The sequence below is a fragment of the Homo sapiens genome, chromosome Y, assembly GCF_000001405.40.
Source record: "Homo sapiens chromosome Y, GRCh38.p14 Primary Assembly".
Lineage (NCBI taxonomy): Eukaryota > Metazoa > Chordata > Mammalia > Primates > Hominidae > Homo > Homo sapiens.
The window spans coordinates 21,510,731-21,582,819 of record NC_000024.10 but is presented as its reverse complement, the minus strand read 5'-3'; the positions used below and the strand labels follow the sequence as shown (position 1 = coordinate 21,582,819).

The window sequence follows — 72,089 nt, the reverse complement described above, 5'->3', positions numbered from 1 at the left end:
CTGTGGAGGGGGACAATTGCTCTGCATTTGTGCAGGGATAGACTGGGCTGGGAATACTCTGTTTGGGGTCAGGGATGACCCACCCTGAATTGGGAATGCCCTGTTTTGAATCAGGGCCTGGTCCTGAGTTTTGCCTTTTTTGGCTCTTTGTACACTCTCTTTTTGCATGTCCTATCTGTCCCCAATTATATCAAGATCCAGGGAACACTCATGTGTTTTTTGTTACCCTTAGTCCAGCCATTGCCTGAGAAAGGAGGTTGGCCTTATATAAGGGCTCCTCAATGCCATCACAGGCTGTAATATATTCACTTACAGTTTTTTCCTCATTTAGATCTGCCTTTACCTTAATAGATCTAATTTCTCCCTGACATTCTGTATTCATAGTTTCATAAGCAAGCAGCTGAATGATCACTTTCCTGGCACAAGAATTTGAAATAGTCTTTTGAGCAGCTTCTTGCAAATGGGGTGATAAAATCTGGATAAATCTTCCTTGGACCCTGTCAAACTGAGTTAAAAGAAGGATAAATAGTAACAGGGTCATGAATTTTTTTTCTGGTATCTTCAGTGTATAGTTCTGAGCTGATCAACAGACTCATCACCCATTACCATCTGTTGATTTACAGTACCCCATGCCTGCCCAATTCCAAGCAATTGATCAGATGTGATATTAATAGGAGGTTGGGCCTGAGCATTTCTCCCTGCCTGACTTGTTGCTTCATCTGTCCACCAGGTTTTAAATTGGAGAAATTGAGAGGGAGACAGGGTGGATCGAGCTAATGACTCCCAATCCATAGGTATTAAGGGCCTGTTATAAGCCACAAATTATAATGAAGAATGAACCTAAGAAAAATTTGGCCCATATTGTCCAATTGCTTGCTTAAAGTCTTTTTAATATTTTAAAAGGAAATGGCTCCCAGCAGGCCCGAGCATGTTCTCTGGGCTCCTCAGCTGGAGAAATAATTACCAGAAACTGCCAAGCATCCAAATCCCCCATTTCTTGTGCCTGTCAAATGGATGCCTGAATTGCCCCTGCACCATAATTTGTATTTGGACTGGCTCACAGCATTTCTCTCCCATAATTAACAGGTGGACAAGCCTGGATCATTCCCTCACCGTAATTGGCTGTTGGGCTGTTGAAGCTTCCCTTTACCATAGTCAATGGTAGGCCGTGAAACAATGGGAGTGGCAAGCCATGTCTCAGTCTCCCTTTCCAAAAATTCATAAGGCTGAGGTGGAGGTGGCTGTTCTGCACCTTCCTCTAAAGGCGCAGTAGGGGGAACTGTTTCTTTCATAAGTTTTTGGAGGTTAGTATGTACACCTTCCCATTTCTCCCCCTTTTTTAAACTAGACTGTGATGGTTGACTGTGCTGATTATCAGACTCCTGATTATTAAACTTTTTTATGTCACCCTGAAACTTCTCCTCCTCCTTCTCAGTGTGGAAGGGCTCCAGTGCTGTTTTAATTGCTGACCACACAGACCAAGTGGAGAAGGGACTATCGTGGCCCTCTTGTTGTGCTCCTTTTAAGTCTGGTCCGATCTTGTCCCAGTCTTTTACATTCATGGTTCTGTATTCCAGGAACCAAGGAGAATACTTTTCTATGAGATGGAAAAAAGATATGAGATTTTTGGTACTCATAATTACTCCTCTATGGCTCAATAACTGCTGCACCAGGCTTAAGTAATTAACAAACTTGTTTCCAGCCTGACCCATATTTTCCTGAGGTTGCCCTGGAATTCTCTGAGTGCCCCACTTACCTGTAGAGCGTGAAGGGAAAAGGTACTCGGACATCCTTTGTCAGTCATCCTGCACTTTCTACGCTCTGGTGTTCCCTCACTGGATGATTTGTAGAGATATAGGGAGCACTGTGTTGGGCACCAGATGTTGAGGAAACAAGCCCCACACCACTGGGCAGGTACCCTGTGTCCAGCAGAGACAATGGAATTAGAAAGAGGAAGATTGAGAGTTTAAAAAGCAGGTCCAGGGGACCAGAGAATTGGAGGCTTGCTCACGGACCCGAGCTCTCAACCTCCACCCAATTTATTGGTTTACAAGCTCTTTGTTCTTAGGTCAGATGGGAGAGGTAGGAAGGGATGAGGAAAATGATTAATCAGTGAAGCAGAACTCGTGAGTCATTCAATAAGATGTATAGCAGTGGTGGTTTCTGTGAATTTCCTCTTGCAAAGGCATGTGTCTAAACTATGTAAGATTTTTAACAGCCAGGAACAGTGGCTCACGCCTGTAATCCCAGCACTTTGGGAAGCAGAGGTGGGCAGATCATGAGATCAGGAGATCAAGACCACGGTGAAAACCTGTCTCTGATAAAAATACAAAAAATTAGCCAGGTGCAGTGGTGGGTGCCTGTAGTCCCAGCTACTCGGGATGCTGAGGCAGGAGAATGGTGTGAACATGGGAAGTGGAGCTTGTGGTGAGCCAAGATCACACCACTGCACTCCAGCCTGGGTGACAGAGAGAGACTCCATCACAAAAAAATAATAACAGAAATAATACAAATGACTTATCAGGACTGAAATGGGTGGGAGTGAGTTTCAGTAGAAGACAAGATGTTTGATTATACACCACTGCTTCAAGGGAGTGTTATTTCCCTGAGCAACCTGTAGCATGCCGCTGAGCTGTTATGCTCTTGAGCATAAAGACATGAAGGCAATAAGGAGACTTTTCTCCTCAGAGGCCACCCATGGCTCCCATGGGTGTCTCACACAGGGGAGAAGAACTCATCTGGCATCCCAGCAACTCTCTTTCCCACAGAGAAAGGAGTGAAACAAGCTGCCTTGTTCTGGAGTCCTAGCAATGTTCAATGATTTCTGTCAGAGAACCCAAAAGCCTCCTGCAAAGTGCAAACAACCTCAGCCCCCATAAGGAGACCAATACCCACAACCTGGGTTGCAGCCAGCCTACCCAAAGTCCCTTGTCCTTCCTGAAATCCCTGGAGGCCAATAAATCTGTGGTGAGAGGCAGCCCAACTCAGCAAAAGCCCAGTGAAAGACGCTTTCCACAATGAGGAAGGACATGGAGATGGAATGAAACAGAGTCTAGATTACCAGGCAAAAGCCAGAAATGGCTGCCTACTTCTCCACCTACAGGAATCATGCAGCCCTCTTGTAAAAGCTGGAGAGCAAGAGTCTCCTTGTTGGTGGCTGTAACAGGAACTTATGGTTTTAAAATTATCACAGATGCCCAGTCATTAAAACATGACACTGTTTAGAAGGAAACACTCATGCAATGGATTCTTTGAGAGTCACCTTCCATGAAGAGGGAAATGTTTAGTGAGGAAGACACTGAGCCAGACCCAGGAAACCCTAGGCTGATGAGGAACAGGTAAGTCAGAATATGAAGAGGCAAGTGTGGAGGTTACATCCTATATTGTATCAATCTCTCTCATTCCCATTTGGCTTCTGGTATGAAAGCTCTCATATGGGGGTTTGCCAGGATGGCCCCAATTGGCAATCCAAATCTCCAAATGTTCCTTGTACATTGGAATACTCCCATTGTAGCAGCATAAGCCATGGACAAAACCCTTCAGACACTGGCTTAAAGAAAGAAGTGACTTTATTCGGCTGGGAGCATCAGCCAGCTGTCTCAAAAACCAAGTTCCCCACAGAGAGATTTCTACCCTTTTTAAAGGCTTACAACTCTAAGAGGGTCCCTGTGAAGGGGTCATCATTGATTGAGCAAGCATGGGGTATGTTGCTGAGGCTGCATCTATTGGTAATCAGGATAGAAGAGAACAAAACAGTTTCACGATGCTTCCTCATACAGTGTCTGGAATCTATAGATAATACAAGCGGTTAGGTGAGGGGTTGATTTTTAACTGCCAGTCCTGGAGTGCCGTGCATGTTCTGCCTGGCAATTGAATTCATCTCTGCCTTTCTTTAGTTTTTGATTCCTTTTTCTTTTTTTAAGGTATGAGACAATAAGAGAGGTGGTCTCCCTCCTTATTCCCCGCTCTGAGAATCTCACTTATTAGTGGGAGTTCTCACTCTCATCCTCCCTTCCTAGGTCTTCCTGCAAGACAGATCTATAGTAGTTCACGTAATATACAGGTGCTGAAGCATTTTGGGGGACCATGGCAGTAACAAAGCTCGCATTATTTGAAGGAGTATGAGTAGCAAGCAGGGGAGAAATAAGCATGTTCCTATTACTATTTTTCTTCCTACTATAAAAATTTTAAATTTTCCTATCACTGGAAACCATTTTCCAAATATTGATCCAGGATCAAACCAATGTCAATTGATATTTTTCATTCTTTTTCCAGGTAGCCAAAATGATGGCACATGTGCAAGGTGTGTCCTATCTCTGACTATATTTTTGACCACTTGCTCTTGATGATCTATATGCAGACAGCAATTGGTTAGGTTCAATTTTCCACAGACCCCTTCTTCAGCTGCTAGCAAGTAGTCGAGGGCTAATCTATTTTGATAGACAGCATTTCTCATCTGGGTTTCCTGCCAGGCTAAAAGACTCAAAGCTTTGCCAGTTTTATTAGTGATTATTTCTAAGACAGTTTGTAACCATATGATTTGGTTAAGCATGTAAATGGGGTTTCAGTATCCCCATGAGCCATCTTGTGCCCAAGTGGCAGGCCCATAGTATTGTATGATCCTTTTAGGGAGCCACTCAATATATTTCAATTTGCCTATAGCTATGCTCCTCTTTTCTCAGGAAGCATAGACTTGGAAGTCCAGGATTTCATGTGTTTTCATGGGCAGTTAGAAAAAGGATGGTTTAATGGTGCCAATAACACAACTACCTGCCCATTGTTCAGGTAACATCGTGTAGGGTCTATGCCCAGATATCCAGCATAGTCCAGCATGGGCTGTCCAGTCCCACTGAGACTCTGTGTGGGTCCAGATGGTTTGCAACTTTGGAAATTTATGAAACAGATTTTTATCACTGTGGTTTGAACCCCACCATGTGGCTGTTTTTACTGTGCTGTTATACAGTTTTGCCCAAGGCAGGTGAAGCTTTCCACAGGGAGGATGATGTTGTTTCCTTCTATAGCTATGCAATACTGCCCAATAATTGAGGTTCTTAAGACCCAGAAGTTGCCAGTGTGGGTCTTCTGGATGGTAATCATATCGGGAATTGGATCAGTAGGCACTAATTCTTGGGCTTCTTAAGGCCATTTGTCTCCCATAGTGGTTCCCTCACATACATAAAAGGAAGAAACATTGAGGGAATGGACTACATTTTCTGCTAACTGCAGGAAAAAATTCTTTGTCTTCCCTGGGAACTCTGGTATGGGCACATTTAATTCATCACAGAAGGTCTGAAACCCTGGTTTGTGAGAATACATTTTGACCTCTTGTCTGACTGAAATATTTACTGAAGGATCCTGTCCAGCTACATGGATCCCAAGAGTTACATGTTTTCCCTATTTCCAATGGGGGGTCTAGGGGACTGGTGATTATTGGTTCTAAGGTGTTACTGTGGCTGCTTGTGCAAGAGGAATCACCCTTTCCTTTCTGAAGCCATACTGGATATTTTTCATTATTTTTCCAGGTAGCCAAAATGACACAGGACCAGTAATTACATGCTTTATCACATTGGCCTAACTCATGGCAAATATACTCAAATATACTTATTCTCTGCTGGATAACTTTTTTCTCAGTCAAGACAGCCACATCCTTATCATTAATGGTTAATATTAATGGTGACACAAGCATCAGAATTTAAGATTTTGTGTTTGGGGATTCATTTTTCTTCTGTTTTAGCTATTATTTTACTTGTAACACTTAGAAAAGGGAGAGTTCTTAATCTTATTTCAAAGACTGTGTTCATAAGAGATTCAGATGTGTTATAGCACATCTGAGTGAAGTTATACAGGCAATTTTCTTTTAAAGTTCCTAGGCATTCAAAATATCTATAAACCGAAAGATTGTTTTAACTTGTTTCCATACCTCAGTAACATGATGAATACACAGGGAACAGTCCTCCATTTTGGGAACATGACAGTGTTTAGAAGGAAACACTCATGCAATGGATTCTTTGAGGATCCTCTTCCATGAACTGGGAAACGTGTAGTGTGGAAGACATCCACAGTAAGCATTGTATAATCAGTCTTTATTATACAAGTCCAAATTTTAAGGAGAGTAAGTCCCACGATGAGTTTTCTCATGATTCAATCATGTGTAGACCAATCAGCTTAAAAGTGTGACTGGAGCAGGGCTTGTCGTCTTTCTGAGCGTCACTTTGCAGTGGTTGTCTGGCCTTTGTCTTACCTCCCAGGTCTCAGGCACTGCAGGTGTTACACGACGGTGATGGATCCAGGATGGGATTCCTTCTACCTTCACCAGGTGGGAGTGGTCAAAATGACAGTCTGGGGTCCCTTACACCATGGATGTAGGGGGCTGCATTCCAGTCCTTGATCCACATGTGATCACCTGGGGGAGAAGTTGTGAACTGGGGAGAATAAACTAATAGGACCCCTTTCATTTTCCCAGCCTGAAATTGTTTGTGTAATTTTTCCTAGAGCTTGTAGCTGTTGCTGTAACTTAACTTCACCTAACTATCGAAGAGTGCCTGGGAGTCCCTATAATATGGGAGTGGGTCTATGATATAATATTTCATAAGGGGAATATCCTGTTCTTTTAGAAGGAGTACATCTTATCTTAAAGAATACCATACGGAGAGTCTGTAACCATTTCAATCCTGTTTCTGGAAACACTTTCCCTCAGCTATTTATAACAGTTTGATTAATTCGCTCCACCTTTCTGGAACTCTGAGGTCAGTAGGTTGCATGTGGTTTCCACGTGATCCCCAATACCTTTGCTGTCTTCTGCACCAAGTCAGTCATAAACACTGTCCACTTATCTGAACCAATTCGTAGGGGCAGTCCAAATCTAGGAATAAGATCTCAAAGAAGAACACATGTTACTTCACAAGGTTTTTCAGTTTGTGTTGGATAAGCCTCTACCAGCTCAGAGTATGTACACACAAGAACTAGTAAATATGTGTTACCTCCACAATTTGGCATCTCTGTGAAGTTCACCTGGAAATCGTCAAAGGGGGCTCCTCCATAAACTTCTATGCTGGGCAGAATTGCTCCACCCTCCCTCACATTTTGTTGTCAGCATATAATACATCACCATGCCACCGTTTTGGAAAGGGCTGACAAATATGATATGTAGAAGTACCAGCCTAACAACTTTTTAAGTGATTCCTGAACTAGAGGGGTAGGTTCATGCACAGCCAGTACAATTGTGCCTCCTAGCAGCTGTGGCATGGCTATTCTTCTGTCTGGTAACTGGATCCATCCCTCTTTTGCTGTTTGCTCTCCTGCCTGAAAGAAGTCTTTCTCTTCTTTACAACAAGTAGGTACAAGGTCAGGTGCCTGAGGAAGCAGGGGGGTTGAGACCAATGCCTGGTAGGGGTGGAGGCTGCTTTTTGAGCCTCTGAGTCAGCTCTGGAGTTCCCTAAAGCAACCATGGTAGAAGCTTGCTGGTGTCCCCTGAAATGCATGACTGACACATTTTGGGGTTTCCATACTGCTTCTAATAATTACAAGATTTATTGCTGATGATTTCTGTCCTTTCCTCCAGAGATTAACAGCCCCTTTTCTTTATATAATGCTCCATGTACTTGGAGGGTTGAGAAAACATACCAAGAGTCAGTGTAAATGTTTTTAGTCTTACCTTCACTGAGTTTTCACACCCAAATTAAAGCAGTGATCTTGGCTTTCTGGGCTGAAGTACTCTGTGGCAATAGTTTGGCCTCAATGACAGTGTCCAGGGTTACCACTCCATATCCTGCATACCTCACTCCTTGTGGGTTGACAAAGCTGCTCCCACCCACATATACCTCCCAGTCCACTGATGCCCACGTCAGGCTTGCTAAAGTAAGCTGAGTTCAACACCTCTACACAGTTATGCTCAACAGGGCTTTCTTATACAGGGAGCAAGGTGGCAAAATTCAGGTTGTTACAAACTTCATTGATTGTGTGGGGATTTTCACAGAGAAAGCTTTGTACTTGCTTAGTCTAGCATTCATTAGCCAATGATATCCTTTGGTATTCAGTAAAGTCACCACAGCATGTGGGGCCTTTATGTTCATGTTTTGCCCAAGAGTTAGTTTATCTGCTTCTTGTGCTTTCAGGGCAGTTGCTGCTAATACCCTCAAACAAGAGGACCAACCTTTAGAAACCCTGTCTAGTTTTTTAGAGAGGTAGGCCACTGGCCTCAGCCAGGACCCCACATTCTGGGTCAAAACCCCAACTGCCATTTTTTCTCTCCCTGACACATATGGTGTAAATGGCTTTGTCAGATCAGGCAGAACCAGGGCTGGAGCTGACATGAGTTTCTCTTTTAACTCATAAAAGGCTTGCTCTTGTTGGGACCCCCATTCAAAAGCTTCCTGGTCTTCCCCTTTTTAGACCCATACAGAAGCTTCACTAGTACTGCAAAGTTTGCAATCCACAGTCTGCACAACCCCCACAGCTCCTAAGAATTTTCTCACTTGCCTTCTGGTCTTAGGCTCCAATAGGCTGCAGATGACTTGCTTTCTTTCTGACCCCAAGCTGTGTTCCCCCTGTTGGATATTCAATCCCAGGTAGCTTACCTGCTGTCTTCAGATTTGAGCTTTCTTCTTTGATACCTTATATCCACACTTCTGCAGCTACTGAAGGAGGGCCTCTGTCCCTCTGGCACACCCAACTGCCATGGGGTGAGCATGCAGAAGATCATCCACGTACTGGAGCAAAACGCAGCATAGGTCTTTGGTGGGGAACTTTTGGAGGTCTCAAGCCAGCACCTCTCCTGAAGATGGTGGGTGAGTGCTTAAACCCTTGGAGAAGCAGGATTCAAGTGTACTGAGTGGTGACACCTAACCCCGGATCTTTCTTCCCACTGGAAGGCAAACAGTTTCTGGCTCTCAGGAGATAGTCTGATGCTAAATAAGGTGTCCTTCAGGTCTAGGCAAGTGAACCACCTGTCCTCAGCTGACAATAACCCAACAATGTGTATGGGTTAGGTACTGTTGGATGTAAAGTCACTGTAGTGTGACTGACCAAGCACAAGTCCTGTACTTGCCTGTAGTCCTCAGTCCCTGGCTTAGGAACAGGCAGGAGGGGAGTGTTCCATGGCGACTGACAAGGGACTATAATTCCAAAGGCTCTGAGGCATTTGAGATGAACCTGGCTACCTTCAATAACTTGTCTGGGGACTGGGCACTGTCTTTGCCTGACCAGCTGGACCCCCAAAATTAACTTCTATGAGTATGGTGGCTTGGTTGACTGCCAGTCCTAGAGGTTTATCTTCTGCCCACACCCTGGGCTACCACTTAGCCAGAGCTGGTCCTATCTCTTTGCCTGACTTAGTTAAGAAAAGTCTCCATTCCTCCTCCCAGTGTACCATAAGGGCCATAATGAATAGTGATTCATGCCCCCCTACAGTACAAGTCTGGGGCAAGCAGAAAACTTGTTTTTCTGAGACTCCTGTGGCTCTGAATATATCAATAGTCTTTTTGGATAAAGGGGTGATCGGGGTGGTTACTACTGAATGTTCTGCACCAGTATTGACAAGAAACTCAATGTCTTTTCCCCTGACTCTCATACTGACCATGGGCTCATAGGGAGCACCTGAGCCCAGTTCCCCTCAGTCCAGTAACTCTTCTGCCAAATTAAACAAGGCCACTTCATCCTTGCTTGAGACCTCTGGCTCAGAGTCATTTTGTTTCTCTTTTAACTGGGGGCACTTGTCTTTCCAATGCCCTATTTCTTTACAGTATGCACACTGGTTATGTTGCAGGTGTGGTTGGTCAAACTGGGTGTTTTTTTTTTTTCAGGGCCTCCCCTTCCTTGGCCCTTTGGGTGGACCCCTCTAATAGCTGTGACTAGGAGATCAGCCTTTCACCTGGCTTGGTGCTTGCTTTCTTTGCAGCTTTCTCTATGGCCTGCTGCATCTCTATTCACAAACCCTGATTGGCTATTTCCAATAACAGGGATGTGTTTATGCCCTCAAACCTAGCCTGTTTCTGAAGTTTTCTTATAATGTCTCCTGTGCTTTGATGACCTAAAGCCGTGTTAATCATGCATTGATTTTCAGGGCTTTCAAGATCAAAGGGTGTATACATACAATAGGCCTCAAAGTCTTTCATGAAATTGTGCTGGACTCCCTTCTTTTCCTTGAATGACCTCAGACACTTTTTTAACATTTCTGGCCTTCTGAGCTCCCTTCTTTAACCCTTCCAGGATGCCAGGGGCATAGTTGGTGCCATTTCCTGCCATGAGTCTTCTCATATTGGGTCAGACAGAACTTTAGGAGCCGACTTCCTTTGGCGGGTGGAGTGGGATCCTTCATTGGCTATCTGTCCCATTGCCACTAGCACTGCTGCTGCTGCTGCCTGTCCTCTTAACCACTGTGCAGGGGGTCTAAAACCAGCTATAACCAAGTGTCTATGTATGGGAACTGATCTGGGTGCCCTGGTTTACAGATTATCTTGTGCAATTCCTTTGAAACAAGGGACCTATCTAGGCTTCCTTCTGATGGCCAACCCACTTCTAATGCTTGCCTGTCTATCTCACACAAAGTTCTAAGTTTCCCTGGTGTCATAGTAACTCCATAGTTTCCTTTAAATCTCTTCTTGAAATTTTTCAGCATAGTTCCTAGCAGGGTGGACTTACTTCGTGTCTGATTCTTTTTTCTCCCAAGAAAAGACAATAGTCACACTGCAAGAAGGAAAGGGTAAAGGTCACACACTCTAATTCAAACTAAATCAAGTAACTCAATCCAAGTCAAAAGCAAAACCTAAACCAAAGTTCCAATAAAGGCATGCCGTGGGTATCAGGCCATGCTTCCACTTGGAGTAGCCAAGTTCCCAAGACCAGCCATACCATGTTCTAGATGTCCAGACTCCAAGTACCAGTTCCTTCCTGGTGTACAGCCACTACATCAATCCTTTGTGGGAGCCTGCTGTGTACTGCTCTAGTGAGGCATTCCACTGGGTCTATTGCCTACCCTGGAGCTCTCTCAGGATCCATGTCACTCAAGCTGGATGGAGTCCTCCACAAGGATGCTCCACAGGGCAGACCTAAGCCACCTAATGGGCTGCCTCAACCTTATGCTAATCACCTTGCTTCCAGTCAAGGAACTGAAAAATGTAGCAGGAGCAGCCATGGACAATACCATTCAGACACCGGGTTAAAGAAGGAAGTGGCTTTATTTGGCTAGGAGCATTGGCAGACTTGTGTCTCAAAAACTGAGCTCCCTGAGACAGAGATCCCTGCAGATTTTAAAGCTTACAAATCTAGGGGATCCATGTGAAAGTGTCATGATCAATTGAGCAAGCATCAGTATGTGGCTGGGCTGCATGGATCAGTAATCAGGACAGAACAGAACAGAAACTTTGACAATTCTTCCTCATACAATGTCTGGAATCTATGGATAATACAAGCGGTTAGGTCAGTGTTGATTTTTAAGTACCAGGCCTGGAGTGTGGTGCCAGCTTTCTGACTATTGATCTCATTTCTGCCTTTCTTTAGTTTTTACTTCCTCTTTCCTTTTCTGATTTATGAGACAATAAGAGAGGTGGCATCTTTCCTCACCACCTGAACACTGGGCCATGGTGTGGACTGCTTGTACAATTAAGGAAATGCAGGGATGGAGTCGGAATCACCTTCTGTGTCATCTGTCTTCATTTCTCTTCCAGGTAAAGTTGAGGAACCCAATCCATCCCTCACCAGGTTGTATCCTCACCATTATCTGACCTTATTGCTGCTCACACTCTATGTCCCAGGATGAAATACCAGGATGATGGAGTGCCCCCTCATGACTTGAAGCACCTGCTTGGCTGGGAACTGAATTTGAGGTAAGTTCAAGGGGCCCTGTGGACAGTACTGCTAGTGTCTGTCCTTGGGTTGGCTGCAAGACAATGAAACACTGGGAGATGTTTGTTTTTTGTTATGGCTTTTTCTTTTTTTGCAGTGTTAGCTGATTAGGATGCCAGAGGTTCTTGGACCCCCTCCCAATTCACTGAGGATTTATGATCCACAGAAAAAAAAAGAGAAAAGAAAAAAACATAGAACCCTGCAGCCCAAGCAGAGTCACACATATAGGCCAGCAGAATGTTAGGACACTCAAAACAATAAAGCCATGTAGTGTGTTAGCCACATTTCTTTAAGTAGACTCTACTTACAGGTGCACACATACATACACACCCCCCCACACACAAATGCCACAAAAACGCATGCAGACATCCAAGAGTCACAACACTGTAACAGAAACATGCAACGCGGCAGATCCTGAAGCTGTGTGGTTCTGCAGGAAGTCCTACCCGAGAGAGAGCAACTCCAGTGAACACAGGTGGGCTGTACCTAGAAATAACAGTGGGGCAAGTTACAAAAAGACTTACCCCTACAACGTCTAGGCAGGACTGACAAATCCTGCAGATACTTTTGGATCCTTAGGGATTTTGCAGTTTTTTCTTGGGGCTGTGCTTGAACTTTTTTTTTTTTTTTTTGGTTGGCTCACCTCTGCCATCTCCTAGATTCATCAGACTATCCCGTGGATCCCACAGAAAAGACAAGTGACAGTCCACCACCGACGAACCTCCATGGAGTTCTCCTTCTCCACCCAGCCACAGGGACTTTTGTCTAAGCAATGGTGACATTCATTGTGACACCAGCCAGAGCTCACAATCAGGCATGATGCCCTGAGACATGCTCATTCCCATTCATGAGGCAGGCTCAACTGCCTGACTATCAGAGCTGTCAGCCTACCTATACAGAGAAAAATGGTACAGGCAGAGACAGCCTGGTATTGGGAAAAAGGCTGTCTGCAAAAACCCACTGTGGGACCCTAAGAGTCTCAACCTCAAAGCACGTTCAGGCTTTCTCCGTGGTCAGGTCCCCCTGGAGATGGATGTGCTTCAAAACCATGAGGTGGTCCCTGGAAACTGCATTTCTCACTCTTTCTCCGAAAGAGGCTGTATTCCAGAATCAGGTCCCGTGAAGTTTGGAATATATTCTGGTGTATTTTTGAGGGTTCTTTGGGTGATAGAATCATACCTGAAACCCCAGAGGCAGGTGTCTATAAAAGACGGACAGGCTCTTGACTTCACTGCCTCCCTTCATCCTCGGCCTTGCAGGAGCTCTCTGGGGAAGGCAGGAACCACAACAAAGGCAAGTCCAAGATGGAGCAGTGTTCTCACATCTTGCACTGACCTCTCATGGGTGTAGATGAGGTTGAGACAGTATCTCAGAGTCCATCTGTGGTGATGGCAAGCCTGAAAACTATGTCCAGTAGTTCTGTTGAGAGGCACGTGGATTCCTGAAGAAAGCACGGAAAAATCCAAGACTCAGCTGAGAGAACAAGCTGCCTTGTGCTGGAGTTGAAGCAGTGTTCAATGATTCCTGTCAGAGGACCCAATAGCCTCCTGCAAAGTGCAGACAACCTCAGCCCACACAATGAGAAAAGGACCACCTGAAACATGGAGTGCAGCCAGCCTACCCAAAGTCCCTTTTGCTCTTTGAAATCCCTGACAGCAAAATAATCTGTGGCAAGAGGCAGTCCCATCCAGCAACAGCCCAATGAAAGAGCCCCTTCACAATGAGAAGGGCTTGCAGAAGCCCCATCCCATCCAGCATTAATCCATACCATTTCCATTTGTCTCTGGGTATGAAATCCCTGAAATCCAGAGTTTGCCAGGATAGCCCAAACCGACACTCCAAATGTTCCTTGAATGTTGGAGTACTCCCACCTGAACACCGAGCCATGGTGTGGTCTGCTTGCGCAATTAAGTGAATGTGGGTATGGAGTTGGAAGCACTTTCTGTGTCATCTGCATTCATTTTTTTTTGTGTGTGTGGGTGAAGTTCCATGACCCCATCCACCCCTAGCCAGATTTTATCCTCACCCCTGTCTGATCTTATTGCTGCTCACACTCTATGTCCCAGGATGACATCCCAAGATGATGGAGGAGTGCCCCCTCACAACTTGAAGCACCTGCTCAGCTGGGAAGAGAATTCTAGGTAAATTCAAGGGGCCCTGCAGACAGGACTGGATAGTGTCTCTCTTGGGCTTGGCCACAGGAAAATGAAACATGGCGGGAGATATCTATTCTTGTGTGAAGAGGAGTGGCTTTTATTGCAGGGGTAGGTGATTTGGACCCTGTCAGGTCACAGCCAGCCTCCCAATTCACTGAGGATTCTTTATCCACAAAAAAATAAAGAACACAGAGCCACACAGCCCAGGCAGAGCCACATAGATAGGCCACCAAAAGATTGGGAGACTCAAACAAAGGATGCACTACAGTGTGTTAGCCACATTCATTTAAGCAGACTTCACTAATACACACACACACACACACACACACACACAAAGGCAAAGCCACACACATAAGCAGACATCCGACACTCACAACAATCCCACAGAATCACACAGCCAGACAGCTTCTGAGGCTGCATGGTTCTGCAGAAAGCCCCACCATGGAGAGAGCAACCATGGGGTACACAGGTGGTCTGTTCCTAGAAATCACATTGGAGCAAGTTTCTAAAGGACTCACTCCTACAACGTCTAGGCAGGCCTGATGCATCCTGCAGATATACTTGGATCCTTACGAATTTCACTGTTTATTCCTGGGGCTTTGCTTGACTTTTTGTCAGGCTGGCTCACGTCTGCCCTCTCCTAGGATCATGGGACTATCCCGTGATCCCACAGAGAAAACAGCCAGAGTCCACCGCCTACGCACCTCCACGGAGGTCTCCTTCTCCACCAAGCCACAGGGACTTGCTGCTATGCAACAATGGCATTCACTGTGAACACTAGACAAAGCTCACAGCTCAGGCCTGGTAGCTTGAGAAGAGCGCATGTGCATTCGGAAGGCAGGCACAGGCGCCCAAATATCAGATCTGTGAGCCTTCCTAAGCAGAGGAAAATGCTACAGGCAGAGCCAGCCTGGTATCTGGAGAAAGGCTTTCTGCGATAACGCACTATGGGACCCTGTAAGTCTCAACCTTAGGGCTCCGTCGGGCCATTTTTGTGGCCTGGTCCAGCTGGAGGAGTTTCAAGACTGTGAGGTGATTGCTGGATGCTGCTCTTCTGACTCCATTCCCAAAAGAGGCTGTGTGCAAGAATTGGTTCCTATGGGGTTTGGAATATAGTCTGGTGGGTTGTTCAGGGGTCTTTGGTTGACAGAATCATACCTGAGACCACAGAGGTATTGTCAGCGAAAGTTGGCCGGGCCATTTACCTCACTTCCTTCCTTCACTCTGAACCTTGCAAGAGCTCTCTGGGAAAGGCAGGGACCATGGCAAAGGAAAGTCCAAGGTGGAGCAGTGTTCTCACACCTCAAAGTGGGCACTCACAGGTGCAGATGAGGTTGAGACAGTGTCTCAGAGACCATTTGTTGCCATTGCAAGCCTGAAAAGCGTGTCCAGTAGTGTTGTTGAAAGTCACTGTGGACCCACAGTGAATGTGGACTGCAGAGAATGAGCTGCCTTGTGCCATGCAGCTCTGCCATGCAGAGCAAAGAAAAATCAAAACTCACCTGAGAGAATGAGCTGACTTGTGCTGGAGTCCAAGCAATGATCAAAGATTCCTGTCAGAGGACCCAAATCCTCTTGCAAAGTGCAAACAAATCCAGTCCCCACAAAGAGACCAGGACCCACACCCTGGAGTGCAGCCAGCCTACCCAACTTCCCTTTTGCTCCCTGAAATCCCTGGCAGCCAAGAGATCTGTGGAGAGAGGCAGTTGCATCCAGCCACAGTCCAATGAAATACTTCCTCCACAATGAGAAAGGACATGCAGACACAATGAAACACAGCTTAGATTACCAAACAAAAGCCAGGCATGCCTGCCTGCTTCTCATCCTACAGGAATCATGCAGCCCTCCAACAGAAGTGGGAGAAAAAGAGTTTCCTTTATGGCATCTGTAATGCTGATTTATGGTTTTAAATGTATCAAAGGAGCCCAGTCATTAAAATGTGACAGTGTTTAGAAGGAAACATGCAATGAATTCCAGTGAGGGTCATCCTCCATGAATGGGGAAATGTTTAGTGTGTAAGACCTTAGCCAGACCCAGGAAACCCTAGGCCAACAGGGATCATGGAAGACAGGAAAGGAAGAGGCAAGTGTGGAGGCTACATCCCACCCAGCGTCAATGCATCTCACTCCCATTTGGCTATGGGAATGAAAGCCCTCAAATCAGGAGTTTGCCAGGATGGCCCCAGTTTGCACACCAAATGTTCCCTGCACGTTGGAGTACTCCCAGGTGAACACAGGGTCATGGTGCACACTGCTGGTGCAATTAAGGGAATGCAGAGATGCATTTGGAAGCACTGTCCATGTCCTCTGTCTTCACCTTTTTTGCAGGTGAAGTTGCAGGACCCCGTCCACCCCTCACCAGATTGTATGCTCACCCCTATGTGAACTTATGGCTGCTCACACTCTCTGTTTCAGAATGAAATCCCAAGACAATGGAGGAGTGTCCCCTAATGACATTAAGCACGTGCTTGGCTGGGAACCGAATTGGAGGTAAATTCAAGGGGTCCTGTGGACAAGACTGCTGGTGTCCCTCCCTGGGTTGGCCACAGGACAATGAAACACTGGGAGGCGTCAATTCCTGGGTATGACGTGCCCCTCTTCTTTCCAGAAGAGTACCTTTTTCTTTTTTGGCAGGGGAGGTAGTTTGGCCTCCGGCGGGTCTCAACCAGACTCTCAATTCACTGCAGATTCACGATCCACAGAAGAATAAAGAACACAGAGACCCACAGTCCAAGCAGAGCCACAGACACACAGGCGACCAGAATGTTGAGTTACCGAAAAAAAAGAAGAGCTGCAATGTGTTAGCCACTCTACTATAAGCAGACTCCGCTTACAGACATGCATACCCACACATACACCTGCAAATACACAAAGCCACACAGTCAGGCAGACATCCAACACTTGCAACACTCCAACAGAAACACAGCCCAGCAGCTCCTGAGGCTGAATGGCTCTTCAGGAAGCCCCACATGGGAGAGAGCAACCCCAGGGAACACAGGCGGGCTGTATCTAGTAATCACCGTGGGATAAGTTTCAAAAATACTCACCCTTACAATGTCTAATTAGGCCTGAGGCATCCTGTAGATCCTTATGGATCCTTAGGGATTTTGAAGTTCATTCCTGCGGCTCTGCTTGATGTTTCTTCAGGCTGACTCACATCTACCCACTCCTAGATTCATGGGACTGTCCTGTGGATCTCTGAGACAAGACAGGCAATATTCCATCGCCAACACACCTCCAGGGAGTTCTCCTTCTCTGTCAAGCCACAGGGACTTGTCACTAGGCAATGGTGGCATTCACTGTGAAGCTAGCAATAGCTCCCTGCTCAGGACTGGTGCTTTGAGGCTATCACAGGCGCATTCATGAGGCAGGCTTGGGTGCCTGGCTGTCAAAACTGTCAGCCTGCCTAAGCAGACAAAAGTGGTACAGGCAGAGCTAGACTGGTATTGAGAAAAAGGCTGTCTGCAATAACCTACTGTGGGACCCTAAAAGTCTTGACCTTATTGACCCTCTGGGTCATCTCGCTGGTCAGGTCCCGGTGGAGGAGGAGGTATTTCGAGACTGTGAGGTGGTCGCTGGAGATGGCTCTTCTGTCTCCACTCCTGAAAGAGTCTGTGTGCAAGAATCAGGTCCGACGGGGATTGGAATAGAGTCTGGTGAGTAGTTGAGGGTTCTTTATGTGATGGAATCATACCTAAGACCTCAGAGAATAAAAATGGCTCATCACTTTACCTCACTGCCTCCCTTCATCCTTGGCCTCACAGGGCCTATCTGGGAAAGGCAGGAACCACGACATAGGCAAATGCAAGGTTGAGCAGTGTTCTCTCACCTTGATCTGGCCTCGCTTGTGGGCAGATGAGCTTGTGACAGTGTCTAAGAGGCCGTCTGTGGCGATGGCAAGCCTGAAAAAGGTGTCCAGTAAAGCTATTGATGGGCAATGTGGACACCCCAGGAAAGCAAAGAAAAATCAATGCTCACCTATGAGAATGGGCTGCTTTGTGCTGGAGTCCAAGCAATGTTCAATGATTCTTGTCAGAGCACCAAAAATCCTTCTGCAAAGTGCAAACATCCTCAGCCCCCAACACACAACCAGGACCCACAACCTGGAGTTCAGCCAGTCTATCTGAAGTCCCGTTTCCTCTCTGAAATCCCTGGAAGCCAAAAGATCTGTGGCAAGAGGCAGTCCTATCCAGCAACAGCCCAACGAAGGAGCCCTGCGACAATGAGAAAGGATGTGCACATGAAATGAAACAGAGCCTAGATAACCAGGCAACAGTTAGACACTGTTGCCTACTTCTCATCCTAAAGGAATCATGCCACCCTACAATACAAGTGGGAGATCAGTAGTTTCCCTGTTGGTGCTGTGTGGGAATTTACATTTTAAAACTATCAAGGCTGTCCAGCCATCTAAAACATGAGTGTTAAGAAGGAAACACTCATGCAATGAATTCCCACGAGGGTCATCCTTCTTGAACTGGGAAATGTTTTGTGTGGAAGATGGTGAACCAGACCAAGGAAAACCTAATTCAATGAGGAACACAAAGTCAGAAAATGAAGAGGCAAGCGTGGAGGCCACATCCCACCCACATCAATCCATCCCACTCCCATTTGGCCCTGGGTATGAAAACCCTCAAAGTGCAAAGCCCCAGTTTGCACTCCATATGTTAATGGCAGGTTGGAGAATACCCACTTGAACACAGGGCCATGGTGTGGGCTGCTTGTGCAATCAACGGAATGTGGGGATGCAGGTGGATGCAACTTCTGTGTCATCTGTCTTCACCTTTTTTTCAGGTGCAGGTGTGGGACACAATCCACACCTCACCAGATTGTATCCTTTTCCTTATCGGACCTTATTGCTGCTCACACTCTCTGTCCCAGAATGAAATCCCAAGATGATGAAGCAGTGCCCCCTCATGACGTTAAGCACCTGCCTGGCTGGTCTGACATATTGATTAATCATACTTATAATTGTTTACATTCATTGTTAAACACAATGTTTCATTTTTCTTCCTTATTCTCCACCATTTATTTTCTTCTCATATTAGTTACAGTTTGTAACTTATTTAGTTAAATATATACAATGAAGTAACACTGCAGTATTGCAGAAAACATACTGCACTGGAAACAGATTCATATTGAAACAGGAAAATGTTCCTTATCCCCCATTACTGGGCAAGAAATGAGAACAGGTTTTGGGGCTCCGACCCCAGGCAGCATCCAGGGGTGAATTTTTACAGCTCCTGAATCCCCATTGGGCATATGTTACATGGTGTTAATTTAGTTTATCCTAGGTCAGTGAGCATCGTCCTGTTGGTGGAGCCCTAGCCAAGAACCACACCCTCCTCTACCAGACACGTCCCTGCCCCCCTTCCATATCAATATTTTTTAAATTTAAAACTCCAAAAATAGTACCCAAATCCTTTAGAGAAGACAATTGGAGAAGACAGCATTAGAAGAACCAGTCTAGGATTAGGGTCACTACATAGAAAATGGAAACACAGAGAGCATGTCCTGAAGGCCGTGGAATCACTGTGGAAACATATCTCTTACTGAGAAGGAAAGGGAAACAAACTGGCTTCTCTCATCTTGTTCTCTAATCTCTGCAGTGTCACCCATTAACTGAACTAAAATAGAAAGTCAATTTTATGTGAGCCTAGGAACCGTGCCTCTCAGGGGCCAGGCCTCTCTATAACAGAATAGTGCCAGGGAGAGGTGAGTGATGTTATCTGTGGGCATACAAACCCAGGACCTCAAACAAAGGAGTATCAGAGAGAAATATAGTATGAAGAGATTAAGAGTGAAGTAGTATCAGGAACAATTCATGCATGATATTTGTGAAAAGACCAAAAAATAAAACAGAGCTTATGAAGTAGTAGACATAATAAGAACATAAAGAAAAGCAGGCAAAATTGTAAAGTCCAGGGTATTTAACTTTCCTTTATAGGATTTTGAAAATCCCTTCCAGAATCGTTTTCCCAATAGCTTCCTTTCATGGATTCATTCAAGAAATATTTAGTGAGCTAGTATGGTCTAAGAATTGGTCAGATGGCCTCATATGCATTGTTAGTACTTCTTTCATTGACAAAAAGAATGTTTCTTTTTTTCTACAATGTTTTTCTTCCAAACATTCTTCATGCAAATTCGAATCCTTACTGATCCAATCAATTGTTCCTGCCCTCAGAATGTTCCCCAAACCGCTGCAAACCCCGTTAAGAACTTCATTCCTCTCCAAGTTACTAAATTGTGTCTATTTTAACACTTGTCAGAGTACATTACAATTATTGCTGCTCTCTTTATTCTCCAATTAAACTATGACTATTTTGAAGGAAATATCTATAAACACAATAGCTTGTCATTTGTCAATACTTATTGTACGAAAGGTTATTAGATATTAACATATAATATTCTAATATAATTATCCTAATTTTTGGAAAACAATACAAACAATGTTCACTGCCAATTCCCCATGAACTGCTCAACTTTAAACAATGTCTATGCTTTGGAGCAATTATACAAACTTCCAAAGAACACCTGAAAGTGTTTTTATTTTGACTTTGTTTTGTTATATTGAATTATTATGTAGAAACAAAGTCTTGCCCCATGGCCCAGGCTGAAATGCAGTGTGCAATCACAGCTCACTGGAACCTTGAACTCCTGAGTAAATAGAAAAACAGGTGTGTGCCATTATGCCCAATTTAATTAATTAATTAATTAGTTACCTTTGTAGAGATTGGTCTTGCTATGTTGCCTGTGCTAGTCTCCAACTCTGGGTTTGAAGCAATTCTCCCTTCTCAGCCTCCCAAAGAGCTGTGATTCCAGGCATGAACCACCAGATCTCAAAGAGGAAATTTTAAATTTTAGAATATTGCAATATGTTAGACTCCATTTCTTCTTTCAATTTTGCATTTGCAGTGGCACTTAAGAAGAATTATTTCTTATGGTGAGAGTGTGATTTCTCATATTTGGTCAACAAATTTTGAAATCTTTGTTTACTTAAACCCTAATAACTGGTAGTCAAGTCAGCTGAAAGTCAAGTACATGTCAAATACATGGGTGTTTTTGTGTTGAGGTTTTGAAGGCAAATGTAGAGAGATATTAAGAACCAAAGACTATATATATATATATATATATATATATATATATATATATATATATATATATATATGCTAAAGTTGCATCCTTGCAGGTGAGGCATCATACACGGCAAGGATAGTTTTATACAATACCATGAAATACATAATTTAGTAACCAATTCAGCACTTGAAATTTCCCAACTTTGTTTTCACCAGGAGTTAATGATGTATGGCACTTCTAGTAAGTAAATTAATGTTTGAACTGCTGTTATTTAAGTCATTGCTCAGCTAATCATTTATCAAAGATTTTTACTTGTGCAATATCATAAATGCTGGACATTAAAAATTAATCACTAGGGTTTATGTATCTAAGAGCTACCATCTAATGTGATATTCTTCACTAAGTTGACAACAATAATTATGCAGAAAAATAGTCATTCCCATAGTGTGAGCCATTACAGCAATTTCCACCGGAGGATTTCACAGTCAGAGTCCAGATCTGGGCAACAGTGATTAATATAAAGGTTTTTTATGAGAAGAGATTTTGATATATCTAGCTGTCTTTAGATGTCAGTGCCTTGAATAGACGGGTTTGCTATTAATAAGAAAGGGTGCATTGGACTGGATACTAAGAAACATACTGAATTGTTTTTCTTGTTCTCTATAACATGAAAGCTCAACCAGAGATATAGAAACAATGGAAAATTTCACAGCATGGCCTGACATTTCACAGCACTTTTATTTTTTTTTAGCCATGTACAAATTCTTTAAATATACAAAGGTAGGACTGTTACAGGAAAAAAGTGTTGGCGTGAGAAGTCACAATCCACAGCAAAGTTAGTGTCTTGTGGATGGCACCTTGAGTGATGAATTAGAGTGAGAATCAACTTTCAGGCTGCCAACAGGGGACAAAGAGAATGAAGTTATCATCAGTTAACATTATTGGATCAATTAAAGTGAATGTTGACAGAGATTTTGTTGGTTTTACATCAAATTGAGTATAGTACTTCAAATTGATTATTTGATAAAGATAAACTCTTACCAAATTTCCCACATGTAAAATTGAGGATTAAAATATTACACAACCCACACATTATGGGTATCTCATATAAATTTATATACACATGTGCAAACTTGCAGTGTGCTAATATTTGTCTATATCTAAATATATCCAAATCCACTGATGAACAGTTAGAAATTTAGAAATTATTCTCCCATTTTACCATTCCCTTTCTTAGAATTTTGTCACAAATATAATTTTTCCATCTATTTGAAGGCTACTCTCTGGAGTCATGTAATGTATGGTTACAGTAAAGCCATGCATGAGCTATCACAGGGTTTCTATCAGAGAAATCAATAAAACTGGTGTTATAAAAGATCCACTGTGAGGAGAAATTTATACTTCACATGACTACAAATACAGAAGTGTTATTTCATTGAAAGCTGGTATCAGTCAATACAATTTGTTTTTAAAGTTTTATTTAAAATACTTAATCTCAAAAGGATTATTCGAGTAGAATAATGTTATTGGTAATAAATAATGATTAAGAATTTCCTTTCCTTTGTTGATTATTTAAAATGCAAGTAAAATACTAAAAAGTACTGTATAGTGTAGTTTCACCATGCATTCTCCGTGGTTTTTGTAAAATTAATGGCCTCAATGGAATTTTTTGACACAGAGAAATTTCCTTATATCATTTTATTAGTGTACTTTCACTTTATTACTTGCTTGCACATCATAACTGATGGAAATAAAAATATTTTTATTTACACATATACAAAGCATGGAATTGTATGTTTTCTAGTGAGAAAAAGTCACCAATAATTTTATCTGTATAGGAACATTTTGATATGCCCAAAGTTCTTAACTTTCTTTTCTTTAGAAGTTTCATATTTCAGTCTAGGTATGAGATGGAATTGACTGACTGTGATCATTGTTTTTATTTCACTATGACTACTGAGTTTCTGACACAGTGATACTAATGTATAGACTTAAAAGCTTGCCGCTTCCTCCTCCTCCTCCTTCTTCTTCTACTTCTTCTTCCTCTTCTTCTTCTTCTTCACCTCCTCCTCCTCCTCTTCCTCCTCATCCTCCTCCTCCCCGCTTTGGACCTGTCCATGTGATTTCTGCAGTAATATGCACCGTTTTCTGAAATAAGGTTGCTGAAAGATACAAGCGTAAGTGGAGTTCTTTATTTTTGTGAACCTTTAGGAACAGAGAAGTAAAACTGAAACATAGTTGTGATATGAATTTAAGTCTGCAGTTTCTCACAGAAGTACCAAAAGGATGAAAATAAATTTAAAAATACATGGCTTATCCAAAACATGACGTAGAATAATGAAAAATTTAAATTGACATAAAGACCAATTTAAAAGTTATAATTATTCCAGGTGAGAGAAAGTAGCACTAAAAATCCTATTTTCCCTGTTTAAATACATAACTATTACTGTATCTTTAGGCTTAAAAAGTGTTAAGTCTAACTTAAGCAACAACTTGGCAATTTCTAACAATGAGTGCATCATCTTAGAATTTCTCCAAGAATCTTTTGGGAGAAATATAATCTAATCTTGCTCTATAAACAATTGAATTAATCAAGGAAATTATTATGACTGTAGTCTTGCAATTTCATTGTCCTTCTCTTTTCAGTTTTTACATATTCTCTTTAAAATTCAAAATCCCCTAGGGAAAATATGATAAATAACAATGACTGAAACAGTTGAAAAACAAAAACTGAACAGCGGACACATTTCAAGGTTTCCTTTATGAGAATGCTTCACTAACCATGTAATACACACATGATATAAATCACTGTGAGAAAAAAAAATTTGTATAGCTACTTGACAGTTTATACAGTAACAGCAAATATTCTCATTTGAACTTCAAAAGGGTTTTTAAACTTGTGTTTCATAAATGAGGAAAATGTGGTTTCTATTTCCTGTATTTGCCTATTACAGCAGTTATCACACTTATTATTCCTCATTTATCTCTGTGCCTGTAACAACTGCACTCTCAGAAGGACCATGTTTTTCTGAGCTTCTTGCAGACTGCCAGGCTTACTGTGGCATTTAGAAACTATCTGCTGAATGTTTGTGATATCTTAATGCAAGTTAGATTCTAGGCCACTGATACTAATTTTCTATTTAGTATTTGGGTTTGTAGAGCTATTTTTCCTTTTCAGTTTTTTTTCTTTTTTTTTTTTTTTATTATACTTTAAGTTCTAGGGTACATGTTCACAACGTACAGGTTTGTTACATAGGGATACATGTGCCATGTTGGTTTGCTGCACACATCAACTTATCATTTACATTAGGCATTTCTCCTAATGCTATCCCTCCCCAGCCCCGCATCCCACCAACCACCCCATGTGTGGTGTTCCCCACCCTGTGTCCCTGTGTTCTTATTGTTCAACTCCTACTTATGAGTGAGAACATGCGGTGCTTGGTTTTCTGTCCTTGTGATAGTGTGCTTAGTATGATGGTTTTCAGCTTCATCCATGACCTTGCAACCACAAAGAGATACCATCTCATGTCAGTTAGAATGGCAATCATTAAAAAGTCAGAAAACAACAGATGTTGGAGAGGATGTGGAGAAATGGGAATGCTTTTAAGGTTTTTTTTTTTTAAGTATACTATAAGGATATACTTATCTGGACGTGGAGTGGACAGTGAGTGGACAGTGCAGGTCATGGTCAGTGGGACCTCCAAAGGAGGCACCCCATTCAAATTGGAGGCTCTGCAGGAGAGGGCAGCCAGGGCGCAGAGTTCGAAGGCACTCTTGGGGGAGGAGAAGGTGCTGGTGGTGGACAACATCATGGCATGGTCCAGGTGGTGGTTGAGGAGAAGCCTGACATGGAGCCTGGTGGAGGACCAGCAGACAGCCTGGCCCTGGATCCAGCACACCCCAGCCAGCCACAGACTCGCTGGAGGCCCTTCACTTGAAGCAGAGTTCCATGAATAACCAGTCCACATGGCCTGCCCACAGCTGAGATGTAAGCTTTGGCAGAGGTGCCTTCCCAGCCTGGATGGCACAGGGGCCATCAGCCAGGGCATCTCCAGCTTCTGGGCCAGAGGCACATCTTTGCAGCTGCCCATTCGGAATGACTGGCAGCAGGGGGTGGGCATCTGGCTTCTTGGGGTGGGGAGCAGGGGAGCCAAGCAAGGGGCACACGGGGACAACCAGGAGGCAGGGGATGGGGGATAGCGAAGGGAGCTGAGGCCAGGGTCCTGCAGATAGGAGGGCAGCTTGCTTGGGGGTGCCCTGAGAGCACATGGTAGGGACTGGGAGCCAAGCTCAGCACTCACAAGGGAGAATAGGAGCCCCATGGACCCTTCACTCACAGCAGAAACTTGAAGGGCATGTTTCCATGAGAAAGTCCTTGGAGGAAGGGGAGTCTGCAAGCCCATGCCAGCCATAGAAACCACCCTGGCTGCCCATGTCTGTGGCCAGCAGCCTTACCCCAGAAACACAAGGTGCTTAAGACTTGGGTTCACGGTGCACTGGGCTGCTGTCCTCTGCAAGGCAGGCACAAACTCCCCAGATACGCTTTCTTCCTTCTGCCTGTACTGCACCCAAAGAGCTGAGCATATACAACCTCCGTTGCACAAACACCTCCATTACACACATGGAAGCCCCATGGGGAGCAACAGGCACAGCCCTGCAGTCCCCTCTATCCACAGCAGCTCCCTCAAGTGAACACGCCCACCCCTCAGGAAGACCAGGAGAAGAGGGGACTGCACACCTGGACACCCTCAGCAGAGCCAGTCCAGCATCCAGCACACAATGACCATGTGCAGCTCAGCAACTCTGAAGATACAGCCGCCTCACACAACAGCACCCCACACCCAATCCCCTGCCTACTTGTGCCGCCCGCTCCTTGTTGGCAGGAGCTTTCCGGGCCTCCCTCCACCCTCCCACAAGACCACCACAACCACTACCATGCCCCCAACACTGGACAGAGACAGGACCACCAATGCAGGGTACCAGGTCAAAGGTTTTGGGATAGCCCTGCCAAACACTCTCCCAGCTCTTGCAAAGTTGTGGGGTGTTTCCTGGCATGCCCACCCAATCATCTGGAGGTTCCTTGACCAGAGGCAGATTGTGCAGCACACCTACATGTCGGCAGAGTTCAGAAACCATGAGGAAGTCCTGCTAAGTAAGCTACAGGATGGATTTGAAGCTCAGCCTGAGGAGCCGGGGTCTGCGGGACGGGTCCAGGGTCTTGCTCAGGTTGAGGTCCTCCTGGGGCACAGGGGTTCTGAGTGGTAGAGCTGGGAAGGGGCAACACATGCTGCACCCCAGTCAGCAGGCCCTCAGCCCAGATAGATGAAATGGATCCTTTGAGTCTGTCCTCTTCTTCTTGGCATGGCAGGTGGAGGAACTCAGCCATCCCAGGTACCGGCAGCAGGATGAAGTGTTCCTTTTGTCACAACCTTTATTTCCACAATAAAGTGATCATTAAGGAATATCGTGTTCACATCCTTGGTAAGGAGTGCCTCCTGGTGTGGTAGAGGGTGGAGTGTGGGACGCTAGGCCTGGCATGAGCCTTTTTGACTCTTGTTCCAGGATGCAGGGCCACTGGCTCTAGTGTAGTCCAGTGGTTCTAGAGTCATCAGAAGAAGCCCCACCTTCAGTAAGGACACAGCCTACCTGAGCTTCCTCAGCTAGTTGGCTGACTGTGACCACTCAGGGTCAGCCAGGACTGCTGAGGCAGGGGCCGCTGTGGGGCGTCATGGGAAAGGACCTTGCTGGTCTTTCCTTGGCATCTTGGGAACTGGCTTTGAACTATGACCTGACCTTTCACAGACCACTTTCCCCACTCCTCCAGATCATCAGTCAGGGCTTCCGTCTCAATCCCCTGCAGCACTACCTAAGGATTAGGTCCTCAGAGAGGGAACAGAGAGGAGGCCAGGTAAGCAGCCCACAGCTGGGGGCTCAAAGGCCTGTGGGTCCTGCAGCTGTGACACACATGGAGAACTCAAGGCTCAGGGAGGAGCCTGCAGTGAGAAATCCCAGGCCATCCCTGGACTGGGGCAGAAAGGCCCATCAGGGAACTGTAACACTCATATTTCAGAATTGGGGAACCTGAAGTGCCTGAGGCAGAAGTGGCAAAGGTCAATGGGTGAGAAGCAAGGCTCAAGGGATAGCTGTCTCATCATCCTTCTCTGGCTCCCTTCTACGCCTTGAGGCCTGCTACTACCTGGGGCTCAGTTTGGGCTCAACTAGAGTGCACGCAGGGCGTGCCTAGGTCTACGTACTTCTAGAATGGCTATCCCAGCCCTGTCACGTTTTGTTTCAATGACCCCAGGCTCCCCTGACATGCTTTATCCCCTCTGCCATCCTCATTCATGCTTCCCCGGCTCTCAAGACATTTCCTATGACATTAAAAAATAGACATAAAGTTTTTTAAATGCCTTAATAATATAGATGCAGATAAAAGATTTCATTATAAAAAGTGCTTTTCCTCTTTACTTGTATCAAAGTCTTTTTCATGATGGGGAAAAGAATGCAACATACTTTGGTAAGTTAAAAAAGTATAAAAGTAAAAATAAATCCTACTGCAGATGATCAATTAAATGGCAGGGGATCTTCTGTGTGTGTCCAGGGAGGGTACGTGGCTGAGCAGTAAGCCTCACCTGAGTATTGGTGTAGACACCCAGTTTCCCTCGTACCAGTGTGGGTATGGGCACATTCCAGTTTGCGTGTCCAGCCTGTGTGTCTAAGCTGATGCACGCATGTGCACACGTGTGCCTGTGTACCTTTGTGTACCTTGGTTTTGGGAGGGCCGACACTCCTGCCCACAGGTGTGCCTCAAACTCAGCTCTTAAGCTGGCAAGCAGGGTGCCGCTGGGTTTGGCAATCCAACTTCAGGACCCGTGAAGTCTGCATGCTAGGGAGAAGCAAAGAGTCCTCATGGTTCTCACAAATGGCAGAGGGAGGAGGAAAAGGGTGGCTGGCACAAGCTACCTAGAGGAGATGTCATAAACCTGAAATGACACCCAGAGGGATATAAAACCTAGTAGCTGCCTGTGTTTACCTGTGTGTTCGGCTGGGGCATTCAGGTAAGAATCAGTGAAACCTGCAGGGCTTTGGGATTCGCTATTCGGGAATCCCTGTGCACCAGAGTCTCCGGCCCATGAGAGAGGACAGCATGTGGGTCCGGCAGGGCCTGAGTCTCCAGGGAGGGTGGCATTCTCCCTAAGAGGGCATGGGTCAGTAGGTGGAAGAGAAACCTGGGCTGTGGGTTCAGGTAGATGGGACACTTGCCACTTAGCCAGGTGGGAGCTCAGGAGAGGGCCAGGAGAGCCTAACTGGCCGGTGACACCCCGTCCCAGTGCTGGGTGTGCGCACACGAGCTTTGCCCCATGCACCCTCTCCAGGATGCCTCACCTGGGCAGACAGGAAGCAAGGCACACAAGATCCTAAGCTTATGGTCATGAGTGGACCCAGACTGGGGGGTCCCTAGGATCACTGTTCCCAGGAGAACCAGGCATGCAGGGTCTCTTCAGGACAGGGGTAAAATGCATAAGCCCAGCTCTCCACCCAGTGAGTGTCATGCCCTGATGATGTCAGCCATGGCAGATACAGGTCTTCCACCTAGATTGCAGATCCACAGGCTTACAACCTCCCCCTGGCCTTCTCTGGGACAGACCCCTGGACTCTGGAACAGCCAGTGCCCCAGGACTGTTCCTTCCCCGCCTCCAAGCTCGTGGGAGGCTCAGTGAGGACTCTCCTCCTAGTACATGGCCACCCACAGGCACTGTCAACAACCCAGGGCCCTTCTACATTCCGGGGTCCTGCCACCTTACCCAGCAGTGGGATAATGGGAAGGCAAAGAGCGGGAACAGACAGAGCGGGGGCCACAAGCCTCACCCTCCCACATGACAAGGGAATGAGGGGATCCTTCTCAGCGCAGGCAGCTGCTTTCAGAACATACCTGGAGGCACAGCACCAGCTGAGGGATTCACTCTGCCACAGCTGGGCATGGGGGATTTCAACATGTGCCAGGGACCTTGATCCTGGTTGCTGTACCAGGTGTATCTCTCTTCCAGATCACAATATGCTCACACCCTCCTTAACCTGAATGGACTCCTTGTCCTCACCACATGGTGTTAGCGGGAACTGCTACTCCTGGTGCCCCAGCTGCAGTTTCAAGGTGAAGAGATAGAGCAGCACACCCCTGAGTCCTTGTCCTCTTATCCAAGTAATATCCATAGAAATAGTAAAATAGTGGCATATTAGACCTATTGACATTTTTAAGGCTGATCTCTTTATAAGCATTTCATCCATATATTTATGACTTTATCTCATGTATTTTATTTATAACTCTCATTTCAAAATCAATTTTTGCTCAAGTTATTTCAACATATAGCCAAATGTTCAGAGCTATGATACATAGGTTTCAAGTTTAAAAGTCTGTATCTGCTATTATTTTGGGAAAAACCCATCGAGCACTTGTAAAAATAAGGAATTATTAGGCATGACCACTGTAGTGGTCTAAAACACACTTTGAAATTCTTCTCACACCCATTTGAAAATATTCCTGATGGGACTGAACACAGTACTTGCTTGTAATGAATAGAAAACAGTGCAAGCATTTTCTGGATACTGGACCACCTCTGGCCTAGTTTAGAAAAGGTGACACAGCTCTGCCTAACTCTCCTGCTCTCATCCCCCTTAGGAGCCCCCGACCAGTACATCACGAAGTCTAACACCCTGATGACACTATGCAGAAGGGACATCCAATGGAGAGACTCAAAGAAACAGAACAAGATGTCTGAGCATCTCAGCAGTCCAGCCCCTGCTATTTGAGTCACGCTAGCCATGGCACCAGGGAGATGAGAAGACACCCGCCAACGTCCCCAACCTTGGCCATCACTAGATTGCGTCCTCCTGAGTGCCCCAGAACCACAATCATTTGGCTGAGTGACTGCGGGGGATTGCAGAGACTGACAGTTAGTAAATTATAATTATTGTTTAAGCCACTAAGCTTTAGATAATTCTGAAAAGCACTTTAGACTCCTAGAAAAACTGAGTTGTCTACTGACTTAATTGCAGAGAGCTGTAAAGGCCAACATCATGAATGCTAATACCCTGGAAAAGTCAAATCATCGAGACTCTTCTAAACACAACAGATCTTTAATGCCCCTTCGCTATGGCTGGAGAATAATCTAACATGTATCTGATAGAGTTGTTTGAAAGCCTCTGTTCACATCTCTCAGCCTGGTATGGGTCAACTCTGGTCTGCTTTAATTCTAGGCAACTGCAGCAGTTCACGTTCCATTTTAGGTCGTGGCCTACACTGATTTTTTGATCACTGACCGTGTCTTTGTCTGTGTGTGTATGTTTTGTGTGTTATCATATTTTATCTGAGGAGGCTAAATAATAGTACTATAGTTTTGTAAACAGAAAACATTCCAGGAAGTCAGTATTGCTTATAAACTGAGCTTTAAAATAGATATGAAATTAGACATGGCAAGATGCCATGTCTACTATCATACCAAAGCTAGCCAAGCTTGGTGGCCCATGGATATTATCCCAGCTACTTGGAAGGCTGATGCAGGAGAATCCATTGAATCCTGGTGATGGAGTTTGCAGTAAAGTGAGATCACACCACTGTGCTCCAGCCTGGGCAGCACAGCGAGACTCTGTCTCAGAAATAAAAAGAGAATAAAATAATAAAATAGGAGAGATTACTGAAGAGACAAATGCATAAAACTGGGTGGGCATTGTGGCTCACGCCTGGATCCCAGCATTCTCAGAGGATGAGGTGAGTGGATCACTAGAGGACAAGAGTTCAAGACCAGCCCGAGCAAATATTGTGAAACCTGGTCTCTACTGAAAATAGAAATACACACACACACACACACACACACACACACACACACACATACAGGATTGGTGTCATATGACTGCAGTTGCAGTTGCTTAGGAGAGTGTGACTGGACAATTGCTTGAACCCGTGATAAGGAGGGAGCAGTGAGCTGAGATCACGCCACTGCACTCCAGCCTAGGTGACAGGGCAGGATTCTTTCTTAAAAAAAAAAAAATCAGTGAGAGAAAAAGATACAGAGACAAAAAGAAAGAAAGACAGGAAGGAAGAAAGGAAGGGAGGGAAGGAGGAAGGGAATGAAAATTTGTACCTAACAGTTGTAGATACTTTTGGCATACATGTGATATTTTGATACAAGTAATGTGAACTGGTAAGCGAGGGATCAAAGAGGGGATGGGGGTGGGTTAAATTATACTTGCTTAGAAGGAATAATATCTAGTGTTCAGTGGCACAGGATGACTACACTTAATAATGATTTATTGTACATCTCAAAATAATTAATAGAGCGAAGGTGGAATGTCGCTGATACCAAGAAAAGATACGCCAGACTCAGTGAGGTGGAATGTCGCTCATAATGAGAAAAGATATGCCAGACTCAGTGGCTCACGGCTATAATCACAACACTTTGGGAAGCCAGGGAAGGAGGATTATTTCGGTCTGGGAGTTTGAGACCAGCCTGAACAATATATCCAAAGCATTGTCCCTACCACACACACACAAACACAAAAGCTGGGCACGGTGGTTGGTGTGTGTCTGTAATTCCAGCTACTTGGGAGGCTGAAATGGAAGGCTTGCACATTTCAAGCCCGTGTTCAAGGCTGCAGTGAGCTATGATGGTGCCACTGCAGTCTAGGCTGGACAACAGTGTGAGACCTTGTCTCTAAAAAAGAAAAAAGAATCGGTAAGTGCTTGAACTGAAGGATACCCTATTTATTATGTATATATTTGTTGATTGATATAATTATTTTTGTGTTGGAGTCGCACTCTGTCACCCAGGCTAGAGTGCATGGTGCAATATCGGCTCACCGCAGCATCAGGCTCCCAGGTTCAAACCACTGTCCTGCCTGAGCCTCCCAATTAACTGCAACGTACTACAGGCAGGCACCACCATGCCCGGCTAATTTTTGTATTTTTGGTAGAGATGGGGTTTCATGGTGTTGGCCAGCCTGGTCTTCAACTCCTGTCCTAAAGTGCTCTGCAAGCCTCGGCCTCCCCAAGTGTTAGAATTAGAGACCTGAGCCATCACACATGGACAGTAAGATACACAAGACTCGGGAGATTTATCTTTTCACTTCATCCTCACAATGCTACAGGTGAATGAAAACACTCCATAACATGAATAACTCACTTGAAAATCAAAGTTGGTAACTTCTCCCTTTAAAATTATTTGTACCCTTACCCTGTAAAAATTGATGATTCTGTCAAAATTTTTCAAGAAAATACTTCCTCCTTGCAGATTAGTCTGTCAATTGTAAGAATTATGGACTGCAAAACTTCTGGAACTTGATGTATTTCATTTCTTTAGTTTGTATAATCAGGAAAATTAATTCATTTAGTTATTTCGGTCTAAATATTTGTATCATTCAGTGATGTCTTAAAACTTTAAGCAATCCCGTCGGAAACTTTATGCTGTTGTTTATGTTTTATACACTTCACTTTCCCCTAAGTATGAGGTTTAAAGCGTTTCCATTCATATTATCAATTAAATACGATAGGCTGACAGTGGTGGCACACGCCTATAATCTTAGCACTTCGGGAGTCTGAGGAGGGTGGATCAGGATTTTAAGAACAGCCTGGCAAACAAGGTGAAACGCTGTCTGCACTAAAAATACAAAAATTGGCCCCGCTGTGCGGCACACATATCTAATACCAGTTACTCAGGATGCTGAGGCAGGAGAATAGCTTGGATCCAGAAGGCAGCGGTTGCCATAAGCCAAGACAGAGCCACTGCACCCCAGCTTCGGCGACAAAGCTATACACTTCACCTCAAAAAAAAACTGATACTATCCCAACCACTCTAGATTATTCCTATCTGTAAGAACATATTACTAAACCATTACTTACAACATCCACTGTCAAAATATTCAAGAAAAAATTAACGTGGGAACCTCACAAGACAAAACACTTACTTTCCACTATTTAAACTACGAACATTTAAATTCATTATGCTACGCACCTGAGAAACTTAGCTGGTTCACTTCTGATTTAGGTGAAAAAAAAAGTTTTCATTACCGTTATCCTCTTCAGTCACAGAATGCTTCACATAGAATGTTCCGGATGTCTTAAACTTTAGTATCAATACATCTAATGATTTCCTTTGACCTGTACTATTCCTCTAAAAAATAAACGTTTTATGGTGAGGCAGACAGTTTTGTAGTCTTTCTGAAGACTTCTCCAACATTTTAACCTTGTTAGTTTTTAAAGAGAAACAGCCTAATTACAAAACTTGAGCAGCTTGCAAGGGCGACATAACACATCCCTAATTTTGTACCTATGTTCAAAGAAACAAAGGAAAATGTACAACAGACTACACAATTTACTCTCCTATTGAATTTGCTTTAAGCATGCGCGGCTAACCAATAACACCAGGCATCTTGCAGTACATGTCAAATTTTATTGTGAAAATTTTAAGGTAGATATTACATCTAAACACTTTTCAAATAGCATCAACAAGTATGAAATTACTTTGAAAACAATTCCTTTTCCTTTGAATACCTCAAAAAATTCATGGAGGAAGTTAGTATCTACCTCTCTCCACAAAACCAACATGTTTCTTTCAGTAATATGCAGGTAACAATGCAGAAATAACATTTCAATTTTTGATTTGCAAACAAGGATTGGTATGCAATAACTATTATTTTCAATGCTTGCTTTAATATCTGCTCGAGTCTCCTTTTTCAGATCGACTCTCCCCACCATCTACTATAGATGCCACATAACTTGAGCTACCACATGCTTCACGAGGATCAGGGAGCACCCTACCCAGAGAAGGCGGATTCCTTTGGTCTTTTCTGCAAACATGCTCACGATCACAATAATGAAAATCACCACAGCTCGAGTAACTCTCCCAACTTCTGCCATATCTATCTCGTGTATTACTATATGCGTGGCAGGTGCTTCCACCATAAGACATCCGAGGCCCTCTTGCAGGTGGTGCACCATGAGAGGTCCCTGCAGGGTTGGTAAAATAATATGTGGGACTACATTTAAACATTTTTACTGCTATCATTAAAGCATGAATTAGTTAAAGTACTATTTGGAAATATCTGCTTTCCTCCGCCTTTGTTGACAGGATATTAATCAAGGCTTTAATAGTCAGAAGGTTTTATTTAAGAGAAGTGTAAGAGTAGTATTTTGCAGCTTAACAAACTTAATTCTAAAGTAAATGCTCAGTCACATTTTCTTAACGTTAACTGAAGTTCTCACCTTCATATCATTCCCTAGGCTTTATACTGTTAAGAATACTCAATATTTAAACATGTTGCATATGGCCTTTACAATTTTCCTTAGAATTTCATTAAAATAACAATCTGGTCTATTAAATAAAATTCTGTAATTTACAAATCCATCCTGGACCCTTACCGTATCTCTGAAGTGCATCTCTATAAGAACTTCCACTTAGATGTTCAGAATGATCTCTACCAAGGGCCTCACCGTAGCCATCATGATAACTAAATTGAAAAAAAAAAAGTCTTTTCAATTTCAGAATGAACAATTTAAGAAATCCATTTGATAAATCCAGATAACATGTTAGTACCTATATCCTCTAGAGGAATGTTCATCCCAACTAGAATGACCATAATCACGGTATGCATAGTCTCTATGTGGTGGAGCATAATCCCTGGTTTCTCGGGAACTTGGATGATTTCTGCGTGCACGAGTTGAAGCAAGGAATTTTAAATTGTCACCTTCTAGTATCCAAAACATAACTACATTACAACTTAAACACAATTAAATTACCAAACATCTAAATAAAATGCCCACAGAGCCCAAATGCCCAAAATGCCCAAATGCCCAAAAAGCACATGAAACAGATACTCATAATCAGTGATTCAGGAAATGCATTTCAAATAAAAAAGGAGCATCCACACTTCACACACACACACTGGAAGGGCAAAAAATTTTCAAAAGCAGGAAATAACAAGTGTTTGAGAGGATGTAGATAAATTGGAGCCCTGATACAATGTTAGTTGGAATGAACAATTTAAGAAATCTATTTGATAAATCCAGAAAAAGTTACAGTATCTATATCCTCTAGAGGAATGTTCATCCTGCCTAGAATGACCATAGTCTCAGTATGCCTAGCCTCTAGATGGTGGAGCATAATCCCTAGTTTCTCGGGAACTTGGATGATTTGTGTGTGCATAAGTTTAAGCAACAAATTTTAAATTTTCATCTTCTAGTATCGAATACATGACTAACTTACAACTTTAAATTAAAAGGCCAAACATCTAAATAGGTATTTCTCCAAATAAAATAGGCAAATGCCCAAAAAGGACAAGTGACAGATACTCATATTCAGTGATTCAGAAAATGCATTTCTTTTTGTTTTATTATACTTTAAGTTCTAGCATACATGTGCATGATGAGTTAATGGGTGCAGAAAATGCATTTCAAATCCAAAATGAGATATCATATTTCACACACACAGATGAATGGCAATAGATTTTCAAAAGCAGGAAATAACAAGTGTTTGAGAGGATGTAGATAAATTGGAGCCCTGATACAATGTTAGTTGGAATGAACAATTTAAGAAATCTATTTGACAAATCCAGAAAAATTACAGTACCTATATCCTCTAGAATAACTTTCATGTCGACGAGAATGACCATAATCACGGTATCCATGGCCTCTAGATGGTGGAGCATACTCCCTAGTTTCTCGGGAACTTCGACGATTTCTGTATGCATAAGTTTAAGCAACAAATTTTAAATTTTCAACTTGTAGTATCCGATATATGACTAACTTACAACTTAAACAAAATTAAAAGGCCAAACATCTAAATAGATATTTCTCCAAATAAAATGGGCAAACGCCCAAAAAGCACATGGGACAGATACTCATATTCAGTGATTCAGAAAATGCATTTCTTTTTTTTATTATACTTTAAGTTCTAGGGTCCATGTGCATGACGAGTTAATGGGTGCAGAAAATGCATTTCAAATCCAAAATGAGATATCATATTTCACACACAGATGAATGGCAATAAATTTTCAAAAGCAGGAAATAACAAGTGTTGGAGAGGATGCAGATAAATTGGAGCCCTGATACAATGTTAGTTGGAATGAACAATTTAAGAAATCTATTTGACAAATCCACAAAAAGTTACAGTACCTGTATCCTCTAGAATAACTTTCATCCCGACGAGAATGACCATAATCACGGTATGCATGGCCTCTAGATGGTGGAGCATAATCCCTAGTTTCTCGGGAACTTCGATGATTTCTGTATGCATAAGTTTAAGCAACAAATTTTAAATTTTCAACTTCTAGTATCCGATACATGACTAACTTACAACTTAAACAAAATTAAAAGGCCAAACATCTCAATGGATATTTCTCCAAATAAAATGGGCAAATGCCCAAGATGCACATGGGACACATACTCATATTCAGTGATTCAGAAGACGCATTTCTTTTTTTTTTAATTATACTTTAAGTTCTAGGGTCCATGTGCATGATGAGTTAATGGGTGCAGAAAATGCATTTCAAATCCAAAATGAGATATCATATTTCATACGCACACACTGGAAGGGCAATAAATTTTCAAAAGCAGGAAATAACAAGTGTTTGAGAGGATGTAGATAAATTGGAGCCCTGATAGAACGTTAGTTGGAATGAGCAATTTAAGAAATCTATTTGACAAATTCAGAAAAAGTTACAGTACCTATATCCTCTAGAGGAATGTTCATCCCGATTAGAATGACCATTATCACGGTATGCATAGCCTCTAGATGGTGGAGCATAATCCCTCGTTTCTTGGCAACTTGGATGATTTCTGTGTGCATAAGTTTAAGCAACAAATTTTAAATTTTCAACTTCTAGTATCCAATACATGACTAACTTACAACTTAAACAAAATTAAAAGGCCAAACATCTAAACAGATATTTCTCCAAATAAAATCGGCAAATGCCCAAAAAGCACACGGGACTGATACTCATATTCAGCGATTCAGAAAATGCATTTCTTTTTGTTTCATTATACTTTAAGTTCTAGGATACATGTGCATGATGAGTTAATGGGTGCAGAAAATGCATTTCAAATCGAAAATGGGATATCATATTTCAAACACACATTTGAATGGCAATAAATTTCAAACAGCAGGAAATAACAAGTGTTTGAGAGGATGTAGATAAATTGGATTGCTGATACAATGCTAGGTTGGAACGGAAAATGATGCAGCTACTATGGAGAAATGTGGTGGTTCCTCAAGAAAACAAACATCATTATCATAGGACCATGCAATTCCACTCATATACACCCAGAACCGAGTAAGCACACTCAAACAAATATTGGTGCGTAGAAATACTCGGGTGGAAACAACGCAGATAAAATAATGGGTTAATAGCTTGTGGAAGGAGTGAAGTGCTATGATGTAAATGAACCTTCAGGACATCATGCAAAAGGAGAGGAGACAAATACAAAAAGTCATGTAGTGTTTGAGCACATTAACATTAAATACCCACAACAGGTAAGTTCAGAGGCAGAACACTGACTGGTGTTATCTAGCAGCTGAGGAAAAGGAGAAAATGGGAGGGACTGCTTAACTGGTAGTAGGAGTTTCAATTTGGAGTGATGAAAATGTTCTGGAACTCGATGGAGGTAGTTGTTGCATGGCACAGAATGTATCAAACACCACCTAACTGTTCACCTTATAATATTTAATTTTGTTATGTGAATTTCATCACCACAGGAAAAAAAAATCAACTGTGCTTTTTAATTTTTCCTTTACCCATCGTTAGTTGCATAACCATCATGTCTTGTTGACATGCGATCATTTCTCCAGGAAGATATTGTCGCTCTGCGTGGAGGAACTCCATAATTCTCTCTTCTTTGTGACATGGGACCTTTAACATTCAAATGATGGAACATTACGTAAAGAACACCAAATCTGAAACGCTATTTTCTCTTCTCTCAAACAACTTTTTAAAATTATTTCTTCTATGACTCCATTCTTTGTTTCCTAAATTACTAGACAGACATGACACTGTGAATATTTCTCATGGCTTTGGATAATCCCATGGCTCCCACAAGGCCAGTTCTTCTAATGAAGCTGAAGGCAAACATTAATGCTTAGGTAAAAGTTCATTTGTAATGGTTAATAACTACTTAGTTATTATTTTCCTTTCCATATAAATTACTGATGACTGTGAGTGACACAGGGAAAACACGTAAAACCATCAAACTCTTCACTGATTTTAAAGTTTACATACATTGTTCTTTCTCAGCCAAAGAAGGTAGATTTTCCAATATCATTCAGTCCATCTCACAGACACATAAATACAGCTACCTTTAAATGACTATATGCTAAATGTTTACATAAAAGTTCTTTAACTGGTTGGCTCTATCTTAAATGTTGACAAATTAAAATGTATTAGTGAAGATTTTCTAATGATGGTCAAGATTTGCTTTTACTGCAAAGAAAGCAATGCTATGCAAGGGGTCATTACAACATTGTTGCTGTTTCAAAATAGAAAGTTTCTCCTCTAATATATTCTTCACTTGCTATTCCTTAGCGGTCAGTGTTTCACATATGATACCTTCACTGGCTAATTTTCCAATGGAAATGTGTTGGCTTGGGTATCCTGAAGCCAATAAATACCTCCCTTCACCGATACTCTACGTATGAAATGTAAAATTGAAAATGGCAGTTTTTAACTTCCTCCGTATGCGGATGGAGGACTAAGAAAGAATTTTAATTTGCTCTGCTTAAACTTCCTTGCTAAGAACTTTTATTTATTGTCTTATTTTCTTCTGTTCAGTCTGCAGTCTTACAATTCTTCTCAAAAGTATTACTTGCATTCAACCCTACCGCTCACCTCATGTTGCTGAGTTCTAAATTCTCTCCTCAAATAATTTCAAATCTTACACTAAGGATCTTGTGTTAATGTTTAAACATCCCGGTACAATCTCAATTACTGATTTACATACACCTATATTTCACAACTCTGCATTTCTGTGATATCCACTTAATTTAAGAATTTTGGACTCCTACGTGTCTACCTCTCGAGCCTTAAATTTATTTTTAAATCATATTTAAGCCCAATGACTCCTTGTCTGCTAAATGCTCTTGTAGTTCTTTTGAATCTTCATGCAAGCAGTGAGTATGCCTTGCACATACGCATTACTGAGGTCTCAGAAGCTGGATGGCCAGGCTTAGCGGCTCACACTGTGAGTGAGTGTGGAAGGCTGAGGCAGCTGGACCGCTTGAGCCCCAGGCTTTAACATCAGTTTTGACAATGTAGTCAGATCCTCTCTCTACAAAAACATAGGGAAAAAAATGTAGCTAGGTGTGCTGCTGCATGCCTGTAGTTGCACAAACTCGGGAGGCTGAAACAGCAGAATTGCTTGAGCCCAGGAATTTGAGGCTATAGTAAGCCGTCATCTCACAAATTTGAGGCTACAGTAAGCCGTCGTCTCACATAGTGCACTCTCACCTAGTAAGAGCAAGACTCCAACCCAGCAAAGTCACCGAACAAGCAATTTTTAGAATGGGACACCAGGGGACTTAGGAAATGGAAGAGTTAATTAGATCAAGAAGCCTACCATCAAAGAATACTGCTAGGAACTTTTAGAAAAATTAAGGGGAATTTTCTAGCCAACACAGGATTAAAAGGAATGTTGGCCTCACTCTAATCACTTCTTTGATCTGCAATGAGAAGCTCAAGTATTTCTTCAACATAAATCTGAAATGTACCTAGTGAGATAGAAACTATAATAAAAGCTATCAATCAGTAATTATGCTCACGTATGTGTCACTTCTCTTTTGTTCAATGAACTTAAAGCTAAGCATTCAGGTAAAACGGCTCATTTTTAGTCATACAAAAACTACGGTCTTTCTGTCAGGCAGCATTTACCTTGGCTTCCCATCCAACTATTGCTTCTTGCCACAGCAGAAGGAGCAGATTTTTTCGGAGGAGGACCTCCACTTCTTGAAGATGGACCTCTTTTAACTGGAATGAGTCCCCTAGAATAACTCATCTTGAGATCAGGAGTGTATCCACCATCATCTGTATTTCAAACAAAATCTTTTTAGTTAACTGACGTCACTGTTTCTTAAATGGCTAAGTTTTAGTTGTTTACAAATATTTTCTACATTTTATAACAAATTCACATTTTGTCTAAACTAATAAAATTAGCATTCCTACAAGGTATTAGTACACTTCAAGCATTAAAAGTTCATTTAGAAAATCTAGAAAGAAACTCAAGTATCATAATATATCGGTATGAAGGAGAGATGTGGGAAAATGGGGAGTGAACGGGGGCAGAAATCTATCACTAAAATATCCAAATATAATATACATAAAAATATTAAAAGAAAAATGATAAATGACTGTTTATATCATTCTGTAATGAGGAAAAATTTTCAAAGCACATCATAAAGATAAACTAATTTCCATTCAAAGAAACTCAAATATTTCCAATACCAAGAAATCACATATCAGGAAAATACATTGTCTCTAAAATTTGTTAACACAATATAGAATTCTTAAAATTCCCTTATGAGACACTAATTTTCAGATGAGACTATGCTGAATTTTAACAGTCTTTAAGAATTGCATATTCGGTAATATAAACATATTTTTATACATCTACAAAAACGTAGATATATGCCAATTGCCAGGTGGTGTTACAGGTTAGAATTTATGTACACATTCTCGTCCGTGGCAGAGTATAATTGAAGCTCACCCTCAAGATCAGTGGAGGCAAAACAGCCGTGAAGCTACGCATCTTAAAATGGAGCAAACACTGCAATTTCAACTTGAAAACAATCTCCAATTAATTACATGTCTGGTTATTAAAACTCCAAGCTATTTGTTAGAGTTCTGAAGGTTGGTTAATAGATAATACAAGTTAACCAACAGGTTTATTTATTTATTTATTCAGATGCACTCTTGCCCTATCACGCAGGCTGGAGTGCCATGGCATAACCTTGGCTCACTGCAGCTTTTGCCTCCCAGGTTCCTGTGATTCTCCTGCCTCAGCCTCCTGAGTAGCTGGGATTACAGGTGCACGCCACCAGGCCCAGGCAAATTTTTTTGTATCTTTAGGAGAGACAGGGTTTCACCATGTTGGCCAGGCTGGTCTGGAACTCCTGACCTCGTGGTCCACCTCCCCTGTACTCCCCAGGTGCTGAGGTGACAGGCGTGAGCCACCTCGCACAGCCCATCCAATAGTTTTTTCTTTTTCCTTTTTTTTAAATATATGGTTTGTTTTTCTTTTATATGTAAAGATGGACCCCTCATTTCTATTAAGTAAATCACTCATAAATATCATTTTCAGTGACTCAGCCTCCAGCAAAGAAAGATTCATACATATCTGTGAAGCAGTGGTTTTTAGATCTTTCCAGAGTCACAGACTCTTTTCAGAAATTAAAGTTCTACATTTCTTAAATTGAAAATGCTTTACGGCAGGCCAATGTACAAACTCTCTGTATCAAAATTACAAAGCAATACATTTGCATAGATGTTTCCACATGTAGACACAAGAAAACAAATACTGCAAAATCAATCTTCAGTATTCAGTTACTTCTTCCTGTTGGAAAATTTTAAATATTACATCGTACTTTGATAATACAACTGACACGAAGTTCTGGGCCCTAAAGTAGAAAACTCTAAAGTATAATGAATATAAATGAGTTCTGCAGAAAACCGGTTGAGTACAGGCAATCAGCATTCACAAACACAACTCACTTTCAAATGTGTGTTACTTCAGTGCAAACTTATTATAATTGTTAAACAAATTTTAGATATTAGTTCAATCATTCTTATAATACACCTTTATAGTACTTAGAAATAAGTTTGCTTATTATCAATAAGCTAATTTTCTCTTCATACAGGAAAGAAAAAAATTAAGAAATTTCAATATCGTCAAACTTATTTTCTTTCAGTCCTATGGTTCCATCTTTATATTTTAAAACATTACCCAGGTGCCCTTCATGTGAGGGAAGCCACCCTCTTGTTCCTCCACGGCTTCCTCTTGCAGATCTCAGACTTCCTGAAGGGCTTCTGTTTCTCGAAGAAGCTGGTGGTCTCCGCCTACCACCACTTTGAAAAGATGGTTTCTTGGCTTGTTCTACTTTTATTGCTTTTCCATGCAAAGACTAGAAGTATTAAGGGTACTATCAATAACACCGGCACATTTAACGTAAGCACATTTTACAAACATTTTTACATCAACTGTAGTTCAATTTGAGGTATTTTTCTCCCAAAAGGAAACTTTTTTTTCTTCTAAAATGAACACATCTTTCGCAATGCCAAATTTGAGATAGTTACTGAGCACATGCCTTCCATTAAGGGATCAAACACAAATTCTATTATTCAAATTCCTTGAAAACTTTTCCATCATTAAAAAAAAAAAAAACTCAAACATAAAAAAAAAGTTTGACCCATCACACATTCTGTGGAAGAATGTGGCACATCTGTTTTTTACAATATATAATCCACTTCATCTTTGTAGTCACATCACTGATTTGAAAGTTGCAGTGTCCCAATGAAACTCGTGTCATTTAAAAAAAAAATGAGCTTACTTTTTCAGAGTGATTAGGCACATTACTCATTATGAGTTGTTTCTTGTTGGATTTGCTAACACTTCCATAAAATGTCCCCATATGATTTACAATTCTATATTGACTCTAAAAATGTTTCTGTAAATGTGATCCTTGTTTGATCTCATTAAGTTTTCTTGCCTTACTCATTTCTTACATTGCCTTAGACGTGCCCCTAAAAAACGAATCTTAATATAGTACTTCAGGTAATTTCTCAGAAATGCTTAACTATCCTAATTAATTTCATAATAACATTTTTCACTGTAATCTTTTCTACAGGCCACAGCAATTTTTGAAAACAGTTCAGCTAATAATGCGATTTAAAAATTACATGGCTTTTGTTATTTGGAGGAAGGACTTAAATCCCTGAACAAGACCGCTTGCAGCCACATCGCCCGTTGTTCCTACCTTGAAACTTCTTTTGTTATTTCTGGGCTCAAAATATTTTCCCCAGATTTGCCCACGGCTGCTTCCTTCCCAGTGTTCTGAAGTCAGCCAAAATTCCTTAACTGTTAATTCCCCCTGAAAACTCAAAGAACCTCCTTTATTGGCCATCTTAACATTAATGTGCATACAACATTCATAGTTATTTTAACACAATAAAATACGTGAGATGAAGTAATTTAGAAATAACGTTGGCTGGGCGCGGTGGCTCACACCGGTAATCCCAATACTTTGGGAGGCCAAGGCGGGTGGATCATGAGGTGAAGAGATAGAGCTCACCCTGGCTAACAGGGTGAAACCCCATCCCTACTCAAAGTACAAAATTAGCTGGGCGTGGTGGCGCGCCTCTGTAGCCCCTGGTACTGGGAGGCTGAGGCAGGAGAATCGCTTGAACCCGGGAGGCGGAGGTTGCAGTGAGCCAAGATGGCCCCACTGCAATCCAGCCTAGGGCACACAGCGAGTCTCCATCTTAAAAAACAAACAAACGAACAAAAACTTTACACAAATTACCTGCCCTTTTGCTTGAAAACTAGAGGGAAAAAAGAAATTATCATAGCTTCCTATACAGAAGTCAAAATTATCTCCATACCTACCACAAAGCCATGAACCAAAAGCAACTCTCGGTTTCTACCACAGCTTGAAATACTAATTTATAAGGGTGAATAAAAATGTACTTTCTGCTATGTGACAGGAAGTGTGCTAGATGTAACAGAAAGAAAAGCAACTAGCAAGACTTAAATATGCACTATATACAATTTCACGATCAATAGATTAATACATAGTACAGCGAGTAGAAAATACCTACAATACGCAATGAGGAAGAAAATTATGAAATCTAAGTGGTTTTTGAAGCATAAATTTTATTTATGAGCCATACACAGGGAAGGATAATTCTCAAGAAGTCTAAAAAAGCACTTTGGGAATAGCGTGAAGACTAACAGGACCTAAAAACAGATTGGGATAACGTTATTTATTTATTTTATTTATTTTTTGTTTTTTTGAGACGGATTCTTGCTCTGTTGCCAGGCTGGAGTGCATCGGCGTGATCTCGGCTCACTGCAACCTCTGCCTCCTTGGGTTTAACCGATTCCCCTGCCTCAGCCTACTGACTAGCTGGAACTACAGGCACACACAACCAGATGCAGCTAATTTTTTTTTTTGTATTTTAGTAGCGACAGGGTTTCACCATGTTGGCCATTATGGTTTCTTTCTCCTGACCTTGTGATCTGCCCGCCTTGGCCACCCAAAGCGCTGGGATTACACGCATGAGCCACCATGCCCGGCATGATTGGGATAATGTTATAAAGCAAAAAACACTAAAGAGCACAGAATGGAATGCTCTTGACTACAATGTAAAGGAATTCAATAATTAATATCATTACATAGAAGTTTAAAGCTTAAGTAAACACACAATCTCTAGATTTAAGACTCAACAGGACAAGAGACCATTGGTTCAATCAAAACAAGTCCTCAAACACACTGGGGAAATGAGTAATTAGCTATTCATGTTACATAAATCACTCTGGTGACAGGAAAGAAATGTCCTTAGGAGAAAAAGCAAGCATGGAGCCAAGAATGCCAGTTACTTCTTCTGTTATCTGACTTCAATGTTCTCATATTATTTTCTATTTTCAACTACTTAACCTTTCCGTAAATGTAAAGGTCTTATTTAAATACACTTTCGCAAGAATATATTTTCATAAAATATATTCTTCAAGAAGGAAAGAGTCTTTCCTTCTTGTGCGTCTGTCTAGATGTCTATCCAGTTTGTCTACGCTCTAAAAGTATTTCCATGAATTGGATGTACTTCAATTAATAGCATTTAATAAATATTGACTTATTACTTTCATTTACATGAGGGTTCCTTATAAGTTTTAAAGCTCTTCAAAACCTTTTAAAATCTATTTGCACTCATATCGAAATACAAACATAGAAAAAGGTTACCAAATATTAATTTATGTAATGTTAATTCCAATACCCTTCCAACTACACTTGCACGTATATGGCACAAAAAAGAGGATGGCTTCATGTGTCATTCTACTATCCTCAAAAGTTTAGCAATATTAAAAAGACCTAGAAATATTGTTAATTGAAGAACAGAGTTAGAATATTAGTAATAAGGGACTCTTACCTTTCCATTCATATCTTTGGCAGCATTCTTAGCATCTGCAGGGTTCTCAAAAGTAATAAATGCAAAGCCTCTGGATTTGCTGGTTCGATCCTTTATCAAAAGAACTAAAATATATGAAAACATTTTACATTCATATAATGGACTCATCAAGGTACTCACCATCTAAAGGTTACATCAAACTAAAAAATAATTGCATTTCACATCACTATTATGGTTCTCGATACTCAGTCACCCCTACAGTCAGTCTAGTTTATTCCAGTTTGTTTCGGAACTCCACAGCACATTTACTTTCCCTCATTTTCCTTTCTAAGTAGTAGGTTATCCTTTCCATAGAACCTTAACCTACTACTATGAGAATTTTCCAAATATCAAACAGATACTACAAAATAAGAGTTTAAAATGCATAAGGCATTTTAATGTAGGTATACAATGAACTTTGAAAAAATATATTTTTTCAAAACATATATATATAACATACATATTTTAAACATACCTATTGAAATATACATGTGAAAATACACACACACACACACACACACACACACACACACACACACACACACGGTTTTAAGAGTTACCTTCTGATATGGGACCATGTTTCCCAAATACTGCTTTAAGCATCTTCTCATTGGTTTCTCTATTGAGGCCACCAATGAAAAGCTTGCCAGGATGATCTGCTTCTACCATTGTGCTGTAAATGGTAAAAAATTATCTATATTTAGATATAAATAAGCTAAAAAGATAAAATTTTATTACATACTGTGCTGAAAACCCAAGTAAAATTCCCTTCCTGAGGCTGACATCTTTTTAGTATTTCTTACTTTATATATGTAAAATTTGTAACACTCAGAGCAAAGGGGCACTAACTTCATGGACAAATGCTGCATTTTAGTATGTACCTGACAAAAATCTCATTTCTAAAAATTAGATAAGAAAAGCTATTGTAATTTTCCTCAGTTGCAATATGAAGAATGTCCCCATTTAAATAATTTTATTTGAAAAGAATCTATTTATGAGGTACAGTGTGATGTTTTGCATATTTTCTTTCTTGAGATGTCTGTCTCCTGTCGCCAAAGTGAACTGCTCACTGCAGGCTCTTCCACCCAGCCTCAACTGATCTTCCTACATCTCAGCTTCCCAAGTAGCTAGTACTACAGGCGCTTTCTACCACAGCTGGGCAATTTTTTGTATTTTTAAAAATAGACAAGGGTTTCCCCATAGTGCCCAAGCTAGTCTCCAAATCTTCGGCTCAAGTGTTCTGCCGGCTTGGGACTACCAAAGTGATGGGATTTCAAGGGTGACTCACCACACTCAGCATGATATTTGGATAAGAGATTAAATCAAGCTACTTAAAATGTTCTAGGAGGAGAATATTTTAAATATTTTACCATCTTTTAGTGATTTGAAATATACAATAGGTCAAAGATCCCCAAACCCTAGCCTTCAACCCGTACCTATCTGTGGCCTGAATGTGATGCCGGAGGATGACCTGCAATACCTGTCTGTGGAGAATGTAACGCCTGAGGATGACCTGAGGTGGTACAGTTTTATCCGGAAACCATCCTCCCTACTCCCTCGCTGGCCCTCCCTGTCCCCGTGACAGCCTCACTGCCCCACCTGGCCTCTGTCACATTGCTCCTACCGGAAGACCCGGCCCACCACGTGCCCCTCGGAGACCTGCCGCCAGCCCCCACTCCCAAACCTGTCCACCTCGCCGCCTTCTTCCCCTGCGCAACCTTTCTCTGAGGAAAAACTGACTTCCACTAAACCAGTCCCTGATGCGAAAATAGCAATGAAAGAGTCCAGTACGTTACCCAGGCTGGTCTCAAACTCCTGACTTCAAGCCATCCTCCGACCTCCACTTCCCAAAATGCTAGGACTACAGGAGTAAGGCAGTGTGCCAGGTTAACAGAATAACTTAAGCGCATCTATTTTGTTCCAGTTTTCGGCTATCTAACTCCATTTGTCTCGATTACACCCACTTATTCGGTTTAAATTATTTACGGTGCCAAAGACACATGAAACGTTTCAAATACTGCCATACAACGAAGGAGACGATCACAGGCTTTACAGAGGCAAACTGAAACTCAGATTATTTGTGGCCCCATATTTCTACATACACTAAAGTAACACAATTTATGTCAAAATTTGATAATTCTTCCAAGCAAATCAGACACGCGACATGTGCTAACCAAAAGTGTGACTTTTTAATCGCAGTGGTTAAGTGTATTGCCTGTATTCTGAATTATCACCACATTCACAGAGAAAACCCGCTTTAATAAAAAGTGCACATGAAAACCAATGGCGGCTTAGCACCATCTCCCACAACTAGTCGGACACATTAGGCAGTTAAAGGTAGAATCCTCAGGAAAAATCAATGAGTTTAACGAAAGTGAGTCTCTTAATAGCACTGAGGAGTTCTTTCCCCACTGACTCCTCCCGTAATTCAACACCCACACATAGAAAACCCATCCCCTTTTATAGACAAAATCCCAAACCTTCGCTTTCTATTCTTGCCGAGAGACCCAGCTGTCCAGAGAAACAGAAAATACCTGCGCTTTTTAGTAGGACAAAGAGCCTGAGGTTCGCCTGGCCCTCAGGCCGTACGTAACCGGCTTCGGAACACCACAGGGCCAACTGCGGGAGGGACAGCTGGAGCTTCCCTGAGAGGGAAGGACGCCGGAAGCCGTGCCCGGAAATCCCGCCTACCTCCAGCGGCCAATCATTGCGAAGGCGGTGGGCGTCAGCCAGTTACTGCAAAGGCTGTGGGCGTGTCCTGAGGCCGCTCCGCCCCAGCAGGCCTGCGGCTCCATCATCTCGCGGTAACTCTTCCGAGACCACGCTTGTGCCACGTGGCGGGCCGCGGTGGATTAAGGCACACGCGAACTGTGAGCCCTTTGCAATTGTGGGCATGGAAGACCTACACCCTAACTGGCATCCTGAGTGTGGCAAGACATTAACTAACCCACAGGGAACACATGAAACATCTCACTTCATTAGGCAGGCTAGGCTGATGGTACTGAATATTGCGGATCCAGAGGGGAGAGAGAGGGACCAGCGCTGCTGCTGGGGCGAGGGCAGCAGCGGTGGCTTGGGGGGATTGGGGCAGGGCGGGTGCGTGGGACTAAAGTCGACTGGTACGTTGCTGAGGTGGAATTCATCTGCACCAGAAGCTGAAACCCTGCAAGGATTCTGTCAGGTCTAGGCAAATACATACTCCGAGTTCCATGGTTCCTCCCTGAGGATGCTGTACTCACAGGGGCATTCCAAAGGACTTCTCATCCTGTGCCCTGGGCACACGGGAGGCCTACCGCCATGGTCGCCAATGCAGTGATCCGTGTGCACTGCTTTGCTGGTGCAGAGGCTCTCACAAGTGCAGTGGTGGCCGTGTGCCTGCTAGCGGGGCTCTGGAAGCCAGGGCCTTGGCATCCGACTCCAGGGCTGCCGTGCGCAGCTAACCCTGCTGGGTATCTGAGCCCCAGTGTGAGTGTGACAGGCTAAGGGCCCTGTGGGGCCCCCCAGGAACCCTGTTCCACATAGGTGTAGGATGTGGTTCTCAGCAGGGCAAGGCCCGCAGGCCTCTCCTGGAGTTGCCCCCAGAGTTGACGGGTGCCGGGGGGGTGGGGTGGGAGGCACAGGCTTTGCTCTGTTGGAGCCTCAAGGAGGGCACCATGTTAAGGCTGGAGGCTGTGCAGGAGAGGATGGTCTGTGCACAGAGCAGGAAGACAACCCTGCGGGGAGAGGCATGCTAGTGGGGGATGACATCATTGCAGAGATGGAGGTGGTGGCCAAGGAGGAAGGCCAATGTGGAGCCACAGCAGGAGGACCTGCAGGCACAGCCTGGCCCTGGCCCCAGTACGCCCCGGCCAGCAACAGACTCGCTGGACGTCCTTCACTTGGAGCTCGGCTACGTGAATGTCCCAGGCCACAGGGCATCCCCGGCTTCTGGGCCAGAGCCATATCCTTGCAGCTGCCAATTCGGGATGGTTGGCAGCAGGGGATGGGCGCGGAGCTCCCGGGAGCGGAGGTGGGGGGAAACAAGGTGGTAGGCACTGGCGGTCAGCCAGGATTCAGGGCATGGGGGACAACAAGGGGAACTGAGAACAGGCTCATGCGGATAGGAGGGCAGCTTAATTGCATGTGCCCTGAGGGCATGTGGTAGGGACAGGAAGCCAAGCACAGCACTCACCAGGGAGAATAGCAGCGCCAAGGACCCATCATAACAGCAGAAAGTTGAAGGATACGATTCACCGGGAAAGTCCCTGGAGGAAGGGGAGTCTGCATGCCCATGCCAGCCACGGAACTTCCCTGCTCCCCTTGCCTGTGTCCAGCAAGCTTACCCCAGAAACACAAGGTGCTCAAGACTCGGTGTCACTGTGCACGGGGCTGCTGTCCTATGCAAGGCAGGCACTATCTCCCCAGACACAATTTCTTCCCTCTGCCAGCGCTGCACCCAAAGATGTTTAGGCCCTGAGTATATATAAGCTCCCTTGAAACCACTCGAGCTCCACGGGGAGAGCCAGGCACAGCCCCGTAGCTACTTCTACCCACAGCGGTTGCCTGGGGTGGACACGTGCACCCCTCAGGGGAGACCAGGAGAAGGAGAGACGGCACACCCAGACAGCAGCAGAGCCTGTCCAGCACCCAGCACAGGAGGGCCTCCTGCAGCTCAGAAACGCCGAGCAAGTAGTCGCCTCACACAACAACACCCCGCCCCCAACCCCCTGCCCACTTCTTCAGTGCCAGCCCCTGGTCAGAGCAGGTTGTCTGGGCCTGCCTCCACCCACCACCAAGACCACCACAGCTCTGATGGTGCCCTCCACGCCAGACAGAGACAGAGGACCTGGAAGGGAAGGTGCCCTGCCCCACACTCTCCGTGCTCTTGCAAAGTTGCAGGGTGTTTCCTTGCACGCCCACCCAATCATCCGGCGGCTCCTTGACCAGAGGCAGATTGTGCGGCACACCGAGATGTTGGCCGGGATCACAAATGATGATGAAGTCCTGCTAAGCTACGTACGTGATGGATTTGCAGGTCGGGCTAAGGAGCCTGAGTCTTCGGGAGGGGTCTGGTGTCTGGGTCAGGTTGAGGTACCCCTGGGACCCGGGGGTGTCTCAATGAGAGAGTTGGGAAGGAGAAACACATGCTTCACCCCAGCTAACAGGTCACCTCACCCCAGCTACATGAAATGCTCCTTTGAGTACGTCCTCTTTCTCCTTCTTGGCCAGGTAAGGGGAGGAAAGCAACTCTTCCGGGTACCGGCAGCAGGATGAAGTTTTCCTTTTATCACAGTCTCTACTTCCACAATGAAGTGATCATTCAGGAGTACTGCCTTGGCATCCTCGGTAAGGAGCGCCTCCCAGCATGGTAGGGGAGCTGGTGTGTGGGAGGGTAGGTCTGGCATGAACCTTCCTGACTCCTCTCTCTGCAGGATACGGGATGTCTCATTCCACTGCAGTCTAGTGGTTGTGGGATCATGAAGGTCAAGCCTCCAGCTGCAGGCCGTACAGCTCCTACCTGACCTTCTTCAGCTGGTTGGCTGACCATGACTGCCCAGGTTCTGGCAGGATTGCTGAGGTGAGCGCCAGGTAGGGCATCATGGGAAAGGATCTTGCTGGTCATTCCTTGGCCTCTGGGGAACTGGCTTTGAGCCATGACCTGAACTAACCTGTACCCACTTCTGCAGTCCCCTAGATCATCAGCCAGAGCCTGTAGCTCAATCCCCTGCAGTACTTCTCCAGGGAGGGAGGCCATTAGAGAGTGAACAGAGAGGAGGCCAGGTGAGCAGTCTGGGGCTGGGGACTGAGAGGCGGTTGATTCCTGGAGTTGTGCCCCACATGGAGAAACCAAGCCTCAGGGAGGTGACTGCAGTGAGCAATCCCACGCCATCCATGGGCTGGCGGAGAAATGGCCATCAAAGAACTGTAACACCCACATTTTAGGATTGGGGCACCTTCAGCCGCCTAAGAGGAGTAAGTGTCTAAGGTCAGTGGGTGAGAAGCAAGGCTCAAGTGGTAGCTGTCTCATCATCCCTCACCGGCTGAGGCCTGAGGCCGGCTACCACTTGGGGCTCAGTTTGGGCTCAACCAGGGCCCTCTCACCCTCCACGCAGATATCCTCCCAAGGCCCCTCTCTATGTCTTCCCTGATGGGCTGTCCCACGCCCATCATTTTTTGTTACAATGATCCCAGGCTTCCCTGAGATGCTTTCTGCCCTCTGCCATCATCACCCACACTTCCCTGCCCCACCCTGCCCCACCAGACAAGAGAGGCCGCTACACAGGGAATCTGGAGAACCACACTGGGCTCACAGGGGAGGAAATGTGAAGAGATTGCAAAATGGATGAGCCCTTCATTGTGTGTCCAGGGAGGGAACCTGGCTGGGAATTAAGGCCCACCTGAGTAGTGGTGTGGACACCCAGTGTTACTTATCATGATGAAGACCTGCTTTGTCACATCCCCTAATATTAATATGGAAGTTATTTTCTTGGAACAGTGAAACAATGTGTACAAAGAAATAGTGTTTGTTCAGATTTGTGTAGAAATACTGCAGACGCGTCCCTTTTCCATTACAATTCTTATGTGAGACTTGAAGTGTTTATTGAGTTGTAAGATACATTTTGATGGTTCTGCCCCCAGCAAATTTTATGATCATGTTTGCACTGTAGAGACATGGAATCCAGAAAAGTTTTGAGTGACTTTCAGCTTCTTGTAGAGTACTTACTTGTAAATTTTGAATTTTTTTCCGTATAGTTCTCTTCAGTTTATTATTTTAATTTTATGTGCAAGGTGATTCATTTGTTTTATTTGCCTTTTGTGGAAACTTTGTTTTAATGTACTTTCTGTTTTCCGTTAGATATGCGAGTTGAACTGTGAGTACAAAATTTTTATTTTCATTTTTTAGTTGTTTTGGGGTGTCTGTGTGTGTTTTGAGGAGTACTGCTCTGTCACCCAGGCTGGAGTGAAGTGGCAGGATCTCGGCTCAACCTCAACCTCCGCCTCCCAGCTTCAAGCAATTCCCCTGCCTCGGCCTTCTGAGGAGTTGGGATTACTGGTGCATGCCACCATGTGCAGCTAATTTTTGTATTTTTAGTCAAGACTGGGTTTCACCATATTTGCCAGGCTGGTCTCCGACTCCTCACCTCAACTGATCCACCCACTTTTGCCTGCCAAACTGCCAGGCTTACAGCGTGAGCCACCATGCCCAGCCTCATTTATTTGTTTCTGTATTAGAACCCTTCTTGTATACTCTTCATGTACACACATTTTAGAGTGAATGGAAGAGTGTATTTTATTTATTTAGTCAATAGTAGAATTTTAAACGCAATGTTTTTATTCAGTAAATACAGTATTGTGAATAGGTTAAACCTAGTATAGTATTGTCATTCTCTCTTTCATAAATTTTTCAAGAACGCTGATACTGTTTCCGTCCCCCCGCCTCCGAGGAGAACACGCAGATAGGTCCAAAAAATTGTGGAAGTGAGTGGGTATGAAAATATAATTTGAAGGCCGGACGGGGTGTTTCACGCCTGCAATCCCCACACTTTCGGAGGCCAAGGCTGGTGGATTACCAGACGTCAGAAGTTCAAGACCAGCGGGGTCAACATGGTGAAACCCCACCTCTACTAAATATTCGAAAATTAGCTGGGCATGGTGGCAGGTTCCTGTAATCCTAGCTATTTGGGAGGCTGAGGCAGGAGAATCGGTTGAACCCAAGAGGCGGTGGTTGCAGTGAGCCAAGATCACGCCACTGCACTACAGCCTGGGTCACAAGACCAAAGCTTTGTCTCCACCACCCCACACCCCCCAAGAAAGCATTATTTTGGGAAAAACCCATCCAGCACTTGTAAAAATAAGGAATTATTAGGCATGGCCACTGTAGTGGTCTGAAACACACTTTGAAATTCTTCTCAAACCCATTTGAAAATATTCCTGATGGAACTGAACACAGTACTTGCTTCTAATGTATAGAAAACACTGCAAGCAGTTTCTGGATACTGGACCACCTCTGGCCTAGTTTAGAGACGGTGACACGGCTCTGCCTAGGTCTCCTGCTCTCATGGGGACAAACCCCTTAGGAGCCCCCGACCAGTACATCACGCAGTCTAACACCCTGATAACACTATGCAGAAGGGACATCCAATGGAGAGACTCAAAGAAACAGAACAAGATGTCTGAGCATCTCAGCAGTCCAGCCCCTGCTATTTGAGTCACGCTAGCCATGGCACCAGGGAGATGAGAAGACACCCGCCAATGTCCCCATCTTTGGCCATCACTAGATTGCATCCTCCTGAGCGCCCCTGAACCACATTCATTTGGCTGAGAGACTGAGGGCGATTGCAGAGACTGACAGTTAGTAAATTATAATTATGGTTTTAAGCCACTAAGTTTTAGATAATTCTGAAAAGCACTTTAGACTCCTAGAAAAACTGTGTCGTCTACTGACTTCATTGCAGAGAGCTGTAAAGGCCAACATCATGAATGCTAATACCCTGGAAAAGTCAAATCATCGAGACTCTTCTAAGCACAACAGATCTTTAATGTCCCTTCGCTATGGCTGGAGAATAATCTAACATGTATCTGATAGAGTTGTTGGAAAGCCTCTGTTCACATCTCTCAGCCTGGTATGGGTCAACTCTGGTCTGCTTTAATTCTAGGCAACTGCAGCAGCTCACCTTTCATTTAGGTCGTGGCCTACACTGATTTTTTTTGATCACTGACTGTGTCTTTGTCTGTGTGTGTATGTTTTGTGTGTTACCATATTTTATCTGAGGAGGCTAAATAGTAGTACTATAATTGTTTTGTAAACATAAAACATTCCAGGAAGTCAATATTGCTTATCAATCGAGCTTTAAAACAGATACGAAATTAGACATGACAAGATGCCACGTCTAGTATCATACCAAAGCTAGCCAAGCTTGGTGGCCCGTGGATGTTATCCCAGCTACTTGGAAGGCTGATGCAGGAGAATCCGTTGAACCCTGGTGATGGAGTTTGCAGTAAAGTGAGATCACACCACTGTGCTCCAGCCTGGGCACCAGAGCGAGACGCTGTCTCAGAAATAAAAAGAGAATAAAATAATAAAATAGGAGAGATCACGGGAGAGAGAAATGCATACAACTGGGTGGGCAGTGTGGCTCATGCCTGGATCCCAGCATTTTGAGAGGCTGATGTGGGTGGATCACTAAAGGAAAGGAACTCAAGACCAGCCTGAGCAAATATTGTGAAACCTGGTCTCTACTGAAAATACAAAATATTTGCCAGGATTGGTGTCATATGATTGCAGTCGCAGCTGCTTAGGAGGGTGTGACTGGACAATTGCTTGAACCCGTGATAAGGAGGGAGCAGTGAGCTGAGATCACGCCACTGCACTCCAGCCTAGGTGACAGGGCAGGATTCTTTCTTAAAAAAAAAAAAATCAGTGAGAGAAAAAGATACAGAGACAAAAAGAAAGAAAGACAGGAAGGAAGAAAGGAAGGGAGGGAAGGAGGAAGGGAATGAAAATTTGTACCTAACAGTTGTAGATACTTTTGGCATACATGTGATATTTTGATACAAGTAATGTGAACTGGTAAGCGAGGGATCAAAGAGGGGATGGGGGTGGGTTAAATTATACTTGCTTAGAAGGAATAATATCTAGTGTTCAGTGGCACAGGATGACTACACTTAATAATGATTTATTGTACATCTCAAAATAATTAATAGAGCGAAGGTGGAATGTCGCTGATACCAAGAAAAGATACGCCAGACTCAGTGAGGTGGAATGTCGCTCATAATGAGAAAAGATATGCCAGACTCAGTGGCTCACGGCTATAATCACAACACTTTGGGAAGCCAGGGAAGGAGGATTATTTCGGTCTGGGAGTTTGAGACCAGCCTGAACAATATATCCAAAGCATTGTCCCTACCACACACACACAAACACAAAAGCTGGGCACGGTGGTTGGTGTGTGTCTGTAATTCCAGCTACTTGGGAGGCTGAAATGGAAGGCTTGCACATTTCAAGCCCGTGTTCAAGGCTGCAGTGAGCTATGATGGTGCCACTGCAGTCTAGGCTGGACAACAGTGTGAGACCTTGTCTCTAAAAAAGAAAAAAGAATCGGTAAGTGCTTGAACTGAAGGATACCCTATTTATTATGTATATATTTGTTGATTGATATAATTATTTTTGTGTTGGAGTCGCACTCTGTCACCCAGGCTAGAGTGCATGGTGCAATATCGGCTCACCGCAGCATCAGGCTCCCAGGTTCAAACCACTGTCCTGCCTGAGCCTCCCAATTAACTGCAACGTACTACAGGCAGGCACCACCATGCCCGGCTAATTTTTGTATTTTTGGTAGAGATGGGGTTTCATGGTGTTGGCCAGCCTGGTCTTCAACTCCTGTCCTAAAGTGCTCTGCAAGCCTCGGCCTCCCCAAGTGTTAGAATTAGAGACCTGAGCCATCACACATGGACAGTAAGATACACAAGACTCGGGAGATTTATCTTTTCACTTCATCCTCACAATGCTACAGGTGAATGAAAACACTCCATAACATGAATAACTCACTTGAAAATCAAAGTTGGTAACTTCTCCCTTTAAAATTATTTGTACCCTTACCCTGTAAAAATTGATGATTCTGTCAAAATTTTTCAAGAAAATACTTCCTCCTTGCAGATTAGTCTGTCAATTGTAAGAATTATGGACTGCAAAACTTCTGGAACTTGATGTATTTCATTTCTTTAGTTTGTATAATCAGGAAAATTAATTCATTTAGTTATTTCGGTCTAAATATTTGTATCATTCAGTGATGTCTTAAAACTTTAAGCAATCCCGTCGGAAACTTTATGCTGTTGTTTATGTTTTATACACTTCACTTTCCCCTAAGTATGAGGTTTAAAGCGTTTCCATTCATATTATCAATTAAATACGATAGGCTGACAGTGGTGGCACACGCCTATAATCTTAGCACTTCGGGAGTCTGAGGAGGGTGGATCAGGATTTTAAGAACAGCCTGGCAAACAAGGTGAAACGCTGTCTGCACTAAAAATACAAAAATTGGCCCCGCTGTGCGGCACACATATCTAATACCAGTTACTCAGGATGCTGAGGCAGGAGAATAGCTTGGATCCAGAAGGCAGCGGTTGCCATAAGCCAAGACAGAGCCACTGCACCCCAGCTTCGGCGACAAAGCTATACACTTCATCTCAAAAAAAAACTGATACTATCCCAACCACTCTAGATTATTCCTATCTGTAAGAACATATTACTAAACCATTACTTACAACATCCACTGTCAAAATATTCAAGAAAAAATTAACGTGGGAACCTCACAAGACAAAACACTTACTTTCCACTATTTAAACTACGAACATTTAAATTCATTATGCTACGCACCTGAGAAACTTAGCTGGTTCACTTCTGATTTAGGTGAAAAAAAAAGTTTTCATTACCGTTATCCTCTTCAGTCACAGAATGCTTCACATAGAATGTTCCGGATGTCTTAAACTTTAGTATCAATACATCTAATGATTTCCTTTGACCTGTACTATTCCTCTAAAAAATAAACGTTTTATGGTGAGGCAGACAGTTTTGTAGTCTTTCTGAAGACTTCTCCAACATTTTAACCTTGTTAGTTTTTAAAGAGAAACAGCCTAATTACAAAACTTGAGCAGCTTGCAAGGGCGACATAACACATCCCTAATTTTGTACCTATGTTCAAAGAAACAAAGGAAAATGTACAACAGACTACACAATTTACTCTCCTATTGAATTTGCTTTAAGCATGCGCGGCTAACCAATAACACCAGGCATCTTGCAGTACATGTCAAATTTTATTGTGAAAATTTTAAGGTAGATATTACATCTAAACACTTTTCAAATAGCATCAACAAGTATGAAATTACTTTGAAAACAATTCCTTTTCCTTTGAATACCTCAAAAAATTCATGGAGGAAGTTAGTATCTACCTCTCTCCACAAAACCAACATGTTTCTTTCAGTAATATGCAGGTAACAATGCAGAAATAACATTTCAATTTTTGATTTGCAAACAAGGATTGGTATGCAATAACTATTACTTTCAATGCTTGCTTTAATATCTGCTCGAGTCTCCTTTTTCAGATCGACTCTCCCCACCATCTACTATAGATGCCACATAACTTGAGCTACCATATGCTTCACGAGGATCAGGGAGCACCCTACCCAGAGAAGGCGGATTCCTTTGGTCTTTTCTGCAAACATGCTCACGATCACAATAATGAAAATCACCACAGCTCGAGTAACTCTCCCAACTTCTGCCATATCTATCTCGTGTATTACTATATGCGTGGCAGGTGCTTCCACCATAAGACATCCGAGGCCCTCTTGCAGGTGGTGCACCATGAGAGGTCCCTGCAGGGTTGGTAAAATAATATGTGGGACTACATTTAAACATTTTTACTGCTATCATTAAAGCATGAATTAGTTAAAGTACTATTTGGAAATATCTGCTTTCCTCCGCCTTTGTTGACAGGATATTAATCAAGGCTTTAATAGTCAGAAGGTTTTATTTAAGAGAAGTGTAAGAGTAGTATTTTGCAGCTTAACAAACTTAATTCTAAAGTAAATGCTCAGTCACATTTTCTTAACGTTAACTGAAGTTCTCACCTTCATATCATTCCCTAGGCTTTATACTGTTAAGAATACTCAATATTTAAACATGTTGCATATGGCCTTTACAATTTTCCTTAGAATTTCATTAAAATAACAATCTGGTCTATTAAATAAAATTCTGTAATTTACAAATCCATCCTGGACCCTTACCGTATCTCTGAAGTGCATCTCTATAAGAACTTCCACTTAGATGTTCAGAATGATCTCTACCAAGGGCCTCACCGTAGCCATCATGATAACTAAATTGAAAAAAAAAAAAGTCTTTTCAATTTCAGAATGAACAATTTAAGAAATCCATTTGATAAATCCAGATAACATGTTAGTACCTATATCCTCTAGAGGAATGTTCATCCCAACTAGAATGACCATAATCACGGTATGCATAGTCTCTATGTGGTGGAGCATAATCCCTGGTTTCTCGGGAACTTGGATGATTTCTGCGTGCACGAGTTGAAGCAAGGAATTTTAAATTGTCACCTTCTAGTATCCAAAACATAACTACATTACAACTTAAACACAATTAAATTGCCAAACATCTAAATAAAATGCCCACAGAGCCCAAATGCCCAAAATGCCCAAATGCCCAAAAAGCACATGAAACAGATACTCATAATCAGTGATTCAGGAAATGCATTTCAAATAAAAAAGGAGCTTCCACACTTCACACACACACACTGGAAGGGCAAAAAATTTTCAAAAGCAGGAAATAACAAGTGTTTGAGAGGATGTAGATAAATTGGAGCCCTGATACAATGTTAGTTGGAATGAACAATTTAAGAAATCTATTTGATAAATCCAGAAAAAGTTACAGTATCTATATCCTCTAGAGGAATGTTCATCCTGCCTAGAATGACCATAGTCTCAGTATGCCTAGCCTCTAGATGGTGGAGCATAATCCCTAGTTTCTCGGGAACTTGGATGATTTGTGTGTGCATAAGTTTAAGCAACAAGTTTTAAATTTTCATCTTCTAGTATCGAATACATGACTAACTTACAACTTTAAATTAAAAGGCCAAACATCTAAATAGGTATTTCTCCAAATAAAATAGGCAAATGCCCAAAAAGGACAAGTGACAGATACTCATATTCAGTGATTCAGAAAATGCATTTCTTTTTGTTTTATTATACTTTAAGTTCTAGCATACATGTGCATGATGAGTTAATGGGTGCAGAAAATGCATTTCAAATCCAAAATGAGATATCATATTTCACACACACAGATGAATGGCAATAGATTTTCAAAAGCAGGAAATAACAAGTGTTTGAGAGGATGTAGATAAATTGGAGCCCTGATACAATGTTAGTTGGAATGAACAATTTAAGAAATCTATTTGACAAATCCAGAAAAATTACAGTACCTATATCCTCTAGAATAACTTTCATGTCGACGAGAATGACCATAATCACGGTATCCATGGCCTCTAGATGGTGGAGCATACTCCCTAGTTTCTCGGGAACTTCGACGATTTCTGTATGCATAAGTTTAAGCAACAAATTTTAAATTTTCAACTTGTAGTATCCGATATATGACTAACTTACAACTTAAACAAAATTAAAAGGCCAAACATCTAAATAGATATTTCTCCAAATAAAATGGGCAAACGCCCAAAAAGCACATGGGACAGATACTCATATTCAGTGATTCAGAAAATGCATTTCTTTTTTTTATTATACTTTAAGTTCTAGGGTCCATGTGCATGACGAGTTAATGGGTGCAGAAAATGCATTTCAAATCCAAAATGAGATATCATATTTCACACACAGATGAATGGCAATAAATTTTCAAAAGCAGGAAATAACAAGTGTTGGAGAGGATGCAGATAAATTGGAGCCCTGATACAATGTTAGTTGGAATGAACAATTTAAGAAATCTATTTGACAAATCCACAAAAAGTTACAGTACCTGTATCCTCTAGAATAACTTTCATCCCGACGAGAATGACCATAATCACGGTATGCATGGCCTCTAGATGGTGGAGCATAATCCCTAGTTTCTCGGGAACTTCGATGATTTCTGTATGCATAAGTTTAAGCAACAAATTTTAAATTTTCAACTTCTAGTATCCGATACATGACTAACTTACAACTTAAACAAAATTAAAAGGCCAAACATCTCAATGGATATTTCTCCAAATAAAATGGGCAAATGCCCAAGATGCACATGGGACACATACTCATATTCAGTGATTCAGAAGACGCATTTCTTTTTTTTTTAATTATACTTTAAGTTCTAGGGTCCATGTGCATGATGAGTTAATGGGTGCAGAAAATGCATTTCAAATCCAAAATGAGATATCATATTTCATACGCACACACTGGAAGGGCAATAAATTTTCAAAAGCAGGAAATAACAAGTGTTTGAGAGGATGTAGATAAATTGGAGCCCTGATAGAACGTTAGTTGGAATGAGCAATTTAAGAAATCTATTTGACAAATTCAGAAAAAGTTACAGTACCTATATCCTCTAGAGGAATGTTCATCCCGATTAGAATGACCATTATCACGGTATGCATAGCCTCTAGATGGTGGAGCATAATCCCTCGTTTCTTGGCAACTTGGATGATTTCTGTGTGCATAAGTTTAAGCAACAAATTTTAAATTTTCAACTTCTAGTATCCAATACATGACTAACTTACAACTTAAACAAAATTAAAAGGCCAAACATCTAAACAGATATTTCTCCAAATAAAATCGGCAAATGCCCAAAAAGCACACGGGACTGATACTCATATTCAGCGATTCAGAAAATGCATTTCTTTTTGTTTCATTATACTTTAAGTTCTAGGATACATGTGCATGATGAGTTAATGGGTGCAGAAAATGCATTTCAAATCGAAAATGGGATATCATATTTCAAACACACATTTGAATGGCAATAAATTTCAAACAGCAGGAAATAACAAGTGTTTGAGAGGATGTAGATAAATTGGATTGCTGATACAATGCTAGGTTGGAACGGAAAATGATGCAGCTACTATGGAGAAATGTGGTGGTTCCTCAAGAAAACAAACATCATTATCATAGGACCATGCAATTCCACTCATATACACCCAGAACCGAGTAAGCACACTCAAACAAATATTGGTGCGTAGAAATACTCGGGTGGAAACAACGCAGATAAAATAATGGGTTAATAGCTTGTGGAAGGAGTGAAGTGCTATGATGTAAATGAACCTTCAGGACATCATGCAAAAGGAGAGGAGACAAATACAAAAAGTCATGTAGTGTTTGAGCACATTAACATTAAATACCCACAACAGGTAAGTTCAGAGGCAGAACACTGACTGGTGTTATCTAGCAGCTGAGGAAAAGGAGAAAATGGGAGGGACTGCTTAACTGGTAGTAGGAGTTTCAATTTGGAGTGATGAAAATGTTCTGGAACTCGATGGAGGTAGTTGTTGCATGGCACAGAATGTATCAAACACCACCTAACTGTTCACCTTATAATATTTAATTTTGTTATGTGAATTTCATCACCACAGGAAAAAAAAATCAACTGTGCTTTTTAATTTTTCCTTTACCCATCGTTAGTTGCATAACCATCATGTCTTGTTGACATGCGATCATTTCTCCAGGAAGATATTGTCGCTCTGCGTGGAGGAACTCCATAATTCTCTCTTCTTTGTGACATGGGACCTTTAACATTCAAATGATGGAACATTACGTAAAGAACACCAAATCTGAAACGCTATTTTCTCTTCTCTCAAACAACTTTTTAAAATTATTTCTTCTATGACTCCATTCTTTGTTTCCTAAATTACTAGACAGACATGACACTGTGAATATTTCTCATGGCTTTGGATAATCCCATGGCTCCCACAAGGCCAGTTCTTCTAATGAAGCTGAAGGCAAACATTAATGCTTAGGTAAAAGTTCATTTGTAATGGTTAATAACTACTTAGTTATTATTTTCCTTTCCATATAAATTACTGATGACTGTGAGTGACACAGGGAAAACACGTAAAACCATCAAACTCTTCACTGATTTTAAAGTTTACATACATTGTTCTTTCTCAGCCAAAGAAGGTAGATTTTCCAATATCATTCAGTCCATCTCACAGACACATAAATACAGCTACCTTTAAATGACTATATGCTAAATGTTTACATAAAAGTTCTTTAACTGGTTGGCTCTATCTTAAATGTTGACAAATTAAAATGTATTAGTGAAGATTTTCTAATGATGGTCAAGATTTGCTTTTACTGCAAAGAAAGCAATGCTATGCAAGGGGTCATTACAACATTGTTGCTGTTTCAAAATAGAAAGTTTCTCCTCTAATATATTCTTCACTTGCTATTCCTTAGCGGTCAGTGTTTCACATATGATACCTTCACTGGCTAATTTTCCAATGGAAATGTGTTGGCTTGGGTATCCTGAAGCCAATAAATACCTCCCTTCACCGATACTCTACGTATGAAATGTAAAATTGAAAATGGCAGTTTTTAACTTCCTCCGTATGCGGATGGAGGACTAAGAAAGAATTTTAATTTGCTCTGCTTAAACTTCCTTGCTAAGAACTTTTATTTATTGTCTTATTTTCTTCTGTTCAGTCTGCAGTCTTACAATTCTTCTCAAAAGTATTACTTGCATTCAACCCTACCGCTCACCTCATGTTGCTGAGTTCTAAATTCTCTCCTCAAATAATTTCAAATCTTACACTAAGGATCTTGTGTTAATGTTTAAACATCCCGGTACAATCTCAATTACTGATTTACATACACCTATATTTCACAACTCTGCATTTCTGTGATATCCACTTAATTTAAGAATTTTGGACTCCTACGTGTCTACCTCTCGAGCCTTAAATTTATTTTTAAATCATATTTAAGCCCAATGACTCCTTGTCTGCTAAATGCTCTTGTAGTTCTTTTGAATCTTCATGCAAGCAGTGAGTATGCCTTGCACATACGCATTACTGAGGTCTCAGAAGCTGGATGGCCAGGCTTAGCGGCTCACACTGTGAGTGAGTGTGGAAGGCTGAGGCAGCTGGACCGCTTGAGCCCCAGGCTTTAACATCAGTTTTGACAATGTAGTCAGATCCTCTCTCTACAAAAACATAGGGAAAAAAATGTAGCTAGGTGTGCTGCTGCATGCCTGTAGTTGCACAAACTCGGGAGGCTGAAACAGCAGAATTGCTTGAGCCCAGGAATTTGAGGCTATAGTAAGCCGTCATCTCACAAATTTGAGGCTACAGTAAGCCGTCGTCTCACATAGTGCACTCTCACCTAGTAAGAGCAAGACTCCAACCCAGCAAAGTCACCGAACAAGCAATTTTTAGAATGGGACACCAGGGGACTTAGGAAATGGAAGAGTTAATTAGATCAAGAAGCCTACCATCAAAGAATACTGCTAGGAACTTTTAGAAAAATTAAGGGGAATTTTCTAGCCAACACAGGATTAAAAGGAATGTTGGCCTCACTCTAATCACTTCTTTGATCTGCAATGAGAAGCTCAAGTATTTCTTCAACATAAATCTGAAATGTACCTAGTGAGATAGAAACTATAATAAAAGCTATCAATCAGTAATTATGCTCACGTATGTGTCACTTCTCTTTTGTTCAATGAACTTAAAGCTAAGCATTCAGGTAAAACGGCTCATTTTTAGTCATACAAAAACTACGGTCTTTCTGTCAGGCAGCATTTACCTTGGCTTCCCATCCAACTATTGCTTCTTGCCACAGCAGAAGGAGCAGATTTTTTCGGAGGAGGACCTCCACTTCTTGAAGATGGACCTCTTTTAACTGGAATGAGTCCCCTAGAATAACTCATCTTGAGATCAGGAGTGTATCCACCATCATCTGTATTTCAAACAAAATCTTTTTAGTTAACTGACGTCACTGTTTCTTAAATGGCTAAGTTTTAGTTGTTTACAAATATTTTCTACATTTTATAACAAATTCACATTTTGTCTAAACTAATAAAATTAGCATTCCTACAAGGTATTAGTACACTTCAAGCATTAAAAGTTCATTTAGAAAATCTAGAAAGAAACTCAAGTATCATAATATATCGGTATGAAGGAGAGATGTGGGAAAATGGGGAGTGAACGGGGGCAGAAATCTATCACTAAAATATCCAAATATAATATACATAAAAATATTAAAAGAAAAATGATAAATGACTGTTTATATCATTCTGTAATGAGGAAAAATTTTCAAAGCACATCATAAAGATAAACTAATTTCCATTCAAAGAAACTCAAATATTTCCAATACCAAGAAATCACATATCAGGAAAATACATTGTCTCTAAAATTTGTTAACACAATATAGAATTCTTAAAATTCCCTTATGAGACACTAATTTTCAGATGAGACTATGCTGAATTTTAACAGTCTTTAAGAATTGCATATTCGGTAATATAAACATATTTTTATACATCTACAAAAACGTAGATATATGCCAATTGCCAGGTGGTGTTACAGGTTAGAATTTATGTACACATTCTCGTCCGTGGCAGAGTATAATTGAAGCTCACCCTCAAGATCAGTGGAGGCAAAACAGCCGTGAAGCTACGCATCTTAAAATGGAGCAAACACTGCAATTTCAACTTGAAAACAATCTCCAATTAATTACATGTCTGGTTATTAAAACTCCAAGCTATTTGTTAGAGTTCTGAAGGTTGGTTAATAGATAATACAAGTTAACCAACAGGTTTATTTATTTATTTATTCAGATGCACTCTTGCCCTATCACGCAGGCTGGAGTGCCATGGCATAACCTTGGCTCACTGCAGCTTTTGCCTCCCAGGTTCCTGTGATTCTCCTGCCTCAGCCTCCTGAGTAGCTGGGATTACAGGTGCACGCCACCAGGCCCAGGCAAATTTTTTTGTATCTTTAGGAGAGACAGGGTTTCACCATGTTGGCCAGGCTGGTCTGGAACTCCTGACCTCGTGGTCCACCTCCCCTGTACTCCCCAGGTGCTGAGGTGACAGGCGTGAGCCACCTCGCACAGCCCATCCAATAGTTTTTTCTTTTTCCTTTTTTTTAAATATATGGTTTGTTTTTCTTTTATATGTAAAGATGGACCCCTCATTTCTATTAAGTAAATCACTCATAAATATCATTTTCAGTGACTCAGCCTCCAGCAAAGAAAGATTCATACATATCTGTGAAGCAGTGGTTTTTAGATCTTTCCAGAGTCACAGACTCTTTTCAGAAATTAAAGTTCTACATTTCTTAAATTGAAAATGCTTTACGGCAGGCCAATGTACAAACTCTCTGTATCAAAATTACAAAGCAATACATTTGCATAGATGTTTCCACATGTAGACACAAGAAAACAAATACTGCAAAATCAATCTTCAGTATTCAGTTACTTCTTCCTGTTGGAAAATTTTAAATATTACATCGTACTTTGATAATACAACTGACACGAAGTTCTGGGCCCTAAAGTAGAAAACTCTAAAGTATAATGAATATAAATGAGTTCTGCAGAAAACCGGTTGAGTACAGGCAATCAGCATTCACAAACACAACTCAGTTTCAAATGTGTGTTACTTCAGTGCAAACTTATTATAATTGTTAAACAAATTTTAGATATTAGTTCAATCATTCTTATAATACACCTTTATAGTACTTAGAAATAAGTTTGCTTATTATCAATAAGCTAATTTTCTCTTCATACAGGAAAGAAAAAAATTAAGAAATTTCAATATCGTCAAACTTATTTTCTTTCAGTCCTATGGTTCCATCTTTATATTTTAAAACATTACCCAGGTGCCCTTCTTGTGAGGGAAGCCACCCTCTTGTTCCTCCACGGCTTCCTCTTGCAGATCTCAGACTTCCTGAAGGGCTTCTGTTTCTCGAAGAAGCTGGTGGTCTCCGCCTACCACCACTTTGAAAAGATGGTTTCTTGGCTTGTTCTACTTTTATTGCTTTTCCATGCAAAGACTAGAAGTATTAAGGGTACTATCAATAACACCGGCACATTTAACGTAAGCACATTTTACAAACATTTTTACATCAACTGTAGTTCAATTTGAGGTATTTTTCTCCCAAAAGGAAACTTTTTTTTCTTCTAAAATGAACACATCTTTCGCAATGCCAAATTTGAGATAGTTACTGAGCACATGCCTTCCATTAAGGGATCAAACACAAATTCTATTATTCAAATTCCTTGAAAACTTTTCCATCATTAAAAAAAAAAAAAACTCAAACATAAAAAAAAAGTTTGACCCATCACACATTCTGTGGAAGAATGTGGCACATCTGTTTTTTACAATATATAATCCACTTCATCTTTGTAGTCACATCACTGATTTGAAAGTTGCAGTGTCCCAATGAAACTCGTGTCATTTAAAAAAAAAATGAGCTTACTTTTTCAGAGTGATTAGGCACATTACTCATTATGAGTTGTTTCTTGTTGGATTTGCTAACACTTCCATAAAATGTCCCCATATGATTTACAATTCTATATTGACTCTAAAAATGTTTCTGTAAATGTGATCCTTGTTTGATCTCATTAAGTTTTCTTGCCTTACTCATTTCTTACATTGCCTTAGACGTGCCCCTAAAAAACGAATCTTAATATAGTACTTCAGGTAATTTCTCAGAAATGCTTAACTATCCTAATTAATTTCATAATAACATTTTTCACTGTAATCTTTTCTACAGGCCACAGCAATTTTTGAAAACAGTTCAGCTAATAATGCGATTTAAAAATTACATGGCTTTTGTTATTTGGAGGAAGGACTTAAATCCCTGAACAAGACCGCTTGCAGCCACATCGCCCGTTGTTCCTACCTTGAAACTTCTTTTGTTATTTCTGGGCTCAAAATATTTTCCCCAGATTTGCCCACGGCTGCTTCCTTCCCAGTGTTCTGAAGTCAGCCAAAATTCCTTAACTGTTAATTCCCCCTGAAAACTCAAAGAACCTCCTTTATTGGCCATCTTAACATTAATGTGCATACAACATTCATAGTTATTTTAACACAATAAAATACGTGAGATGAAGTAATTTAGAAATAACGTTGGCTGGGCGCGGTGGCTCACACCGGTAATCCCAATACTTTGGGAGGCCAAGGCGGGTGGATCATGAGGTGAAGAGATAGAGCTCACCCTGGCTAACAGGGTGAAACCCCATCCCTACTCAAAGTACAAAATTAGCTGGGCGTGGTGGCGCGCCTCTGTAGCCCCTGGTACTGGGAGGCTGAGGCAGGAGAATCGCTTGAACCCGGGAGGCGGAGGTTGCAGTGAGCCAAGATGGCCCCACTGCAATCCAGCCTAGGGCACACAGCGAGTCTCCATCTTAAAAAACAAACAAACGAACAAAAACTTTACACAAATTACCTGCCCTTTTGCTTGAAAACTAGAGGGAAAAAAGAAATTATCATAGCTTCCTATACAGAAGTCAAAATTATCTCCATACCTACCACAAAGCCATGAACCAAAAGCAACTCTCGGTTTCTACCACAGCTTGAAATACTAATTTATAAGGGTGAATAAAAATGTACTTTCTGCTATGTGACAGGAAGTGTGCTAGATGTAACAGAAAGAAAAGCAACTAGCAAGACTTAAATATGCACTATATACAATTTCACGATCAATAGATTAATACATAGTACAGCGAGTAGAAAATACCTACAATACGCAATGAGGAAGAAAATTATGAAATCTAAGTGGTTTTTGAAGCATAAATTTTATTTATGAGCCATACACAGGGAAGGATAATTCTCAAGAAGTCTAAAAAAGCACTTTGGGAATAGCGTGAAGACTAACAGGACCTAAAAACAGATTGGGATAACGTTATTTATTTATTTTATTTATTTTTTGTTTTTTTGAGACGGATTCTTGCTCTGTTGCCAGGCTGGAGTGCATCGGCGTGATCTCGGCTCACTGCAACCTCTGCCTCCTTGGGTTTAACCGATTCCCCTGCCTCAGCCTACTGACTAGCTGGAACTACAGGCACACACAACCAGATGCAGCTAATTTTTTTTTTTGTATTTTAGTAGCGACAGGGTTTCACCATGTTGGCCATTATGGTTTCTTTCTCCTGACCTTGTGATCTGCCCGCCTTGGCCACCCAAAGCGCTGGGATTACACGCATGAGCCACCATGCCCGGCATGATTGGGATAATGTTATAAAGCAAAAAACACTAAAGAGCACAGAATGGAATGCTCTTGACTACAATGTAAAGGAATTCAATAATTAATATCATTACATAGAAGTTTAAAGCTTAAGTAAACACACAATCTCTAGATTTAAGACTCAACAGGACAAGAGACCATTGGTTCAATCAAAACAAGTCCTCAAACACACTGGGGAAATGAGTAATTAGCTATTCATGTTACATAAATCACTCTGGTGACAGGAAAGAAATGTCCTTAGGAGAAAAAGCAAGCATGGAGCCAAGAATGCCAGTTACTTCTTCTGTTATCTGACTTCAATGTTCTCATATTATTTTCTATTTTCAACTACTTAACCTTTCCGTAAATGTAAAGGTCTTATTTAAATACACTTTCGCAAGAATATATTTTCATAAAATATATTCTTCAAGAAGGAAAGAGTCTTTCCTTCTTGTGCGTCTGTCTAGATGTCTATCCAGTTTGTCTACGCTCTAAAAGTATTTCCATGAATTGGATGTACTTCAATTAATAGCATTTAATAAATATTGACTTATTACTTTCATTTACATGAGGGTTCCTTATAAGTTTTAAAGCTCTTCAAAACCTTTTAAAATCTATTTGCACTCATATCGAAATACAAACATAGAAAAAGGTTACCAAATATTAATTTATGTAATGTTAATTCCAATACCCTTCCAACTACACTTGCACGTATATGGCACAAAAAAGAGGATGGCTTCATGTGTCATTCTACTATCCTCAAAAGTTTAGCAATATTAAAAAGACCTAGAAATATTGTTAATTGAAGAACAGAGTTAGAATATTAGTAATAAGGGACTCTTACCTTTCCATTCATATCTTTGGCAGCATTCTTAGCATCTGCAGGGTTCTCAAAAGTAATAAATGCAAAGCCTCTGGATTTGCTGGTTCGATCCTTTATCAAAAGAACTAAAATATATGAAAACATTTTACATTCATATAATGGACTCATCAAGGTACTCACCATCTAAAGGTTACATCAAACTAAAAAATAATTGCATTTCACATCACTATTATGGTTCTCGATACTCAGTCACCCCTACAGTCAGTCTAGTTTATTCCAGTTTGTTTCGGAACTCCACAGCACATTTACTTTCCCTCATTTTCCTTTCTAAGTAGTAGGTTATCCTTTCCATAGAACCTTAACCTACTACTATGAGAATTTTCCAAATATCAAACAGATACTACAAAATAAGAGTTTAAAATGCATAAGGCATTTTAATGTAGGTATACAATGAACTTTGAAAAAATATATTTTTTCAAAACATATATATATAACATACATATTTTAAACATACCTATTGAAATATACATGTGAAAATACACACACACACACACACACACACACACACACACACACACACACACGGTTTTAAGAGTTACCTTCTGATATGGGACCATGTTTCCCAAATACTGCTTTAAGCATCTTCTCATTGGTTTCTCTATTGAGGCCACCAATGAAAAGCTTGCCAGGATGATCTGCTTCTACCATTGTGCTGTAAATGGTAAAAAATTATCTATATTTAGATATAAATAAGCTAAAAAGATAAAATTTTATTACATACTGTGCTGAAAACCCAAGTAAAATTCCCTTCCTGAGGCTGACATCTTTTTAGTATTTCTTACTTTATATATGTAAAATTTGTAACACTCAGAGCAAAGGGGCACTAACTTCATGGACAAATGCTGCATTTTAGTATGTACCTGACAAAAATCTCATTTCTAAAAATTAGATAAGAAAAGCTATTGTAATTTTCCTCAGTTGCAATATGAAGAATGTCCCCATTTAAATAATTTTATTTGAAAAGAATCTATTTATGAGGTACAGTGTGATGTTTTGCATATTTTCTTTCTTGAGATGTCTGTCTCCTGTCGCCAAAGTGAACTGCTCACTGCAGGCTCTTCCACCCAGCCTCAACTGATCTTCCTACATCTCAGCTTCCCAAGTAGCTAGTACTACAGGCGCTTTCTACCACAGCTGGGCAATTTTTTGTATTTTTAAAAATAGACAAGGGTTTCCCCATAGTGCCCAAGCTAGTCTCCAAATCTTCGGCTCAAGTGTTCTGCCGGCTTGGGACTACCAAAGTGATGGGATTTCAAGGGTGACTCACCACACTCAGCATGATATTTGGATAAGAGATTAAATCAAGCTACTTAAAATGTTCTAGGAGGAGAATATTTTAAATATTTTACCATCTTTTAGTGATTTGAAATATACAATAGGTCAAAGATCCCCAAACCCTAGCCTTCAACCCGTACCTATCTGTGGCCTGAATGTGATGCCGGAGGATGACCTGCAATACCTGTCTGTGGAGAATGTAACGCCTGAGGATGACCTGAGGTGGTACAGTTTTATCCGGAAACCATCCTCCCTACTCCCTCGCTGGCCCTCCCTGTCCCCGTGACAGCCTCACTGCCCCACCTGGCCTCTGTCACATTGCTCCTACCGGAAGACCCGCCCCACCACGTGCCCCTCGGAGACCTGCCGCCAGCCCCCACTCCCAAACCTGTCCACCTCGCCGCCTTCTTCCCCTGCGCAACCTTTCTCTGAGGAAAAACTGACTTCCACTAAACCAGTCCCTGATGCGAAAATAGCAATGAAAGAGTCCAGTACGTTACCCAGGCTGGTCTCAAACTCCTGACTTCAAGCCATCCTCCGACCTCCACTTCCCAAAATGCTAGGACTACAGGAGTAAGGCAGTGTGCCAGGTTAACAGAATAACTTAAGCGCATCTATTTTGTTCCAGTTTTCGGCTATCTAACTCCATTTGTCTCGATTACACCCACTTATTCGGTTTAAATTATTTACGGTGCCAAAGACACATGAAACGTTTCAAATACTGCCATACAACGAAGGAGACGATCACAGGCTTTACAGAGGCAAACTGAAACTCACATTATTTGTGGCCCCATATTTCTACATACACTAAAGTAACACAATTTATGTCAAAATTTGATAATTCTTCCAAGCAAATCAGACACGCGACATGTGCTAACCAAAAGTGTGACTTTTTAATCGCAGTGGTTAAGTGTATTGCCTGTATTCTGAATTATCACCACATTCACAGAGAAAACCCGCTTTAATAAAAAGTGCACATGAAAACCAATGGCGGCTTAGCACCATCTCCCACAACTAGTCGGACACATTAGGCAGTTAAAGGTAGAATCCTCAGGAAAAATCAATGAGTTTAACGAAAGTGAGTCTCTTAATAGCACTGAGGAGTTCTTTCCCCACTGACTCCTCCCGTAATTCAACACCCACACATAGAAAACCCATCCCCTTTTATAGACAAAATCCCAAACCTTCGCTTTCTATTCTTGCCGAGAGACCCAGCTGTCCAGAGAAACAGAAAATACCTGCGCTTTTTAGTAGGACAAAGAGCCTGAGGTTCGCCTGGCCCTCAGGCCGTACGTAACCGGCTTCGGAACACCACAGGGCCAACTGCGGGAGGGACAGCTGGAGCTTCCCTGAGAGGGAAGGACGCCGGAAGCCGTGCCCGGAAATCCCGCCTACCTCCAGCGGCCAATCATTGCGAAGGCGGTGGGCGTCAGCCAGTTACTGCAAAGGCTGTGGGCGTGTCCTGAGGCCGCTCCGCCCCAGCAGGCCTGCGGCTCCATCATCTCGCGGTAACTCTTCCGAGACCACGCTTGTGCCACGTGGCGGGCCGCGGTGGATTAAGGCACACGCGAACTGTGAGCCCTTTGCAATTGTGGGCATGGAAGACCTACACCCTAACTGGCATCCTGAGTGTGGCAAGACATTAACTAACCCACAGGGAACACATGAAACATCTCACTTCATTAGGCAGGCTAGGCTGATGGTACTGAATATTGCGGATCCAGAGGGGAGAGAGAGGGACCAGCGCTGCTGCTGGGGCGAGGGCAGCAGCGGTGGCTTGGGGGGATTGGGGCAGGGCGGGTGCGTGGGACTAAAGTCGACTGGTACGTTGCTGAGGTGGAATTCATCTGCACCAGAAGCTGAAACCCTGCAAGGATTCTGTCAGGTCTAGGCAAATACATACTCCGAGTTCCATGGTTCCTCCCTGAGGATGCTGTACTCACAGGGGCATTCCAAAGGACTTCTCATCCTGTGCCCTGGGCACACGGGAGGC

At 42.2% G+C, this 72,089-nt stretch overlaps 2 protein-coding genes across 8 annotated transcripts; both read right to left on the bottom strand.

Annotated features, from left to right (window-relative positions):
* On the bottom strand, positions 23,137-47,941 carry RBMY1A1 (RNA binding motif protein Y-linked family 1 member A1). 4 transcript variants are annotated; one of them, XM_011531437.3, is made up of 12 exons: positions 47,794-47,941; positions 45,820-45,932; positions 45,242-45,345; positions 42,045-42,222; positions 39,977-40,129; positions 37,852-37,966; positions 36,786-36,896; positions 36,234-36,344; positions 35,689-35,799; positions 34,657-34,767; positions 34,482-34,570; positions 23,137-23,232 (listed from the first exon to the last, which is right to left on the bottom strand). In XM_011531437.3, exons 2-12 carry the CDS (start codon positions 45,926-45,928, stop codon positions 23,156-23,158), a joined length of 1,269 nt encoding a protein of 422 aa, XP_011529739.1. In that variant the 5' UTR covers positions 45,929-45,932; positions 47,794-47,941; the 3' UTR covers positions 23,137-23,155. The 4 variants fall into 4 exon arrangements, with proteins under 4 accessions (XP_011529739.1, NP_005049.1, NP_001307873.1 ...); NM_005058.4 differs by lacking the exon at positions 23,137-23,232 and adding an exon at positions 33,494-34,070; NM_001320944.2 differs by lacking the exons at positions 23,137-23,232; positions 34,657-34,767 and adding an exon at positions 33,494-34,070.
* On the bottom strand, positions 55,604-71,482 carry RBMY1B (RNA binding motif protein Y-linked family 1 member B). 4 transcript variants are annotated; one of them, XM_017030056.2, is made up of 12 exons: positions 71,335-71,482; positions 69,361-69,473; positions 68,783-68,886; positions 65,586-65,763; positions 63,518-63,670; positions 61,393-61,507; positions 60,327-60,437; positions 59,775-59,885; positions 59,230-59,340; positions 58,198-58,308; positions 58,022-58,110; positions 55,604-56,774 (listed from the first exon to the last, which is right to left on the bottom strand). In XM_017030056.2, exons 2-12 carry the CDS (start codon positions 69,467-69,469, stop codon positions 56,767-56,769), a joined length of 1,200 nt encoding a protein of 399 aa, XP_016885545.1. In that variant the 5' UTR covers positions 69,470-69,473; positions 71,335-71,482; the 3' UTR covers positions 55,604-56,766. The 4 variants fall into 4 exon arrangements, with proteins under 4 accessions (XP_016885545.1, NP_001006121.1, NP_001307877.1 ...); NM_001006121.4 differs by lacking the exon at positions 55,604-56,774 and adding an exon at positions 57,034-57,610; NM_001320948.2 differs by lacking the exons at positions 55,604-56,774; positions 58,198-58,308 and adding an exon at positions 57,034-57,610.
* Positions 71,483-72,089: the final 607 nt, after the last annotated feature.

Coding starts and splice junctions, on each gene's coding strand:
- RBMY1A1 (NM_005058.4), bottom strand. CDS start 45,928: ATGGTAGAAGCAGATCATCCTGGCAAGCTTTTCATTGGTGGCCTCAAT. Junction 36,345..36,785: donor CATTCCTCTAGAGGATATAG/GTACTGTAACTT, acceptor TTATGCATACAG/AAATCATCGAAGTTCCCGAG. Junction 35,800..36,233: donor AGTTATTCTAGAGGATACAG/GTACTGTAACTT, acceptor TTATGCATACAG/AAATCGTCGAAGTTCCCGAG.
- RBMY1B (NM_001006121.4), bottom strand. CDS start 69,469: ATGGTAGAAGCAGATCATCCTGGCAAGCTTTTCATTGGTGGCCTCAAT. Junction 63,671..65,585: donor CTCACAAGAAGGGCACCTGG/GTAATGTTTTAA, acceptor TTTGAAATACAG/ATGATGGTGGATACACTCCT. Junction 59,886..60,326: donor CATTCCTCTAGAGGATATAG/GTACTGTAACTT, acceptor TTATGCATACAG/AAATCATCGAAGTTCCCGAG.